The sequence below is a fragment of the Homo sapiens genome, chromosome 7 (assembly GCF_000001405.40).
Source record: "Homo sapiens chromosome 7, GRCh38.p14 Primary Assembly".
NCBI classification, from domain to species: domain Eukaryota; kingdom Metazoa; phylum Chordata; class Mammalia; order Primates; family Hominidae; genus Homo; species Homo sapiens.
In genome coordinates this window covers 46782208-46854296 of record NC_000007.14, presented here as the reverse complement: position 1 = coordinate 46854296, position 72089 = coordinate 46782208, and the positions used below count along the sequence as shown (strand labels likewise).

At 38.2% G+C, this 72089-nt stretch overlaps 1 pseudogene; it reads right to left on the bottom strand.

Moving 5' to 3' along the window:
- The window catches only part of EPS15P1 (epidermal growth factor receptor pathway substrate 15 pseudogene 1), a 1431-nt pseudogene continuing 218 nt past the window's right edge, over nucleotides 70877–72089 (bottom strand).

Here is a 72089-nt window from a genome sequence, read left to right as displayed (position 1 = left end):
AGAGGGAGAGATGAACTGCAAATCATGACAGAGAATATTCTGGGAATGATTAAAAGATTTGGACGTTTGAATGTAGCAGTAGTTTCACAGAAATATACACTTGCCAAAACTCATACAAGTGTGTACTTTAAATTCATGCATTAAAAAGAACACATAAATTGCACCTTAGAAAAGATAAGGGTCATCTGCGCAATAAGAAAACATAAATTGAGAGTGGCTCAAACATGATGGAATTTAATGTCACAGGGTGATCCAAAGCTGATATGGCAGCTCCACATTGTCTGCAGGGACCTGCGCTACCAGAGCCCTGTCAATATTTTGGCTCACGGTCATTTTTTTGTTCAAGGTACTACTATAACTATTCACGACATGCACGTTCCAGGCTGATGGCAAAAGGAGAGTGAAAGATAAACAGGTTTGTGTCACACCAAGTATACTCTTTGTAATCAGCCTTTCTAGAGGTACATGTGCACATTTGCTTATGTCTTACTGGCGTGATTTTAGTCATACATCAATGCCTACCTGCAAGAAAGACTGGTGATCTGGTAGCAATCTCAGCTGAAAATTGTGATCTATTTTCAGAGAAAGTAAATACTTGGAGTAAAATAGTTTCTGGCCACAGTAAGATTGTGTGGTTAAGAGTTTACTGGCTCTTTCCCAAATTGTGCTGGGAAAAGTGAATATCCACATGCAAAAGAATAAAGTTGGACTTTTATCTCACCCTGTATGTGAAAATTAACTTAAAATAGACCTAAGACTTAAAGGTAAACTTAAAACTCTAAAACTCTTAGGAAAAAAAAAATAGGAGAAACCTTCATGACATTAGATTTGTTAATGATTTCTTGGATTTTTTTGGATGATACAAAAAGCACAGGCAATGAAAGAAAGAAAGATTAAATTATACCTCACCAAAATTAAAATTTTTCATATATCAGTGGGCATTATCAGTAGAATGAAAAGGCAACGCATAAAATGGAAGAAAATATTTTCAAATCATATACCAGATACAGGATTAATATCCAGAACATATAAATAATTTCTACAACTCAACAACACAAACCAGCTTGGTTAAAAAATGGGAAATGGACTTGAATAGATGTTTATTTAAAGAAAATACACAAATGGCAATTAGCACATAAAAGATGCTCGCTATTATGACCAAACAAGGGGCTTATCCTTGATGTGTATCAAAGCTGATCCTATGGCACTGTTTTTTGAGAAAAGCAAAAGCTTTATTGTGAGTCATCCCACAAAAAGACAGGAGACAACACTCACATCTGTCCCTGCCCCCATCTGAGTGGTGGGTTGAGCTTTTATGGCATTTCTAACTAATCCCAGGTGATGGCAATGCAGCCAGTCTGCTGGGACGGTGGTGTTAACAATTAAGTGAAAGCCTTTTCCCATTGTACGAGCCAGGGCTGCATCCATTTGAGCTGGTACTGTGGGTGCAATATCCATAATCATTAGGGAAATATAAATTAAAATCACAAAGAGAAGCTACTTTACACCCATAAGGGTAGCTATTGTCAAAAAGGAAGAAAATAATACATGTTGGAGACGATGTGGAAAAACTGGGATTTTTGTGCATTGCTAGTGGAAATGTAAAATGAGGCAGTGACTGTGGAAAATAGTATTGCGATTCCTCAAAATAGTAGAAATAGAATTACCATACCACGTAGAAATTTCACTTCTGATTATACCCAAAACAATTGAAAGCAGGGTTTCAAAGAGATATTGGTACAGTTCATGTTCTTGGCAGCATTATTCACAATATCTAAAAGATGGAAGCAACCCAAGTGTCCATGGATATATGAACACATAAATAAATTGTGGTGCATTTATACAATAGAATATTCCACACCCTTAAAAGGAAGGAGATTTTGACATTTGTGATATGGACAAACCTTGAGAACATTATGCCAAGTGAAATCACCAGTCGTGAAAGAATAACTACTGTATGATTTGCGTCTATGATGTCCTTAGAGTAGTCAAGTTCATAGAGACAGAAAGTTGAATAGGGGTTGCCAGGAGATGGGGGAAGGGGAATGGGGAGTTAATGTGTAATGGGGACAGCGTATCATTTGGTGAAGATGAAAAGGTTCCAGAGATGGATGGTGCTGATGATTGCACAATGTTGTGAATGGATTTAGTGCCATTGAATGAGACACTTAAAAATGGCTAAAATGGTATATTTTATGTTTTGTAATTTTATGATAATATTTGAATATAAAGAGTTTACTGGCCCCAAGGATAGTTGCTCAAAAGCTGAGTTATCAGCTGGGCATAGTGGATCATGCCTGTAATCCCAGCAATTTGGGAGGCTGAGGCCAGTGGATTACTTGAGGTGAGGAGTTTGAGACCAGCCTGGTCAATAGGTGAAACCCTGTCTTTACTAGATATACATATATTTAAAAAATTAGTCAGGTGTGGTGGTGCACACCTGTAGTTCTAGCTACTCAAGAGGCTGAGATCGGGGGATCTCTTGAATCTGGGAGGCAGAGGTTGCAGTGAGCTGAGATTGCACCACTGCACTCCAGCCTGGGTGACAGATCAAGGAAAAAAAAAAAGCTGAGTTGTTATTATTATCAGAAAACCTGTAGAGGGAATTTCTGTAGTGGGGAAAACAGTCCACTGGAGAACCTATAAACTCCTCTAATCCTGTCTGCTGTGAATGAGTAGAGAGATGAAATACAGGCCCCTCACATTTACCCCCAGACCATATCTTCCCTTGTCCAACATTGCCAGCATTACAGGAAGGAAAGAAAATGAAAAGATTGTCTGATTTTACTATGACAACCTTTCACGAGGTCTGGTCCAGAAGCTTGCACTCTATGGCTGTGTGTTCTCACCTGTGAAAGGAGGATCTGCCTCAGTAAGCTAAGCTTCCTCCCAACCTGACAGTCTACACATACTAGGCCAGAATTTCCTAATATAGACTCTCTTGGACACAAACAGGCTGGATGCTGTTCCTCAGGATGAAGATGGACTGATACCAAGTACAATGGGGAAAGCATAGTTATTGAATTATCTGTAAAGGATCATATTTTATTTTCTGGAGATGGCCACAATGATAGCTTCTTTACCACATTTTTTCTGATGTGGGAATGTGATTCTTCTCGCATGGAATGCTAGGGTTTATGTCACCTCCCTTGAATCTGGGTGGGACTGTGACATGTCTGTAAGCAGTAGAGTGTGGATGACGTGATATTCATGTGTTCTGAAGTCAGGGCAGAAAGCCGCTGATGCCTTGCTCATTGGACACTCCTGCTTGGAGCCCTGAAGGCCCTGCAAGGCATCCAGCTACCCAGAGTCCACCAATATCTGAGGACACAATGCTGTTGGGAAGCCCAGGCATAGGTGCTCCTAGTGACGTTCCTAGTCTCTGACTCCTCCCAGCCCAGATACCACACATGATGAATATTGGAGTCCTCTGATGAATGCAGCCATCAGCCATCGAGTCCCCTCTGAGTCTTGCCCCCAAGTCCTCACTCATCATGAATCATAGGGAAACCGTCTTGCTCTGCTGTGTCTGCGTTTCTAACCCACACATCCATGCATATGACCAAATGGTTGCTGTTGCATGTGACTAAGGTTGGGATTGCTTGCTATGCAGCAATAGTTAACAGAACGTACACACGCACAGAGAAAACTTTCTAAGTCTTAGAGCAAAGAAACATGTTTAACTTTATTTTATAAAGCATATCCTTCAACTACCGATCTCCTTTCTCAGGCAGTCCTTATTAACATTACAGAAAACTATTAGTCTCTAAAACTCATTTTAAAAATAATTTCAGCTTTTATTTTAGATTCAGGGTGTGCGTGTACAGGTTTGTTACATGGGTATCTTGTGTAATGCTGAGGTTTGGAGTATGAATGGTCCTGTCACCCAGGTACTCAATAGTTAGTTTTTCAACCTTTGCTTCCCTCACTCCCTTTCCCCACCAAGAAGTCCCTAGCATCCACTGTTGCCATCTTTATGTCCATATGTATCCAATCTTTAGCTCCACTTTTAATGAGAACATGCACTATTTGGTAAAACTCATTTTAGAAAGTATTACTTCATCTTATGTGACAGAAGCGATTTTTAAAGTGTTGAGCAGGAATCAGAATTTTACACGTATGTTTGTCTACAGGATTCAAACCAGCTGAATGATTTGGGTATTTGGAACAACCTAATTCAGTTGAAGCTGTTGATCTAGGAGCCCAGGATAGGTAAAATTAAGAATTATTACTGGCGAATATTTTGCTTACATTTTGATATTTATATTTTTATGTCTATTTAATTAGGATGGTTTGCAATGTAGTCAGGAATGATAAGTACTGTGCCTTGGTTTCCACAGGTGTGAAATTGGGCTCAGTATAGTTTCTAACTTACAGAACTTTTGTGAGAATTGAATGGGAACAGTATCCAAGCACCTGACACAATGCCTAGTACATAACAGTCACTAAATATGTTACCATTTATTAATAGAATATAAAAAATCCTTTACAGTGAAAATAGTGTTATTAATGAGTACTTATCAGAACAATAGCATTGGCTGGATCACTAAAATCAATATTGTCCCATCAGTGAGTCATCCCATAGAATAGAAAACATAATAGAGAATAGAAAAGAAAAAGGATCAATGCTTTGAGAGACCAAAGCGGGGAGAATCACTTGAACCTAGGAGGCTGAGGCTGCAGTAAGCCATAATTGCACCACTGCACTCCAGCCTGGGTGACAGAGCAAGATCCTGTCTCAAAAAAAGAGGACCAAAAAATGAGGAATACAAAAAAAAGTGAAGCTATGGCATTAGAATTAAAGCAATCCAGATGGAATATGGACTGTAATGAATTTAGCAAGCACCAATGCTGTCAACCTGGGAGAGTGAAGTAAGCAGGAATGTTTAAATTTTTTTAATAATTACTTCTACATAAATGAAGAATGTTGTTGGGGTATAACTATAGCTTCTAGGAGAGTGGTTTTCCCTTCAGTATAAACCAAAGCATCTATGTTTTTGCTTATCCAAAGACTGAATAAATAGGAAGTTTATAATTTCCTTCCAAGAGGTTGTAAACTTCCTTAAGATAAATACAGCAACCAACTGTGTCATCTAATTGCAGGATGTTGTAGGCATGCTAACAGGCCTGAGAGACTCTGCTTAAAAGCAGTTCTCCTTGTGACATGTAGCGTGGGAAACCCCACATTTTTTGGCAATTGTTCACTAAACTTCAATTTGAGGCTCAATAAAGAGTTTTTAAAGATCATTGTACTAACAAATAAGTAGTGTCACATTTGGGGATACATCTGTTCTTAATTATCTTTAACTTGGCCCATAATTCAGAAGGCGCCAAATAGTCCAGGAAAACTTCAAACATTTACCACCTTGGACAACTCCATCTTGTTTTCTAACTATACTGGCGAATGATACCCACAGAGTAGGGCCTGACCATAGAAACACCTTCCCTTCTATGTAAAGTTATCAGATTTGGCAAACAAAAACAGAATTCCCAGTTAAATTTGAATTTCAGATCAAAACCAAATAATTCTTAATATAAATATGTCCCATGCAATATTTAGGACACATATTATTATTTTTTTAATTCTTCAACTGAAATTCAAATTTAACTGAGTGTCCTGTGTTTTATCTAGCAACCCTACATTATGAGTAAGCTGGAATAAAGACTAGGTCAAGCCCAGGTCAGAAATTTAAACCAGGTACAAAGGTTCTGCATGAATATCCATAAGAAAATGGAGGATGATTGTGTAACTGGCAGGACTACCAAGCACCACCCATGAACTGAACAGCTCATGTACCCAAATTGAGAGCTTATTTTTTTTCCTCTCTCTCTCTTATGCATTTGCTTGCTTATGGCAGTCTGGGATGTGTAAGGCAGTGTGAAGTGCAGCAGACCCAGACAGGAAACGAACCATGTGGGTGCTATTCTGTTGGGATGCAGCTTCCCATTGCTGGGTGCCCCTTGTCCAGGCACTGCCTGGATCTCCATATAACCATGCAACAGAAACCAGAGAAGTTCAGGAACTGGGTCTTGGTGACAACAACCAAAGGATTTGTTGAGAATGATAGAATCCACCCTCTGGGAGGATCACAAGGATATATGTTGTTTGCTTTGAACAGTTCATATAAACCTACATGTTTCCAAGACATACCCAATGTATGGGAAGTTGACAAGTTCCATTTCTCCCTCCTCAGAGAAGCTGATGGATGTTCAGCCAGGGGATATTCTCTTTCTAGGTATAGACTCTGCTTGACTCAAGATTTTGCTGATCTGAGCCCCAGGTTGTTCAAGTCCCTAGGCCTTTTGTATCAATAATCTCATGAACAGTCTTTGCTTTTGTACCTGGTGAAAGTTAAAATGTAATTGCTGCATTCAGAACTGTGCAGTGTCTGGTGCATGGGCTTGGGACCCTGCCATTTGAGCTCAGCTCCTGCTCTGCATGTACAAGTTGAACACACTTGTCTTCTCCATTGTCCATTGGTTGTTGTGAAGATTAAGTAATATAACACTTTGTTCTTAGAACAAGTGCTGATACATGGGAAGAGTATATATATATCTCCTATCCCTTGAGCAGGACCCTGGCTACTCTCTGGTCAGACTGCAGTGGCTAGGCAAGGCCATTGCTGTGTGGTTTCTCTCTGAGCTGAGTTCTCCACACTCTCTATGATTTTGCAGGCCACTGGTTCTAAGCATGGTTCCAGAACATACTAACAGTTTTGATTAAGTAGTCTCAGATGGCACCCAGGCCATAGCATGTTTTAAAAACTCTGCAGATAATTCAAATATCCATCAAGGGTGAGAAACATGGGTGTAGAAAACACTTTTGTTTGGGAACAGGATATGCTTGATTTATGCTAAGATGGAAGCAATTTCCCTGTCCTTAATCTGTACCCACACAAACTCCCCCATCATAGACAAATTCTCCACCAGGAGTTGACTCATCTTTTGCCTGCGATTGTCATAGGCCACATAAGTACTCTAAGAGTAAGAATAACTCAACTGAAAACTGTCTTGGGAAGTGATTTGGAGTTAGTACCCTGACAGCCCTGTAAGACATCCCAGAAGACGTTGGTCTAGAAAAGGCACGAATCACAGCATTCTCCACATTTCTGGTTTGGCCTCTTGGAGCAGAGACCCTGTCAGTTGATGTGCAACAACTTGTAGGTATTTAAGCCTTAACTGAAGTAGACCTGTCTGGGGCTTTTTTGTGCTTCTCTCCATCTATCAAGTCCTTTTACTCTCCAAAGAACAGCCCAGATCCAGGGGTGATTCGATATACAATAGGGTAGTTTCTGGATACAGTTTACTTTTACCTGTCTTGGATACCCAAGTTAACCCATTTCAAAGATGGGATAGGGAGCATCAGAGAGGGCAGAATTGCAGCCATGCTCCACTGCACTCCCCAGAATGAGGTCAAGTGCATACTGATGGGGCAGCTTTGCACAAGAAACTTATCAACAGAGACGGGAACCGCTAACTAGTGTCTCATACCTTCCCAGGTTCTGCTTAGATAAAACAGCCCTTTTATAGAAAGGGTTAGGTTTTAACCAATGCCTTATAAGCCACAACAGATGTTCCTCCTAGATGAGTGGCAGAAGGCACCAATCACCTTGAACTATTTCACATGCACAAATTTAGAGCCAATGCAAAGCATGTTTTAAATATTTAAGACAGACCCATCTAAGAAGTTTCAACAGAAACTGTATTAACTAGACAAAACACAAAACCAGAGTTTATAATGGCTTACAAAAAAAAGACCTCTTAAAAACAATTAAACTAATTACATTTGGCTATTTTTAGACCAATCCCACCAAACCAGTATCCAAATCATCAATTTAAAACAATTTGTTTACAACTGTAGTATGTGTGCTCATGGCCTCTGATGCCTGGGGGAGAGAGAGGGGGCAGAGGAAGAGGGAAAGTATCATACAGTTCCTAATTGCAGGGGCGGCGAAGAAAGCCACAGCTGAGGGGGAGGTTTCCAATATGGCCCCTGGACACCATCCACTGTAGATCATGCCAAGATAAGACTAAATGTTTTGCTGTACCTTAAAATTCACAAACACACTTGACATGAAATAGCCCATGTGTTTTCGTGGGAAAATTAGGGTCTTGATCTTTCCATTTCAAAGATGAGAAACTACATGCAGCAAAGAGTCCATTTTTCAAGACTTGTTAGCTCAATTGTATTCAGGTATTTCCTCCTCCTCTTCCTGTCTCAGGGCAAGGTAATACTAGTGAAAGATAGCAAAATATGTCACCTCAAAATATGCCATTTGGGCATAAGGATCATTTAGACCTGAAGGTAATTGAAAAGAAGCAGATATAAGGAGATATTTGCCTAAAAGCAAGACATAAACTTACAAAGCTGTCCTTCCCCTCCTCCCCCAGAAAGGAAAAACATCGACCACCCGAGATGACCTTAGATCCTTATCAGCCTGGAGACACCAGAGGAGCCTACCTCACAGACTTTACTAACTTGTCTATCTACCATGAGTTTCCATATACAGTATCGTCTTCCCACAATTTGCCATCCATGAAGACTCGAGGGGCTTTTCTTTTGCCCTGTCACTTGCCTCAAAAATGCATTGTTCTTTGTTGAAGATGCTGTATAGGTTGGAGTTCAAAGCCACCTCTGTTGTGTGAACCCCTATTAGCCTCAATAGGGAAGGCATCCAGTTCAAGAGGCTAAAGAAGAGACCCAGAGACAGTAAACAAGACGTGGGGTTTTATTAGGAGATTACATACAGGAGAGAGAGTCCAGTGGCAGAGGGCTGGCTAGGAGGACTACCTTATGCACAGAAATGGTCCAAGGGCAGTGGGCTAAACAAGATATCTGCCTTACACACAGTCCAGTGACAGTGGGCCGGACAACATATTGCCTTACATGCAGTCCAGTGGTGGTGGGCTGGACAACATATCCTCCTTACACACAGTCCAGTGGCAGTGGGCTAGACAAGATAACCACATGGCCCAGTGGCAGTGGGCTGGGCAGGAAAACCACAACTGCTTGCAAACAGCATGCAGTTTATGGAGCATTTTCACTTAACACCCTCCCCATAACAACCTCCACCTGGCAACCCTCATTGACCCTAAAACTTACGGCTTCAATCCCCTATATAGCCTGTGTTATGCAAGATGGGTCAGGGGGGCTCGGATGTTTCTCATAGATAAGAAACAAATCTCTGGGTTGGCCATGCCCAGATTTCCTGGCTTGGAACACACATTCAGGTGCATCTATCAGCGTCGTTCTAAGGATGTGCTTAAGTTATTGCTGTCAGTGGCATTTACCCTGCAACCTCACAGAGAGTTTTTTTTTTCCTTAGTTTTCTCCCATGTATATATAAAATACACATGTTAACAAACTTCTGTTCATTTCTCTATTGCTAATCTGTCTTTTGTTAAAGGTGTCCCAGCTTAGAATTTAGAGGGGCAGAGGGAAAATTATATTTTCCTCTCTTCCTGTTTCTGGCATCCTGTGCCAGGTATATTCTGAGTAATCTAAGCCAATGGTTCTCAAGCCTGGATGAGAATAGAATCATCTGGAGAAATACTCAGGCCCACCTGAAACCAAAATGATTCAGAATTGTGGCAGGGCCTGCAAACCACCGGACGCTGGGAGTGAGGCCAGGAACAGAGCCTGCCCCAACATCTGCAGAGGGAGCATGGCCCTGCCAACAGCTTGATCTTGGACTTCCAGCTTCCAGAACTTTGACAATAAATTCACTTTGGGAGGCTGAGGTGGGAGGTCACTTGAGCCCGGGAGTTTGAGACCAGCCTGGGCAACATAGTGAGACCCCCATCTCCACAAAAATTTTAAAAATAGCTGGGAATGGTGGTGTGTTGTGTGCCTGTAATCTCAGCTACTTGGGAGGCTGAGGTGGGACAATAGCTTGAGCCCAGGAATTGAAGGCTGCCATGAGCTGTAATCACACCACTGCACTCCAGCATGGGTGACAAAGTGAGACCCTGTCTTAACAAAATAATAATAATAAATAACAAGAAATTCCTGTAGTTGAAGCCACTCAGTTTGTGGTGTTTTATTGCTACAACTCAAGCAAATTCCTGCAGGTGGGAAGACAGGTCTGCCAGCAGCACCTTAACCTCAGCCTGGCCATCTGGCATCCAGGGCAGAATGGAACCTGGGATTTTAATCCTCAGGGGGCATGAATCTCACTGCTTTGCCCACTGGTGTCTACAGAAAGCCCAGCTGGCAGCTGAGGCTCACAGAAGACAATGAAGGACCTGCCTTTCTCATGGGCTCTTCCAATCACAGCATAGTGTATAGTTTAGAGCTCCAGGAAGGGACAGAGCAGGGCCTGGCAAACTTAGCAACCTCATTGAGTTGTAGTTGGACGTGAGGGCCTGGTCTATTTCCAAGATTCATCTTGTATGCATTTGAAAATTATTTTTGCATTTGTGATAAGACTAATGTCTTTGTGAAAGGTCCTATGTGATAACTTCTCTTTAGAATTAAATTCCAGAAAAAGATTTCCACTTAAGGAATTACCGTATAGCCTTTCATCAGATGGTGACAGTCAGGTGACCCATGGCTTTCCCCTAATGCTTTGGTTAGAAATACCACAGTCAAATTTAACTATTGGTCATAGTAAATTAGTGAATTTATACCTCCCTCTGCCTCTCACGTGACTTTTTTTTTTTTTTTTTTTTTTTTTTTTAGATAGGGTTTTGCTTGGTCACCCAGGCTGGAGTGCAGTGGTGCGATGTCGGCTCACTGCAACCTCCGCCTCCCGGGCTCAAGTGATTCTCCCAACTCAGCTCCCCAAGTAGCTCAGATCACAGGAACATGCCACCACACCTGGCTAATCTGAGTATTTTTTGGTAGAGATGGGGTTTCTCCATGTTGCCCAGACTGGTCTCAAACTCCTGAGCTCAAGCGATCTGCCTGGCTCAGCCTCCTGAAGTGCTGGGATTACAGGCATGAGCCACTGTGCCTGGCCTTTCTCGTGTGACTTTTGCATCACATTCTTATTGAAATGCCTCCATAGTGCTATGTGATTTGTTCAAAAGTACCTGAAATATCATACTTATGCACTATTAACAGTGATTTATTGATCCCCAGTTGGCTTAGACAATTTGGCAAACCTCTGTTTTTCATCCCTTTCATGTCATATCATTTTACGTAGTGATTAGTGATGAGTATAACTATCATAGCAATTATTCGACTCCAATTTTCCTTTTGATAATACACTTGAGAACTTTTGTTGCTCTGGTTGTAACTGTGGTTGCTTTTAAATCTTAGAAGTCTCTGTCATTTATTTATTTATTCATTGTAAATAAAATATAAACTGTGAGTGAATTGTATAACCTGTTGAAAAAATAGACTTGATATCTCCTCAGTTTCCTCTTATTTCAGGTGGTAGATTGACATGGTTTAGGCTAGGCAGAAACTACATGGTTTGGTGATCTGGGAGAATTCTGGGCCTGAAAATGAGTGGAGGTTTGGGACAGAGAAAAAATACAGAAAGTCATTTATGGAAAGAATATGACTGACGGGGAGGCAGGAAATTGATGTGTTTTATTTACCAATTTTGGAAATATTTTTTTAAGCCTGTCTGCCAATTTCTATTGGGGTTGCTGGATGAAGGTCCAGTTCCCTGAAGAAAATAGTGGCATACGTGCTAATTGATGCGTTATCAGTCCTTGACTTTGATAAAAGCCTCAGATGTAACACGTAGAAAAGAGTTGTGTTCTCCCCCCACTTTCATTGACTGTAACTTGGCCCATGGTAATTCACTGGAATGGACAAGCAGGCATGCTGGACATGAGGGGGGTGAGATCCCACCACTGTCGGCACCTGACCGACCTCAACAAAAGCTTTCCAGCCTCAGTTTCAGTTTCCAAATGATTTTCTTTTAGAAAACCATTTCCAAAAGAATGAGATAAAATGCCACACATAAAGCTCTCTGTCCCTGCATGACGCCTGACATTGGCTTCTTTTCTTTCTCCTCTTTTGAGAACAGCGACAGCCTCCGTTCTCACAGAGGAATGAGAAAGTGGGACCAGAATGCAGCAATGGGCCCTACTGAGGCAGGAGAACAGGGTCTGGAGGCAGGGAACCTAAGGCCAATTTATACTGACTTCCTAGAAGTAAATCAAAAGGAAAATCCCAACTTTTCATGCCCAAGTAACAAAAGGACCAGAGACTATGCCCTTTACTACCTTCCTATCCCTCACTTTTCTGTGTGGCCGATGAAAAATTGAAAGTACCTCTAATTAGTCCCCTCCCGCAATCAATCAGACCGGTCTCGGGCCTAGTCTTTATTTGCGTAGGAGTATAACTTCGTAACTTCAGCCTCTGATTAATCCCCTCCCACAACCTATCAGATGTTTGCATAGGGTGTAACTTCATAACTTCACTTCAGCCTCTGATTTGTTGCTTTCTGCAACGAATCAGACTGGTTGCGGGCCACTACTTCATTTACATAGGGTGTAAACCAAGTAACCAATGGAGAACCTCTAGAAGGTATTTAAACACCAGAAAATTCTGTAACAAGGACTCTTGAGCCACTTGCTCAAGCTCCGTCTCTACGGAGTGTACTTTCCTTTCAATAAATCTCTGCTTTTGTTGCTTCATTCGTTTCTTGCTTGCTTTGTGCATTTTGTCCAATTATTTGTTCAAAATGCCAAGAACCTGAATGACTCAAGTCAGGATCCTTCACTGGTAACACTTTTGCTTCATGGGACCTCCATGGTGGAGCCTCCTGGAGGAAATGTGTGCTCTCCTCTGTTTGTAGTGAGTGATATGCGGGACTCCCACCTCTCCAGTTTGTGAGCTCAGCCATGGTGATTACTCAGATTCCAGCTGACCTTGCCCTGGTTTGCTGATGCGGGCTTTTGGAACACTGCAGTATATTCCACCAAACTCTCCTGGGACCCCCAGTTTCTCACATGCCTACTGTCATCCTCAAATGAATTGCTGGCATGCCGGGAACTGTGACTCTAACAATACACACTACCTCATCTGCACTAATTTCATACATCACTTTGGCCAAATTCCCTTCACTAAGGCCTTAGTTTCCCATCACTAAGCAGGGGCAGGGTCTTAACAAAACGCTTACATTCTGTTCCTGGAATGCATTTCATTACCTATCTGTAAACACCAACGTTTGTTGTACAGGTGTTCTTCTATCCCAGGCATGAGAGTGGTTGTGTTGGTATTAAGCTAGCATCAGTCTTAGTTCTCTCATGCCCCAGTGATTGTCCATGTTGAAGTAAAAGCCTGGTCTGGGGGAGCCGCACCCATGAGGTGTGTCCTTAGAATGATTCATCTGGTGCACAGACCTATGCACCATCACTGACAAATGGTAGCCATGAGCATGTACATCAGTCCTAGAAATCATACTCTCTCACTCTCTGCCTCATCAGAGCACAGAGAGCCAGTGTCAGGGCCAGGTGACTTGGGCTGGGACTTCTGTCTCACCAATTCATTAGCTTTGGGCTTTGGGAAAGATCATTGAACTCTTTTGTATCAGTTCTTGCATCTTTATAAAGTGGAAAATGGCACAATAGTACATCATATTTCTGTGAGGAAAGTCAATGATGAGTGTGAATAGTCTCAAAATTTGTAGGCAGGCACTTAGCACTTTGACTCTTCCATGATGTGAAGCTGGGTTTCTGGGTGGGTATTTAATGATGGTAAGATCTAAAACCCATCCCCTATATTTGCATTCTTGCTCTTAAAATAAAATATCAGCTCCTAGTGATTGGCCTGATGTCTATTATGGAATCGGCTCACTGTGGAGGAAGACACTCCAGAAGATCCAGGTTATAATCTCAGCTCTTTCAGTGACTTTTGGAGCAAACTTCCAAAGTGGCTTTCTCTGTCTTGATTATGTTTTCTCACATAGAGTAGGTGGAGAGGTGGAGTGTGGAGGGAGGTAGATCACAGGATATTCTAAGCATTTTTTAAGAGGATTTTTAAAAAGCTTTTTATGATAACAAATTTCACAAAGCAGTGATATTATAAATCTATATGCCCACCACTCATCTTTAAAACCATCAATAACTTGCCATATTTTTTATAGATTAAACTCCCACCTTTCATAACTGGAGGATCATTCAGTTTTGTCTGCATGACCTTCAACATGCGTTTACAAAAACACTAAGGATTTTTTTTTTTAACCATGGAACAACTACCATACCTTATAAATCTAATATAATTTCTGAACGTCACTGAATATCCAGTCTATACTCATGTTTCCCTGAGACTCTCCAAAATGGCTTTTTACAATTGGTGTTCTCAACTCATAGTCCCTTCCTCCTTCCCTCCCTGTCTTGGCATTAACTTCTTAAAGAATCCGGATCAGTTGTTCAGTAAAAGGTCCCACATTCTAAAGTGGTTAATCTCTTTCTCATGATGTCATTTACTTTTTCATTTTCTCCCATTTCCGGTTGCCTGGAACTTATTTTTTCAATGCTAAGATCATTAACTGACTCAGTTATTTCATTTGAGGCTGACGAATCATGATTTCCTAATTTGTTATTTCCTTGTGTATTGTTTAGGTGGAATTCTCCATAGAAAAGCCTTTCCTCATCCTGAAATATAGTTTACATCAGAAAAGGTGGAAAGATGCTTAATCTTTTCTCACTATTTATGGGTATTGTGAGTCCTGATGGCTACCAATGGTGTCCAGTAGGTTATGCCCACTTTCTTTTGTATCATTATGGATTCATGGATTTTTATATATTCAATATATTTTAATAATTTACAGTTATTATTCTTTTTATTGCTCAAATTATTTCATTTTACACACATAAGAGTTCCTTCAAACTTATTCCTTTGTTATTTCTTCACTGTAGGAATCAGTCTCTTCTATTTTTATAGAATTGCACAAAATGTACTCAAAGGCCCTTTCTCCCCAACATTTCTAAACTTAGAAATATGTGTTCTATCTTTTACAAAAATGCAGCTAGATGTTATTTAATTTTGCTAAGTAATTTTGCAAACCCACATATTTTGTATTTTTAAATTGTTCTACGGTCATTGACTTCTGATTTTTTTCTTTAAGTTATTACTTTTTAGATTTTGGATTGAACATTTAACTCACATGTTTCAGTTTTAGTTTTTATTAATACAGGCAATGAATGCAATGTATTTTCCTCTGAATACTGCTGTGTCTGTGTCATGTACGTTATGATTTGCCTTGTTGATAATATGCTTATTTTCTAGCAATGCTGCAGTTTCATTCTATTCATTGTATTTCCTCTTTAACCCAAGAGTTTTTAAATAAAAAGTTCTTATTGTCCAAGTAAAGGGACCTTTGTGCTTCAGCCAGTGTATGCTTGTGTGTATATACATATATGTATGTTATTGATTTCTAGTTGTCTTAGTTTGTGTTCCCTCTAAAGCAGACCCTGAGCAAAGGGATTTGGGTGCAATGCATATATTTGGAAGACGATCCCAAGGAGATACAGTGAGAGACTGTGGATGTGGTGCAGGGATAATGAGTGTGTTATTGCTCCAAGCAACAGAGGCTCAGTTCCACTGGGTACCCTCCGAGAAACTCTGGAAAATGCATCTCAGAAGGGCCCCTTCATTCCCACCCACTGTGGAGTTGAGGAAGTTGCGACATTCATTCACTTCTTTTTACTCCTCATTGGTTGAAGTTTCCTCCTGAGGCACCACAGACTGTTCTCACAGCTGACAGAGGGAGCTCCCTTATTCGCTGGAGGCTTCACGCAGAGAGAAATGTCAAAACCCAGAGTCAGATCAGTCTGAGCACACGTGTCTGCTGGTAACTTTCTGTGGAAACCAGGGGTAAGGGTGAATGTACTCACAGCATCTGCTGCACAAGTTTTATTTCATGTGGTCAGAACATGCTAACTGTATTATTTCATTGTCTTTTCCTTTTAAAAAATATTATTGGCTGGGTGCGGTGGCTCATGCCTGTAATCCCAGCACTTTGGGAGGCCTAGGCAGGAGGATTGCCTGAGCTCAGGAGTTCACGACCAGCCTGGGCAACAAGGTGAAACCCCATCTCTACTAAAAATACAAAAAATTAGCCGGATGTGATGGTGTGCGCCCGTAGTCCCAGCCACTTGGGAGGCTGAGGCAGGAGAAATGCTTGATCCCAGAGACGGAGGTTGCAGTGAGCCGAGATCGCGCCACTGCATTCCAGCCTGAGCAACAGAGTGAGACTCCATCTCAAAAAAAAAAAAAATTATTATTATTAAGGAGTGCTAAATTTTGAAAATGTTACATATAAACTAGAAAAATTATCTGTTATCTGATAATGGATTTTAATAAATATTGATTGGTTAGATCTATATATTAATTTTATAAGGTCTCTTTAATTCATTTTATTTTTTTAGGACTGAGAGAACTGTGTTGAAATCTCCTGTTATTAGTATCTTTTTGCTTGCATAACCTGCAATTTCTACTGTTGCTGTTTTATTAGGTGAATAGATCTCAATAACTTACATTTTCATTGTGGATTATAGTCTTTAGAATTGTTAGTTTCATTCATTGCCTCTCAGTTTTTGAACTTTTCATTTTGCAATAATTATAGATTCACAGGAGTTTGAAAAGATAGTACAAAGAGATCCCACATGCCGTCGGTACATTATGTGTGTGTAGTTCTATATCGTTTTATCACATGTGCAGATGCATGTAACCACCGTCACCACTGAGATAGAACTGTTACAACACCACAAAGACCCTTCCTGCTACCCTTTTAGAATCCCACCACTCCCTCCCCACAACCATCCCTCACCCATGGCAACCAGCCATCTCCCATACCTATACTTTTGCATTTTCAGAATGTTATATAAATGGAATCACATGCCATGGGGACTTTTGAGATTGTCCCCTTTTTTTTCATTCAGCATAATTCCCTTGAGAGCCATAAAAATTATTGCATGTATAAATAGTTCTTTTTTTAATATCTGAGTCTTTTTGAGTAGTATGTGTGTGCTCCAGTTTGTTTAATCATTCACCTATTATAAAACATTTTGCTTGTTCCAGTTTCGGCTATTACAAATAAATCAGCAATTAATAAACATGTTGAGCTATTTATGTGAACACCCATCTTTATTTCTCTAAGTTAAACACCTGGTAGAATATTTATTGGGTGTTTTAGCAAGCACATGTTTAGTTTTGTAAGAATATGCCAAACTATTTTCTAGGGTGGCTTCTCTGCTTCACATTCCTATGAAAAAATCAGAGATCTAATTTCTATGCATCCTTGCTGCCATTTGGCATTGTTGATATTTTTGAATTTAGCCATTATAATAGATGGATAGTGACATGTCACTGTGGTCTTCATTTGCATTTACATTTCCATAATGGCTACTCACTTTAAATATATTTTAATATACTTATTTACATTTATCCTCTGTGAAATGCTTGTTCATACATTTTACACATTTTCTAAGATGACTGTTTGCTTTTTTATTCTTGAAATATATGGTTTTTGTTTGTTTGTTTGTTTTTTTGAAACGGAGTCTCACTCTGTCGTCCAGGCTGGAGTGCAGTGGCGCGATCTCGGCTCACTGCCAGCTCCACCTCCCGGGTTCACACCATTCTTCTGCCTCAGCCTCCCGAGTAGCTGGGACTACGGGCACTTGCCACCACGCCCGGCTAATTTTTTGTAATTTTAGTAGAGACGGGGTTTCATCATGTTAGCCAGGATGGTCTCGATCTCCTGACCTCGTGATCTGCCCGCCTTGGCCTCCCAAAGTGCTGGGATTACAGGCGCGAGCCACCAGGCCGGCCTAGATTTTCTCAGTTTTTAACCAATATTTTTTCCCTGTCCCAGGATCTCGTCCAGGATGTCACATTGCATTTAGTTGGCATGTCTCCTTAGCTTCTCTTGGCTCAGACTTGTTTTTTATGACCTCGACAATTTTGAGAAGAATTGGCCAGGTCTTTGGTGGAATATTTCCCTATTTGGATTTATTTCATTTTTCTCACAGTTAAATTGGGGATATTGGTTTTGGAAGAAAAATCAAAGAAGTAATGTGCCATTTTCCTTCCATCATATTAAGGGTATACAATAATTAGTTAAACTTCATAGGTTAAGGGTACAATCCTCGATAAACACCACCCACTTCAAACACCATCCTAAAACTTGGGAATCTCCAAGCCACCCTCACTTCTGATCATCTGGCTACAAACTTGGGGTTCTTATTAACCCCTCAAATTCAATAATTCACTAGAAATGCTATATTTACTATTACAGTTTTATTATAAAGGTATCAAATCAGGACCAATGGAAAGACATATAGAAAGGCCTTTGTGAAGGTTCCAAATGTGAAACTCCCGTGTCCTTAGGACAAGGCATCCTCTGTGCACACTAATGTGTATCACCAAAGAGGGAAGCTCCCCACAGCTTCGGCGTGCAGAGTTTTCATTGAGTTTCCTTATCTTGGCATGATAGATGGAATGTGATTGAATTCAGTCTCCAATTTTCCTCCACTCCCCAGAGGTTGAGCTGATATCTTGTGGCTTAAAGCCCTATCACATTGTTTGACTTTCTGAAACAACCAGGCCTCCATATGAAAGCTATCTAGGTCCCACCATGAGTCACTTGATTAGTATATATTCAGATGTGGCTCCCAGAGCCTAGAATGAATAGCAAAGATATTCCTTTAACTCAGGAAATTCCAAAGGTTTGGAAGATTGTCTCTCAGGAACCATAGATAAAGATCAGACAAGTTCATTATTAAATAACAGATACATACTATTAACATGATTAGCATTAACTGTAACTCTTGATATTGACCCGTATTACCTGGCTGAGGTAGGTTTTGTTAGATTTCATTGCTCTGAAGTTACTTTTTAAAAAAATTTTTAGGGAGAGAAAAGACCGTTTACTCACTAGGGAGTTCACAAACAAAGTGGATTTAAAGTTACTCTTTTTTTTCTCTCTCTCTTTTCCACACTGTACTCTTTTGAAATTTCACTCTACACACCCCACACTTAGGGAGTGGGGAGTAATGTTTTAACAGTTTGGTAGGCATCTACATAAATAATGTTTGTTTCTTCTGCATAAGAGATTTTTCTTCTCCCCTACATTTGTTTATTTATTTAATCCTTTATTTATATTAGTATGAACTCATGGATATTTATTTTATACTTTGGGTTATAATCCAATGCTGCTTTATTTATTTCGTGGTCAAATTCCTTCGGTTTTGACCATTGTACGCTCTTTCAGTTGGCATCTGTGTCCCTTGGACGTGCCCTCATCACCGTAGGTTTGTTCTGTGGGTGAGGTAAGAACTTTACTTTCTAGAAATATGAGATGTTTCAGGCTGATCTTGTGTATTTCCCATAAATAAAGAGATCTGTCATTTCTCTGAGAGGCCTTGGTGTCTACTGCTGCAAAATGGTATTAGTAAATAAGATCTGGGTACTTGGTATGCTCATTAGTACAGCAGTATCCTTGCTTCTGGTTCTCTCAGCTGATGGAGCAAGGAAAATCCATGGTATACCAACCTGTGTGTATACATATATAGCTAAAATTTATATATGTGACTATCTGTAGTATATTAAACTAACTATAAGTTTACACTGATGTCCTCAATGCTATTAGTCCATTTCTGCCACCTCCCCCTGCTTATTTGCATACTCCCACTCCAATGGCAAGTAGCCTGGTTCTCTCATCATCTACCATCCATTCCCTTAATCATTCAATTCCAATTTGTGTATAGAAGTATCCAAGCTGCTCACCAGTACCATCATGGGATAAAAATTGTTAACTGGTGCTTATGTACAGTTTCTATTGCCTTTGATATTAGAGATTCCACTTATTTCCAATGTTACTTAGGTCAGCATCTTTTCCCTCCTGCTTCAGTGAAGTTGTTTCATACATTTATAGTGACATTAGATTGCCACAATCTGCATTCTATCCTGAAATCCACTCACCTCCCAAATAGTTTTGTAAATTTACATACAGCCATTGAAATAGGCTGGAGCCTAAGACACAAAGTGACAGGTAGCATTATTTCGTCTGAATGTGCTTACTCTCAGGGGAATTTGTCATAATAAGAGGAACTATTCCATAAGACCCTTAGTCATCTCAACTTTTGATTGCTTGGTCAGTGATGGGAAACTCCAGTCCCAGAACTGCCTGCCTAGTGTCGCAGATTAGCGGGCCAGTGACTGGAGGCACCCCACATGCCTGTGGAAGACAAAATCCATCATTCTCACAAACATTTTCCTTATCAACTGTGACAACAAAGGTCTTTGACTTCTTAGTCTATCTCTGGGAATAAACTTTTTGGATCATGGGGTCTCCATCTCCAGGGTGGATGATGGCAGGCAAAAAAAATGAGAGCTTGTGCAAGCAAACTCCCTTTTATAAAACCATCAGATCTTGTGAGGCTTATTCACTATCACAAGAATAATACGGGAAAGACTTGCCCCCATGATTCCGTTATCACCCACTGGGTCCCTCCCACAACATGTGGGAACTCAAGAGGAGATTTGGGTGGGGACACAGTCAAACCACATCAATGTACATAATTAAAACAGTATTTCTGTTGTTAATCTGTTTTATGTCAATTTAACTGACAAAGCCAAATAAACTAGGAGAGTGGAGGGAAGTCATTTTTTCCCCCTCAATAACTTCTACTCAGACTTGTAAAGTTATATACATTTTGGCAAATGAATTGTGTCGTGTATGCAGAATTATAATATGTACAGAACAGTGTTATCTAAAAATATTAATACATACTATGTTTCAGCTCTTCAACCTTCCATACCTCCATCTTAACTCTTGGAAGCCACTGATTGTTTAGCATTGCTATAGTTATGCTTTTTTCAGAATGTCTTATAATTGGAATCATCCAGATGTAGCATTTCAGGCTGGCTTTTTATCACATAGCAATACATAAAGTTCATTTATAAAATAGAGTTGGATAGCTCATTATGACTTGATAGCTCATTTCTATTTATTGCACAATAATGTTGCATTATATGTATGTATCTCAGTTTCTTTATCCATTTATCTGCTGAAGGATATCTCAGTTGCTTCCAGTTTTCGGTCATTTGAACAAAACTACTATCAACATTCAGATTCAGGTTTTTGTGTGGACATAAGTTTTTAAATCAGCTGACTGACTACCCAGAAGCCCAGTATCTGGATTGTATATGAAGGCAATGTTTAGGTTTGCAAGAAAGTGCCAAACTGTCTTCCAAATTATTGTACCATTTGGATTCCCACCAGCAAAGCATAAGAGCTCTTGTTGATTGGAATCCTTGACAGCATTTGGTACCATGAAATTTTGGATTTTGGTTGTTCTAAACGTTTTGTACTGAGATCTCATTGCCATTTAATTTGCAATTCTCTAATGTCAAATAATGTGACACATCTTTTCATAGGCTTATTTGTCCTCCGTATATCTTTTATAGTGAGATTTTTATTAAAACATTTGCCCATTTTTTAATTAGGTTACTTGTTTTCTCATTGGTGAGTTATAAGGATTCCTTGTAAAGTAGTTCCCCCTTATCTGCAGGAGATACATTCCAAGGTCCCCAGGGGATGCCTGAAACTGCATATAACATACTATTTTTTTCCTATACATCGATACCTATGCTAAAATTTGACTTATAGATTGGGCACAGCAAAATATTAACAACAATAACTAATAATAAAATAGAACAATTATAAAAATTTCCTGTAATAAGTTATGTGAATATGGTCTTTCTCTCACTCTTTCACTCAATATAGCTTATTGTACTGTATGCATCCTTCTTCTACTTGTGATGTTGTGAGATGATAAAATGCCTATGTGATGAGATGAGGTGAGGTAAATTAAGCAGACATTGTGATGTAGCATTGGGCTACTATTGGCCTTTTGACAATACGTCAGAAGGAGGATGATTTGTTTGGGTGATCTTAGATCACCAAGCCATGACAATGTCAATGGTTGGATGTCAGTGTCTGACATCCAACAGAGCAGATGATGCCAGTAACTAACAGGTGGGTGTGTATACATGGTGGATATGCTCGACAAGGGAATGATTCATATCCCAGGTGGGATAAAACAGGAAAAACATGAGATTTTATCATACTATTCAGAATGGTATGCAATTTAAAACTTCTGAATTATTTCTAAAATTTTTTATTTATTGTTTTTGGACTGTGGTTGACTGTGGGTAGGAAAACCATGGAAGGAAAAACCACAGATAAGAAAAACTACTGTATATTTTGGATAAAGTCTTTTATCAGATACATTTTGCAAGTATTTTCTTTCAGTATGTGGCCTGTCTCTTCATTTTCTTAACAGTGACTTTTGCAGAATTGAAGTTTTTAATTTTAATAGAGTACAGCTTACTATTTTTTCCTGAATTATGCTTTCCATGGTTTATCTCAAAAGTTATCTCCAAACCAACAAAGTCACCTAAACATTTTCCTATGTTATCTTATGGAAGGTGTGTGTGTGTGTGTATGAAAGTGTGTAAGAACTATGCATAGGTTTATTTGTTATTTAGTCTGTAGATGTCCAATTGATCAATCATTTTCTGACAGAGGGATACTGAAATTTCCAAATATAATAGTTGTTTGTCTATCTTTACAGTCTTACCAGTTTTTGCCTCATGTTTTTTGACACTATGATACATTTAACAATGTATATACACAGTAAGAATTGTTATATCTTCCTGCAGAATTGACCCCTTTATTATAATATGATGTCCCATTTAACTTCTGACATTTTTTCCTGTTCTACTTTGTTTGAAATTAACATAACTTCAGATTGTTTAAATTAATGTTAAAATGCTAGTTCTAAAATTAGTGTTAATATAACTTTAGCTTTTTTTGATTAGGTCTATCTCCTTCTATCCCCTTACCTTTAATCTGAATTCATATATATATATATATATGTATTTTTAATTTTTATTTTTTATTTCAATAGGTTTTTGGGCAACAGGTGGTGTTTGGTTACATAGATAAGTTCTTTAGTGGTGATTTCTGAGATTTTGGCGCACCCATCACCCAAACAGTGTCACTGTACTCAATGTGTAGTCTTTTATTTCTCACCCCCCTCCCACCCTTTCCTCTGAGTCCTCAAAGTCCATTGTATCAGTATTCTGCCCTTGCATCCTCATAGCCTAGATTCCACTTGAGAGGGAGAATGTACAATGTTTGGTTTTCTGTTCCTGAGTTACTTCGGTTAGAATAATGGTCTCCAATTCCATACAGGTTGCTGCAAATGCCATTATTTTGTTTCCTTTTATGGTTGAGTCTATCTGTCTATCTATCTATCTATCTATCTATCTATCTATCTATCTACCCATCTATGACATTTTCCTTATCTAGTTGTTGATTCATGGGCATTTGGGCTTGCTCCATATTTTTGCAAGTGTGAATTGTGCTGCTGTAAACACGCATGTGCAGCATGATTTTTTTGAGGATTTTTGCATCTATGTTCATCAGGGATATTGATGTGTAGTTTTCTTTTGTTGTTATGTCCTTTCCCGGTTTTGCTGTTAAGGTGATACTGGCTTCATAGAGTGACTTAGGGAGGATTCCATCTTTCTTTATCTCTTGGAATAGTATCAATAGGATTGGTGCCAATTCTTTTTTGAATGATAGAATTCAGCTGTCAATCCAGCTGGTCCCAGATTTTTTGTTGTTGTTGGTAACTTTTTAATTACCATTTTAATCTCACTGTTTGTTATTGGTCTGTTCAGAGTTTTTAATTTCTTCCTGGTTTAATTTAGGAGGGTTGTATATTTCCAGGAATTTATCCATCTTGTCTAAGTTTTCTAGTTTATGGGCATAAAGGTGTTCATGGTAGTCTTGAATAATCTTTTGTATTTCTGTGGTATTGGCTGTAAGATTTCTTGTCTCATTTATAATTGAGCTTATTTGGATCTTCTCTCTTCTTGGTTAATCTCGCTAATGGTCTATCAATTGTATTTATCTTTTCGTAGAACTAGCTTTTGGTTTCACTTATCTTTTGTATTCTTTTTGTTTCAATTTCATTTAGTTCTGCTCTGATCTTGGTTATTTCTTTTCTTCTGCTGGGTTTGGGTTTGTTTGTTCTTGTTTCTCTAGCTCCTTGAGGTGTGACCTTAGATTGTCTATTTGTGCTGTTTCAGACTTTTTGATGTAGCCATTTAGTGCTATAAACTTTCCTCTCAGCACCGCCTTTGCTGTATCTCAGAGGTTTTGATAGATTGTGTCACTAAGATCATTCAGTTCAAAGAATTTTTAAATTTCCATCTTGATTTCATTGTTGACCCAATGATCATTCGGGGGTAGGTTATTTAATTTCCATGAATTTGCATGGTTTTGAGGGTTCCTTTTGAAGTTAATTTCCAATTTTATTCCACAGTGGTCTGAAAGAGTGCTTGATATAATTTTGATTTTCTTAAATTTGTTGAGACATATCTTGTGGCCGATCATATGGTCTGTCTTGGAGAATATTCCATGTGCTGATGAATAGAATGTATATTCTACAGTTGTTGGGTAGAATCTTCTGTAAATACCTGTTACATACATTTGTTCAAGGCTATAGGTCTTTCTGTCTTTATGACCTGTCTAGTGCTGTCAGTGAAGTATAGAAGTTCCCCACTATTATTGTGTTGCTATCTCATTTCTTAGGTCTAATAGTAATTGTTTTATAAATTTAGCAGCTCCAATGTTAGGTGCATATATATTTAGGATTGTGATAGCTTCCTGTTGGACTCCTCCTTTCATCATGATATGATGCTCCTCTTTGTCTTTTTAAACTGCTGTTGCTTTAAAGTTTATTTTTTCTGATATAAGAATAGCTACTCCTGCTTGCTTTTGGTGTCCATTTGCATGAAATATCTTTTTCCACCCCTTTACCTTAAGTTTGTGTGAGTCCTTATGTGTCCAGTGAGTCTCCTAAAGACAACAGATACTTGGTTGGTGAGTTCTTATCCATCCTGCCATTCTGTATCTTTTTAGTGGAGTATTTAGGCCATTTACAGTCAGTGTTAGTATTGAGATATGAGGTACTATTCTATTTATCATGCTATTTGTTGCCTGCATACTTTTCTATTGTGCTGTTGTTTTATAGATCCTGTGAGATTTATATGTTAAGGAGATTCTTTTTTGGTGTATTTCAAAGATTAGTTTCAAGATTTAGAGCTCCTTTTAGCAGTTCTTGTAGTGCTGGCTTGGTAGTGATGAATTCTCTCAGCATTTGTTCATCTGAAAAAAACTATATTTTTTCTTCATTTACATTGCTTAATTTCGCTGGATACAAAATTCTTTGCTGATAATTATTTTGTTTCAGAAGGCTGAAGGTAGGACCCCAATTCCTTCTGGATTGTATGGTTTCTGCTGAGAAATCTGCTGTTAATCTGATAGGTTTTCATTTATAGGTTACCAGATGTGCAAAAGCATCTTAAGATTCTTTCCTTCATCTTGACTTTAGATAACCTGATGACTCCCAGGTGTTGGTTGAGTTTCTTGTTTTTGAATATCCAGATCTCTAACAAGACTGGGGAAGTTTTCTTCAATTATTCCCTTAAATATGTTTTCCAAACTTTTAGATTTCTCTTCTTACTCAGGATCACTAATTATTCTTAGGTTTGGCCATTTAACATAATCCCAAACTTCTTGGAGGCTTTTTTCATTGTTTAAAATGATTTTTGCTTTGTCTTTGTTGGATGAGGTTAATTTGAGTGCCTTGTCTTTGAGCTCTGAAGTTCTTTCTTCTACTTGTTCAGTTCTATTGCTGAGATTTTCCAGTGCATTTTCCATTTCTCTAAGTGTGTCCTTGATTTCCAGACATTGTGATTGCTTTTTATTTATTCTATCTATTTTACTGGAGATTTTTCTACTCATATCCTGTATCATGTTTTTAATTTCTTTAAGCTGGGTTTCAACTTTTTCTAGTGCGTCCTTGAATGGCTTAATAATCGACCTTCCAAATTGTTTTTCTGGCAATTCAGAGATTTTGTATTGGTTTGGATCCATTGCTGGTGAGGTAGTGTGATTTTTACAGGTGGTAAAAAACATCGTTTTGTCCTATTACCACAATTGTTTTTCTGGTTCCTTCTCAATTGGGTGGACTATGTCAGAAGGAAGATCTGGGACTCATGGGCTGCTGTTCAGATTCTTTTTTCCGCAGGGCTGCTCCCTTGATGTGATGCTCTCCCCTTTCCCTTTGGGATGGGGCTTCCTGTGATAATTTCCCTCTGGATGTGGCCACCCAGCAGAGCTACCAGGCTGTGGGCTGGTACAGGGGAGTGTCTGCAAAGGGTCCTGTGATGTGATCCATCTTTAGGTCTCTCTGCAGTGGATACCAGCACCTATTCCAGTGCAGGTAGCAGGAGAGTGGAGTAGACTGACTCTGTGAGGGTCTTGGTTGTATTTTTGTTAAGTGTACTGGTTTTGTGTTCATTGGCCTCCAACCAGGATGCACTTTCAAGAGTGCATCAGGTGTGGTCTTATAGGGAGAATCTGGTGGTGGGTGGGCCCACAGATCTTCCAAGAGTTTATGTCCTTTGTCTTTGGCTATCTGGGCTGGTAGAGAAAGGCCATCAGTTAGGGGCAGGGTTAGGCATGTCTGAGCTCAAATTCCTTGGAAGGGGCTTGCTGTGGCTGCTGTGAGGCATGAGGGTGTGGTTCCAGACCAATGGAGTTATGTTCCCAGGGGGATTACGGCTATTTCTGTTGCATCACACAGGTAGGGAAGTTGGGGGAAAGCAAGCAGCCACAGCCCTCACCTAGCTCCCACGGAGCCTGCAGCCCAAAAGGCTGGTCTCATCCCGACTGTGCCCCCTCAACAGCACCAAGTTTATTTCCAGGTAGCCAATGAGCTGGGCTGGGAACTTGCCCCAGACTACAAGCCTCCTGGCTGAGAAAGCAAGCAGACTCACAGTTATGTGAGTCTCACTGTCCTGCGGAGCCTGCGGTGGCAGTCTACCTCCTTCAAAGGGTCTGTGGATTCTCTCAGCTTTCCTGATACATCCCTGTGGTAGTTCTTGGAGCAATAGTTCATGATATGGATCTCCACATGCTGCTCTGTCCATCCAAGTGGGAGCTGCAAATTAGCCCTGACTCCTATTTGCCATTTTTGGCATAAAACTGAATTCTTATATTTAAAATGGGTGTTTTTGTAGGCCACAAATTGTTGGGTCCTGTCTTTTTTTTAAAAAAAAATAAATTCTCTGACAAATTCCATGTTTCAATTGATATATTTAGATCATTCATATTCAAAGTTATTGATAAAGTTGAATTGTATCTACCTTAGAGTTTTTGTCTCTCTGTATATGTTACTCATCTATATTTAAATTTTATCTGCTTTTTCCATTAAAACCTTTAAAATATAACCATAGCTATTTTTAATTCCCTGTCTGATAACTCTAAAATCTGTATTACATTTGAATTTTTTTGACACTTACATTTTTAATTAGGCTGTCTGTTTTTTTCTTACCTCTTAGTCTGTTTCATAATTTTTTCTTCAAAAGAATTTTCTTGGGCAATCAGAACTGAGGTACGAAGGCTTTTAATGTAAAGTTTTATGTTAATCCGCTAGAAGTTGGGATGTGTTTAATGTTTGCTTCAGCTGTAGTTGTCAGCAGCTTCTAATTCCTCTAGTATCTTTTTTAAAAAATTGCCCTTATCTTCTTTGGGCTTCTCTCAGTACTTCTCACCATGAAGAATAGGTGTCTGGCAGCTGTGATATTCTGTTTTTTATACTGAAACCCTATTATTGGTGTGGTAAAATGTTGAGAAGGGAAACATGCTGTAATGTTATAATTAAATCTTCATGTTTCAGTGAGTCTGTGTCCTTGGGTTGTTACTATAAAAAAATGCTGCTCCTACATCTGCTAGGTGAGATAGGAAGGCTTGAACAGGCTGAAGTTAGGGAAATGCCCTTTTCCCTGATGGGAAACAGTTTTGACAATGTTGTGGATAATGTTCTGGGTATATTTAATAGTAGTTACTTTATTCTATCTCTTTGTCAGAGCCAACTGGGGAGTCTTTCTTGGCTCTTCACTGTTAAATTTATTGGGGTTCCTGGATTCAAAATTCACAAAGGTATGTAGGTGTACCCTAAAACTGCAGCATTTGGAGCTTTTCATTTTCATGCTAAGTCCAAAATCAGTCCCCAGAAATTGGTCAATATTACAATTTTGGTGTTCTTACTAGTTTAGGGTTCCAGTGGCTTCTGCTTCAGGTAAGCTGACCTTAGCTATTACTCTCTGGATTTGTGTATCTCTCCAAATTTCCCCTATGGTTGAAATTCACAAATAGTTTTTTTTTTTTCTTTCTTGGTGTTCCAAAATTTGTTTCATTTTATTTTCCTTTATCTTCAGAGAACTTTGGTCAACCATCTTTTTAATGTAGGTATGCTGATGACAAATTCCTTTTTTTTTTTGAGAATTTCTTGATTCTCTCTTTGTTTTTGCAAAACATTTTCGTGGATATAGAATTCTGGGTTGGCAGATTTTTTCTATTGGTACTCGAAAACTGTTGTGTCCCTTCCTTCTGGCCTTCCTGGTTTCCAATGAGAAATTTGCTGTCATTCAAACATAAATATTGAGGTCTAATTTCCTCCTTCTCTCAACATTTTTTAATTCCCCTTAGTTTTCAGAAGATTATGAGGTGTCTTGCTGTGGATTTCTTGAATTTATCTTATATGTGGTCCACTCATCGTTTTGTATATATATATTTTTTTTTTTAAATTTTTTTTTTTTATTATACTCTAAGTTTTAGGGTACATGTGCACATTGTGCAGGTTAGTTACATATGTATACATGTGCCATGCTGGTGCGCTGCACCCACTAACGTGTCATCTAGCATTAGGTATATCTCCCAATGCTATCCCTCCCCCCTCCCCCGACCCCACCACAGTCCCCAGAGTGTGATATTCCCCTTCCTGTGTCCATGTGATCTCATTGTTCAATTCCCACCTATGAGTGAGAATATGCGGTGTTTGGTTTTTTGTTCTTGCGATAGTTTACTGAGAATGATGGTTTCCAATTTCATCCATGTCCCTACAAAGGACATGAACTCATCATTTTTTATGGCTGCATAGTATTCCATGGTGTATATGTGCCACATTTTCTTAATCCAGTCTATCATTGTTGGACATTTGGCTTGGTTCCAAGTCTTTGCTATTGTGAATAGTGCTGCAATAAACATACGTGTGCATGTGTCTTTATAGCAGCATGATTTATAGTCCTTTGGGTATATACCCAGTAATGGGATGGCTGGGTCAAATGATATTTCTAGTTCTAGATCCCTGAGGAATCGCCACACTGACTTCCACAATGGTTGAACTAGTTTACAGTCCCACCAACAGTGTAAAAGTGTTCCTATTTCTCCACATCCTCTCCAGCACCTGTTGTTTCCTGACTTTTTAATGATTGCCATTCTAACTGGTGTGAGATGATATCTCATAGTGGTTTTGATTTGCATTTCTCTGATGGCCAGTGATGATGAGCATTTCTTCATGTGTTTTTTGGCTGCATAAATGTCTTCTTTTGAGAAGTGTCTGTTCATGTCCTTCGCCCACTTTTTGATGGGGTTGTTTGTTTTTTTCTTGTAAATTTGTTTGAGTTCATTGTAGATTCTGGATATTAGCCCTTTGTCAGATGAGTAGGTTGCGAAAATTTTCTCCCATGTTGTAGGTTGCCTGTTCACTCTGATGGTAGTTTCTTTTGCTGTGCAGAAGCTCTTTAGTTTAATTAGATCCCATTTGTCGATTTTGGCTTTTGTTGCCATTGCTTTTGGTGTTTTGGACATGAAGTCCTTGCCCACGCCTATGTCCTGAATGGTAATGCCTAGGTTTTCTTCTAGGGTTTTTATGGTTTTAGGTCTAACGTTTAAATCTTTAATCCATCTTGAATTGATTTTTGTATAAGGTGTAAGGAAGGGATCCAGTTTCAGCTTTCTACATATGGCTAGCCAGTTTTCCCAGCACCATTTATTAAATAGGGAATCCTTTCCCCATTGCTTGTTTTTCTCAGGTTTGTCAAAGATCAGATAGTTGTAGATATGTGGCATTATTTCTGAGGGCTCTGTTCTGTTCCATTGATCTATATCTCTGTTTTGGTACCAGTACCATGCTGTTTTGGTTACTGTAGCCTTGTAGTATAGTTTGAAGTCAGGTAGTGTGATGCCTCCAGCTTTGTTCTTTTGGCTTAGGATTGACTTGGCGATGCGGGCTCTTTTTTGGTTCCATATGAACTTTAAAGTAGTTTTTTCCAATTCTGTGAAGAAAGTCATTGGTAGCTTGATGGGGATGGCATTGAATCTGTAAATTACCTTGGGCAGTATGGCCATTTTCATGATATTGATTCTTCCTACCCATGAGCATGGAATGTTCTTCCATTTGTTTGTGTCCTCTTTTATTTCCTTGAGCAGTGGTTTGTAGTTCTCCTTGAAGAGGTCCTTCACATCCCTTGTAAGTTGGATTCCTAGGTATTTTATTCTCTTTGAAGCAATTGTGAATGGGAGTTCACTCATGATTTGGCTCTCTGTTTGTCTGTTGTTGGTGTATAAGAATGCTTGTGATTTTTGTACATTGATTTTGTATCCTGAGACTTTGCTGAAGTTGCTTATCAGCTTAAGGAGATTTTGGGCTGAGACGATGGGGTTTTCTGGATAAACAATCATGTCGTCTGCAAACAGGGACAATTTGACTTCCTCTTTTCCTAATTGAATACCCTTTATTTCCTTCTCCTGCCTGATTGCCCTGGCCAGAACTTCCAACACTATGTTGAATAGGAGCGGTGAGAGAGGGCATCCCTGTCTTGTGCCAGTTTTCAAAGGGAATGCTTCCAGTTTTTGCCCATTCAGTATGATATTGGCTGTGGGTTTGTCATAGATAGCTCTTATTATTTTGAAATACGTCCCTTCAATACCTAATTTATTGAGAGTTTTTAGCATGAAGGGTTGTTGAATTTTGTCAAAGGCTTTTTCTGCATCTATTGAGATAATCATGTGGTTTTTGTCTTTGGCTCTGTTTATATGCTGGATTACATTTATTGATTTGCGTATATTGAACCAGCCTTGCATCCCAGGGATGAAGCCCACTTGATCATGGTGGATAAGCTTTTTGATGTGCTGCTGGATTTGGTTTGCCAGTATTTTATTGAGGATTTTTGCATCAATGTTCATCAAGGATATTGGTCTAAAATTCTCTTTTTTGGTTGTGTCTCTGCCCGGCTTTGGTATCAGAATGATGCTGGCCTCATAAAATGAGTTAGGGAGGATTCCCTCTTTTTCTGTTGATTGGAATAGTTTCAGAAGGAATGGTACCAGTTCCTCCTTGTACCTCTGGTAGAATTCGGCTGTGAATCCATCTGGTCCTGGACTCTTTTTGGTTGGTAAACTATTGATTATTGCCACAATTTCAGAGTCTGTTATTGGTCTATTCAGAGATTCAACTTCTTCCTGGTTTAGTCTTGGGAGAGTGTATGTGTCGAGGAATGTATCCATTTCTTCTAGATTTTCTAGTTTATTTGCGTAGAGGTGTTTGTAGTATTCTCTGATGGTAGTTTGTATTTCTGTGGGATCGGTGGTGATATCCCCTTTATCATTTTTTATTGTGTCTATTTGATTCTTCTCTCTTTTTTTCTTTATTAGTCTTGCTAGCGGTCTATCAATTTTGTTGATCCTTTCAAAAAACCAGCTCCTGGATTCATTGATTTTTTGAAGGGTTTTTTGTGTCTCTATTTCCTTCAGTTCTGCTCTGATTTTAGTTATTTCTTGCCTTCTGCTAGCTTTTGAATGTGTTTGCTCTTGCTTTTCTAGTTCTTTTAATTGTGATGTTAGGGTGTCAATTTTGGATCTTTCCTGCTTTCTCTTGTAGGCATTTAGTGCTATAAATTTCCCTCTACACACTGCTTTGAATGCGTCCCAGAGATTCTGGTATGTGGTGTCTTTGTTCTCGTTGGTTTCAAAGAACATCTTTATTTCTGCCTTCATTTCGTTATGTACCCAGTAGTCATTCAGGAGCAGGTTGTTCAGTTTCCATGTAGTTGAGCGGCTTTGAGTGAGATTCTTAATCCTGAGTTCTAGTTTGATTGCACTGTGGTCTGAGAGATAGTTTGTTATAATTTCTGTTCTTTTACATTTGCTGAGGAGAGCTTTATTTCCAACTATGTGGTCAATTTTGGAATAGGTGTGGTGTGGTGCTGAAAAAAATGTATATTCTGTTGATTTGGGGTGGAGAGTTCTGTAGATGTCTATTAGGTCTGCTTGGTGCAGAGCTGAGTTCAATTCCTGGGTATCCTTGTTGACTTTCTGTCTCGTTGATCTGTCTAATGTTGACAGTGGGGTGTTAAAGTCTCCCATTATTAATGTGTGGGAGTCTAAGTCTCTTTGTAGGTCACTGAGGACTTGCCTTATGAAACTGGGTGCTCCTGTATTGGGTGCATAAATATTTAGGATAGTTAGCTCCTCTTGTTGAATTGATCCCTTTACCATTATGTAATGGTCTTCTTTGTCTCTTTTGATCTTTGTTGGTTTAAAGTCTGTTTTATCAGAGACTAGGATTGCAACCCCTGCCTTTTTTTGTTTTCCATTGGCTTGGTAGATCTTCCTCCATCCTTTTATTTTGAGCCTATGTGTGTCTCTGCACGTGAGATGGGTTTCCTGAATACAGCACACTGATGGGTCTTGACTCTTTATCCAACTTGCCAGTCTGTGTCTTTTAATTGCAGAATTTAGTCCATTTATATTTAAAGTTAATATTGTTATGTGTGAATTTGATCCTGTCATTATGATGGTAGCTGGTGATTTTGCTCATTAGTTGATGCAGTTTCTTCCTAGTCTCGATGGTCTTTACATTTTGGCATGATTTTGCAGCGGCTGGTACCGGTTGTTCCTTTCCATGTTTAGCTCTTCCTTCAGGAGCTCTTTTAGGGCAGGCCTGGTGGTGACAAAATCTCTCAGCATTTGCTTGTCTATAAAGTATTTTATTTCTCCTTCACTTATGAAGCTTAGTTTGGCTGGATATGAAATTCTGGGTTGAAAATTCTTTTCTTTAAGAATGTTGAATATTGGCCCCCACTCTCTTCTGGCTTGTAGGGTTTCTGCCGAGAGATCCGCTGTTAGTCTGATGGGCTTTCCTTTGAGGGTAACCCGACCTTTCTCTCTGGCTGCCCTTAACATTTTTTCCTTCATTTCAACTTTGGTGAATCTGACAATTATGTTTTGTATATTTTAATGAGTCTTTTGCTAAATATAGAAACATTTTAGCCATTAGTTCTCAAAAGTTTTTTAGTCATATTCTCTTCTATCTTTTTGGGATTTTGATGACACAAATCTGATGTTACATATTTTGTTATAGTTCCACACTTAGTGGAGACTTTGTTCATTTTTTTCAGTCTATTTTCTCTCTGATATTCACAGTGGGTAACTTCTATTATTGTATTTTCAAGTTCACTATTTCTTTTCTCTGTGCTTTCATTCTAACCACATCTATTGAGTAGTTTATTTTAATTACTATATTTTTTGTTCTTAAATTTCCATTAGTTTTTTCTTTAATAGTCTATTTATTTGCTGAGATATTTTATTTCTGTGTATAGATTTAACATTTTTCCTTTTATTTCAAGGATATTTGTAATTGCTTGTTTGCAGGCGAAGGATTACCCAGGTGCCGAGGCAAGAGACTGGAGGCACAAACTGTTGCAGTATAATAAAGAAAATAGTTAGAATAAAGAATAGTTATAAAACAAATTAGATATAGAGATGATCATGGACAATTATCAATCATTAGTATAAACATTATTAATCATTAGCTTTTAATATGACTCTTTGTTGCATTACTAATATAACCTAGGAATAACTGGCAGGTATAGGGTCCGGTGCTGAAGGGACATTTGTGAGAAGTGACCTAGAAGGCAAAAGGTGAGCCCTCTGTCACTCCTGCATAAGGGCCGCTTGACAGCTCCTTAGTCAAGCGGTAATGCCAGTGCCTGGGAAGGCACCTGTTACTTAGCAGACCGCGAAAGGGAGTCTCCCTTTCCTTGCAGGTAGTCATGTATCTCTCTGCTCCATCAGCTTATTGTGGGAGGCTAGATATTATCCACACCTGCCCACAGTCATCCGGAGGCCTAAACCCCTCCCTGTGGTGCTGTGCTTCAGTAGTCACGCTCCTTGTCCACTTTTATGTTCCTCCTGTACTCCTGGTTCCTCCTTGAAGTTCTTAGTAGACAGCAGTAGAAGAAATAGTGAAAATCTTAAAGTCTTTGATCTTTCTTATAAGTGCATAGAAGAAAATGCTGACGTATGCTGCCTTTCCTCTCTGCTTCGGCTACCTAAAAGGGAAGGGCCCCTTGTCCCATGATCACGTGATTTGCTTGACCTTATCAATCACTTGGACAACTCACCCGCCTTACCCTGCCCCCTTGTCTTGTATTCAATAAATATCAGTGTGCCCAGCCATTTGGGGCCACTACTGGTCTCCGCATCTTGGTGGTAGTGGTCCCCCAGGCCCAGCGTTTTCTCTTTATCTCTTTGTCTTGTGTCTTTATTTCTTGCAGTCTCTCATCTCTGCACACGAAGAGAACACCTGCAAAGCCCCGTAGGGCTGGTCCCTACACTTAAGGAAGCATGTTTTATTATGGGCATTTAAATTTCTTGCTAGATAATTATAAGACCTGTGTCTTCTGAGTTTTGGCATCTGTCAATGTCTGTTCTTATTTAAGTGGTGATTTTCTTGAGTCTTAGTAAAATTAGTGATTGTCAGTTGAAATGTGTATTATGTTTTGAGACTCTTAATTTTTCTTAAACCTTTGATCACAGAAGGTCTCCTCTGACACCATTTTAGTGAATAAAGAGAAACATTATCTTAGTATTTCCAGGTTGAGGTGAAAGTCCAGGTTTGTGACTTGACCTCTGTTGACACCAGTGGGTGAGGGACCCTTCACTACACTTAGCTGGGGTTGGGAGCTCTGGCTTTCCACTAGGTCTGTGCTAATACTACTTTGACTTGAAGGGACAGGAATGATCTTACTAGTCCTGATGTAGCCTCTGGAGGCACTGTGTATGGTGACAAAGTCTTCATCGCCACTAAGCCTCCTCTGATGCCACCCCTGCAGGGAAGGATAGGGGCATCCTCTTACAACTCAGTAGGTATGAAAATTCAGTCTCATAATGGAATCATCACCGACTTGGTGCAGAGAGGAGGAACATTGTGACTGCTGGGCAGTTACGAAATTTCTGGCTTCCACTCTGCCTTCTCTGACACCATCCTAGCAGGGGATAGGATACTTCATTGCATTTGCCTCCCTACCCTAACTTTTCTGGCTAGGATGTGAGTGGGACTGCAGTTTCTTCTGTGGTGTTTGGCTGGAATGGAGAAGTTCTTGTCTAAGTTTTCTGTCTTGTTAGGATGACCTATTGCATCCTTTGGTAAAGAAAGTAGCGTGGCTATTCTTGGGGTTCTTTTGTCTGCCCTTATCGAAATTTTCATTTGCCAGCTTTCCCAGCACCCGATCTGGAATATGTGAGGTAATAAAACTCTCTGCTGTGTTGTTCCTTGGGAAGTCCCTGGCTCATTTGTCTGCCTGCTCTCCACTCTCCAGGGTCTTCCCATGATTGATGTTTATATATATATATATATATATATATATATATATATATATATATATATATATATATATATGGTGCCCAGCTGTACTTCACAGGTAAAATAGGGAAAAATATGTTTAGTCTATGTTTCCAGAGGCAGAAATATACCCTCTTTAATATAAGTATCTAGTTATTTTTACCCTATGTATAAAATGTTTCATATGTGGGGCTTTTCTCCTTTTTTCCCATTTTGGGTTTTTAAAATATATATATATATATATATATATATATATATATATATTTAGGAAGGATTGTGTAGCAGGTTTTGTCAGTTTCTGTACAATTAGATGGCTACTTCTTGCAGGCTCCTGTGACTCTGTTAATAGGGGCTTTCTCTAACTACAGGAACATGCACAGAAAATAGCAGAAGCACTATTGTAGTGATGCCCTCAAGAGCAGCTCTCAGCAAAGAAGGAATGGAAATAGATGGATAAATACTCCAGCTCCCTTACCATTTTTGTAGGTTAACTCTTAGGTATGTTCTACATAATCTACCAAAGATGCCAATTGTGATTAAGCCAAAATTGCCTGCAGGATTAGTATGCTAATTAATGCACCTTATATTGGTGTCTTTCTCTTTCTTATATTACTTTCTCATTCCCATACCAGATCTTCTGGGGTCACCTCCCCCAGAACTACCCTCTCTCCAGTCTTGTCTTACAGTAGTCTATTTTTGAGGCAATTTATGCTAAGACAATTTATAACTCTAAATCAGTGTAGTTATAATATTCATAGTGCTTTTCTTTTGTCATTCTCTATTCTTTTACTAATGTGAGCAATAATGGACTTAGATAGTAAACTTATTTTTATTCGGCCTTCTTCTTCCCTCTTACTAATTTCTTTTAAGTTTAGCTAATACTGTTGAGTTAATCTATGAGCCTATTTGTCTTTCAGTCTACTCTCTGTATTTCACTTTCCTTTTTGTTAATTGTATTTTTTTTGCATTGTCAGCCTATCTAATATTACCCAATATTTTGTAACCCATTTCCTGAAATATTAGTCTTAATTATACAATTAAATATACTCCATCCTCACCCTAGATATTATGGCAAATTTTCCTTAATTATTTTTTCATTCTTGCTCTCTAATAAGTTTTATAGGAAGGGCTCATGGGAAAAATAGTCTCTATTATCCTTTAATTTTTGAACTCATTTGTTTGCAGTCTTTAAGAATTAAAAACTTTTTGCAATATGTTAAATTCCATGGTTATATTTTCTTTCCTTTGACATATTTAACATAATTCTATGTGACTTCTGCTATGCAATGTTGGTATTGAAAGGCTAAAGCTACTCTCTTTCTAGTAGGATAACCTTATAATTTATTGTTCAAAGTAAGACACTTGAGAATGTAAAAGAAGGAGCTGTTACTAATAAAAATAGGACAACAGCTCCCTTTACACACACACACATATTCATTTCAAAATGTTTACTAGACTTTCTCTCCACGTGGACCACACCGCATCAAATTTTGTAGGTACACAATGGACCCTTTCACTAGGTGTCAGCTTGCATTTACAAGTCTTTTATTTCATGAAAATTTTCTTGGACTATAGTTTTAAATGCTTGTTTTTTCCATCACTTTCATGTTCTTCATTGGGGAAGCCAATTATCTGTATGTTAAATGTCCCTTGCCAGTCTTCTATAGCAGAGATAGACAGATATTTTCTGAAAGTATTTTAGGTTTTGCAGGCCATATATTATTTCTTCTTTTTCTTCTGTTTCTCCTTATCTTCCCCTTCTTCTTCATTTTTTCTTTTTTTAATTTTTCTTTTTCCTCTTCCTTTTTCAAACAACTCTTTAAATATGTACAAAATTATTTTATGATTAGTAATTATACAAACACAGGATACAAACTAGAATTGACTCATGATCTGTAGTTTTCTGACATCTATACTTACTAAATTTCTCTGAAAGATTTTAAAAAATTCTCTTTCTTTATTTCTGATACTTTTGTCTCTGGCTTTTTAAAAAAAATTATCTACTTTTTGTACCATGTTTTCCATGGTGTCTTAGCCACCTTGGACTGTGATAACAAATTGCAGTAGGATGTGCGGTTTAAACAACAAATGTTTCTTTCTCACAGTTGTGAGGGTGGAGAAGTCCAAGATCAAGGTGTCAGAAAGGTAGATTTCATTCTACAGCTTCTTTTCTTGGTTGGTAGGTGCCTGCCGTCTTGCTGTATGTTTATATAACTGCCTCTCTGTGAGCTCGTTGAGAGAGAGAACAAGCACAGGCATTCTGGTTTCTCTTTTTATAAGGACAGTAATCTCATCATGGGCACTGTCTCCTCATCATCTCATCTAACCCTAATTTCCTCCCAAAGGCCCTTTCTGGATACTACCACATTGGGAATTAAGGCTTCAACATATGAATTTGCATGGGAATACAAACATTCCGTAACAATTGCCATTCCATAACAATTGGTATTTATTTTCTCTTGAGTTTTTAAAAATTGAACCTTAATTTCTGAATATTTTTCTAGTTCCTTGCTGTGATTCTTTCTCTTTCTATTCATATACTATTGTTTTGATCAGGGATTGGAAAAGTTTTCTGTAAGGGGCCATAAGACCACTATTACAAAGATGAATTCTGCTACTGAAGCACAAAGGCAGCCATAGACAATATGTGAACTTATGGATGTGGTTGTGTCCCATTAAAACTTTATTTACATAGACAGGCAGCCAGCCATAGTTGCTTTTTAAAATATGCCAATTCTTTGTATAAACCTTTGTGTTTCAAAATGGAATCCACAGACAGATAACATCCATATCACCTGGTAGCTTGCTAGAAATACAATATCTCAGGCCTCATCCCAGACTTAGAGAACCAGAACCTGCATTTGCCAAGACCACATTATGATCCCTAGGCACATTAATGTTTACAGAGTGAGGGTCTAGGCATATTATTTCTGAACTTTTTTTTTAAACTATGCTGTTCATTCATCGATTTTTTTTTTCAATTTCTTAATTCATTTTTATTAATTTAAAAATGTCCAGTGTATGTAAGCCATTTCTTTCCATTATCTGTTAGAAGGTATTTTGTTTAATTTTTTTCTTTTTTTCTTTTTTTTTTTTTTAGAAGGAGTGTTGCTTTTGTCACCCAGGCCGGAGTGCAGTGGCATGATCTCGGCTCACTGCAACCTCCGCCTCCTGGGTTTGAGTGATTCTCCTGCCTCAGTCTCCTGAGTAGCTGGGATTACAGGCACCTGCCACCACACCCAGCTAATTTTTTGTAGTTTTAGTAGATATGGGGTTTCACTATGTTGGCCAGGCTGATCTCAAACTCCTAACCTCAGGTGATCTGCCTGCCTTGGCCTTCCAAAGTGCTGGGATTACAGGTGTGAGCCACCATGCTTGGCCTATTTTTTTCTTCTTATAATAAATTTAAATATGTTTTGACTGTAAGCTTATTTTGTTACCCATGCTTAAATGAGACGGATTTTCCTAAACTACCAGGAGAACACTGAGGGGAGGTTGGGATAGGACAGGACTCTTTTCCAGCTTTACAAATCCAGGGCTTCCTCCTCTATTATTACTATGAGGTGCTCGGGTACGTGCACTTTTTTTTTCTCTTTTTCTTTTTTTCTTTCTTTCTTTCTTTCTTTTTTTTTTTTGCCACATCTGTATCTCTCAGGGCTAAGCCTATTTTGGAGTTCACTTCCCTGTAACTTTGCATTGTCCAGATCCCCATGGACCTTGCTTTCCAAGCTGGTGGCATTGGCTGTAAATTCTCTGTTTTGCAAAGTTATTACTTCCAGAGATCTACCTCTTCTGAAACCAGTGTCTGAATAATGTGTCTCTTCTGTACCCACAGTATCTCTGACTTCAGCTCCTGGCAGTATATCTTCAGAGAGTGTTGTGCATTATTTCTGGAATGCCCAAGAGCTTAAGTCGTCGTACTGTTTGATCTTTTCACAGCCCTTTTAAGATTTTTCATGCCCTTACACAAAGTGAGAGCCTCTGGCAACTTCTCCCAGTTCAGTATGTTATTCACACAATCACTTGTCTGTGTACCCAATTATAGAGGAGATGTCATATCCTGGAGTCTGTAGCTTTTGAGGTTAGTTAGCACTTGCCTGTTTCTCTTCCTCCTGCTTCCCCTACACATCTTCTGGTCTTGTGTAAGACTTCCTGCTAGCATGTTTGGTTTGAACTACCATATTCAGGGAACCATATGATTTTGTATTACTAAGTTGTATGCAGTTATTATAGGTGGGTTTTTTCATTTTCTACCTTACTTGTGTATGTATTTTTTATATGTATATGTGTATACATATAAAATGGACTAGTTAGTCTCTAAGTTCTAACCAAGGGGCTGAACATTGCTGTAATGTTGCATTTAGGGAGAATCTGCAGCTCATATGTTATCCTTTTATAGGACCTGCCCCAGGGTGCATTCCCAGAGAGTTCAATTTTCTCCTGGGCACACAGGTAGACACCACTTCATGTTGAGTGTGAGTGGAAGTGACATGGTCATAGATGCTTCAAGGCCTGCAAGAAGCAGCTGTTCATTGTCCATCCTCTTTTCCCAATGACTTGATGTATGCAGATCAAAAAGTTGCCTCAGCCAGTCATGGAATCACAAGATGAATAACAACTCAATCCCTGAATCACGGGTATGCAGGGAAACACCTGTACACCTACAACGTACACCTCGGACTTTCTGTGTCCAAGAAACAAGAATAACTCATTTATAAATCGTCTGATATTTTAGTCAAAAAGTTAGACATTTTGGGATCTATTTGATACAAGTAACGTTATACTAATCAAACATCATGCTTGCAGGCTTTGGGAACTCCCTTGTCTGACATGCCTTAGTTTATGCTCAGGAAAGACAGACCATATTAAATGGGAGCCTAATTTAAGCATAATTAAGATCCTGTGTTCAGGAGTAAAAATCAGGAAAAAAAAACTAACAAAAACTAATAAATCAAACTTTTAATTAGATTAAGAAATGATCACTTTAAAATTATTCCATGTTTGGAATACTCCAGTTCATTCGTGGGTAGTCAGAAAGTGTGTTCATTAGTTGAGGCGTGGTGGAAAATGGTTTTGTTGACATTTCTTCCTGAGGATTATTAAATCCCATGCTAGTCTTACCAGGGGAAAAATCAGGACACCAAGGGAAACATCAGAGTTCTAACAAATATTATTTAATTTTAAACATATCTCAATTTTCAAGTTATAATAGGATGTCTTGGTAGCCAGGCTGGTGGGAAGCTAAGAGAAGAAAACGGCACACAACAGTTAAGGGTTTACGCTTATGCACTTACTATCAGTGCTTTGCTCAAGTTTCCGAGAAAAACTGAGGAAGCTTCTCCACCACCCTCAGAATGCTGGTTTTACCTTTTCCTTTCTTTTATGCAAGACTTTTTCCTGGGGTTCTCAACTTCCAACTTAAAAACTAACTGTAGTTATGTTCTAGGTTTTGTTTAGCTATTGTATGGTTTTCCTCTTGTTTCTATCAAGTTGCTTTTACGTTTACTCTTCCTGGGCTCTGCTGGTTTCTTGAACAACGACTATCTCTCTGGATGTCTTGCCTGAGCTTCTGTCGAGCCCAGATCAAGCCTCAGAGCCAGTGTCAACAAGGAAAACTGGTTCATAAGCTTTGGATGTGCTATCTTCCTCTGCATGGTCTGCAAGGGGACCATAAGTCCAGGGCCTCCAGGATCACCGAGACCATCTGCATCACAGCCCTGGAAGCTAAGGACCCATTCAGTTCCAGAATGTTCCTTGAAGCTTCTGCTTTCATCAGAAATGTTTCTCTTTGAACATATGCTGATTATTGAATCTGAGTGATCCTGACCCTCCCATTCCCTTGTCTTTTACAGGATCATGAGAATAGGCTGCTGGAAAGAATGGAAAGGCTTCCTCTTCTGAAACTGTGTGTGTGTGTGAGTCCTAGACAGACCCAGCCTAACTAAAAGTCTTCCTTTATCTTTTAAAAAAATATTCTTAACAGTCATATATATATCTATATTATATAATATATAGGTAACATTATTGTCTGTTTCCGTGCCCAGGGTAGTAGCCTTAGTAGTAGTAGTAACAATTATAAAAGTAATTAGCATTTGTTGTGGGCTGATGTGCCACACTCAGAGTTGTTCTTCACATATAAGACAACAAATTTTGCTTTTGAATCCAAAACAAAATAAATGCTTTCAAACTTTAACAATTTAAATTATTTTGCTCTAAGCTTGGTCAAAGCTGAATACGAGAGGCATTCATCATCAGCCTGTCTATGTTATAAAAGTGAAGTCAGTTTCTGGCAGGGAGTGAGGAGTGTTGGAGGGTTATCTCTGACTTGGTCTAAGCGGAAACATTTCTTAACGATATTTTCAGCTTAAGAAGAGATTTAAGCGATTTCCTAGTATCTGATTTTTTTTTCTGACCTAATGTAGTGTCAATACTCTCATGATTCCCTAATTAACTTCACAAAGGCTTGTATTATGTGAGCAGACCAACAGATGTTTCTCAGAAGTGACACCTCCCTCTCCCGTCCTTACAAAGGCGCATGTGCTGTGTGCCTGTGTGAGGACAGGTTATAGAGAGATGCTCACTGCTTGTTACCAGCAGCCAATTTTGGGAACCTGAAAACACTGAAAACTCTCTAAGAGTACCCATTATGCCCACTCCTCCACAGAAGGTGCAACCCGACCAGACAGATCTGCTTTTCCTAGAATGCCTCCGCTGCTCCCCTCTTGGTGCCTGAATGTGGATCTCATTGGAGGGGGGTTTCCAAGGTACCACACCAGTAATTGTTCTGTAGATCTTTTACTGTGAGTAAGCTGCAGTTAACAGTTGCCTCATGACTTTTAATTAGGGTGAAATCGAATGCAGCCCCGATTCCAGACCTTCCCACAATATCACCACCTCTCCATAATAGAGGAAAAAACTGAATGGTACACAGGGCTGCTCAGCCCCTCATACACATGGATTTTCTCCAGCTCCTTGCAGTGATCATCAGCCCTTGGGACCTTGTGGTTTGCCCATCCCTCCGGCTTCCATCTGGGTGATGTCATCCTGCAGTCCCCCACAGCTCTGAGATGCGCTGGATGATGCTATTATTAGCAAGCCTGAGCTCAAGGCCAACTGGCTTGTCTGTTGGCCTCACACTGTCATGAATAGGCTTAATTGCTCACACCCTTTCAGTGGGTTTTTTGAATAGACATTTTTATTAACTTAGCATTCTTCCCAGCTGTCTTGAAGCAAGAAGTGAGGGTGAAGAGCAGTGGGAGGGGTACCCTCAACCTCCTCTCTCCTCAGACAGATAAAAGAGCAAGGTGGGCATGGGGAGGGAGAGCCTCTTACTGGCCACGCTTAATAGGGATGTTTGGCCATCTCTAGGGTGAGAAGCCCTTTTGAGCCCACAGCCCAGTAAACCTGACTTGTCTGAACAGAGGGGACATTGTACCTGAGGTCACCGTGGCCAAACAGCACGATGAGAGGAGGCACTAGGCAGCTTCCTTCCTGGCAACCTTGATTTCAGGGCCACATGGAGTCTCACACTCTAACTCTCACTCTGTGTCTTACTCTTCCTCTAGCCAATTGCTAGAGGAAAGGAGGATTACATGTTCTTGGGAAATTTAGCACATGTTCTTGGTTTTCTGTGGCTGTACACTTATATGATGAATGAAGGGCTGTCTCTTATCTGATCAGTTCTGAACCTTCCAAAAAGGCAGTGATATGAACAGGAGGCAGGGAGATACTGGGTAGACGAAGGCAGTTCCCTGGCAAAGGCCCCACCCTTAAGCCTGGAAACCCGCTGCCCTGTATGGGAAGAGGCGTTTCTGTTTTCATGCCCAATTTTTGCCTTTTGGCCCACCACACTCCCCCATCCTGTAACCATATAAATCCTAAACCCCAGGCTCCACAAGCAGAAAAGCAGAGGAGCAGTAGAGTGACAGAGCCACAGAATGGCACAACAGAGAAGGAGAGAAAAGAAGGAGCGTATGAATATCGACAGGAGTTTGGCTGGAGATGGTTGGAGAGGAGGTTGACCACAGGACAGTCGAACTTCAGGACATGATCATCTTCCTACTCCATCTTCTCTTCAGCTCCCTATCCATCCCACTGAGCGCCACCTCCACCACTCAGTAAAACCCCTGCAGTCACCAACCTTCAAGCCTGTATGTTACCTGATTCTTCCTGAACGCCTGACAAGGATCTGGGTACCAAGAGGACACAGAGCTGGTTCACGCTTAAGCTGTCTGCGGACAGCAGAGCTAAGAGGGTACTGTAACATGCCCACTGTGGCTTCGGGAGTTACAGGCCTCACTCCTAGATGCTACTGTGGGGACAGAACCCAAAAGCGCTCACCAGGTTCCTGCACCTGGTGGTCTGTGTGCTCCCCTTCCGGTAAGGGGTTTAAGTCCATGGCAGTGGATGAACAGACAAACCACACCCCTGTCACATGTCCCGCGAGGGGGTCAGAGAACTCTCCCATTTCAGCAGGAAAAGTCTCCAGGGCCTCTGTTGGGTATCGAGTTTGTAAAAGTCTGTATTTAAAAGCCATTATCCAGTAATCCTTGGAGAAAAGGTGTGTTGTGCTTCTCTCTTGAACTTCACTGGCACTGATGTGGGTTTTTGAAATTCAAACCCTTTCTCTGGCGACATAGATCCATGCTGAGCTGCTCCTTATACTCAGGCTGCTGTTGTCTACAGGCAGGCCAGGAGTTCCTAAGGCCTGGGGCAATCAGGGTGAATTGGGCTCCCTCCAGTTGAGGACAACTTGTAGTGCAACTTTAGGAAGTATGTAGCTCACGGGGATGCATTTTAATTGAAAAACATATTTTTCCCTCCAAAGAGAACCGAGAAAGCTGCTTTCCTTAAGTCAAATAAGACTAAGCTACTTTACTTAAGTCAAAGCTACTTTCCTTAAGTCAAATAAGACTAACTTCTTGACACAGCAAAATGACAATTTATACATTTTAGGAGCCTCATCATGCACAAGAGAAGCCATGAGTCCCAGCAGCAACAGGAAAAGAATAAATTCGGTCAGGTCAGAAGATGTTGGCAATTGAACATGGAAACAAAAGCCTTTTAGCCTGTGTCCCTGAACCCAGGAGCAAGTGCAAAAAGAGAGTGGGTAAAAGCAGCCCTGAGGTTTCAAAGTTAGTTAATATCATTGCATAAGCTTGGGCATATACTATTTAGGATTTCTAGGCCAAACACTTGAAATGTAAATGTTTTCCACAAACGTAGATGGATAAGGAGAAAAGAGAGACACAGGGAGACAGAAGAGTGGAGGTGAGAAGAAAAGGGGAGAGAGGATGAGAGAGGCAGAGGGGAAAGTGGTGAAAGGAAGGGAGAAAGGGAGACTTAAGGTTCTCATTTCACCTAATTCTAGGAAGGCTGGAAATACTGGCTTCTCTCTACTGGGGCAAAGGATGGCTTCTTACCTCCTTCATCTCCAGGGCTCTTTCCTTAGTGTGGCAACTGAAGAATGAGGATGACAGGCTCATAAATGTGGAGAGGAGAGCTTTGTTTCTCTTAAAGGGTTGCAGCCTGCAAGGTTGTCATTCTGACAGGCTGGGAGCATAGCCTCTGGCCAGAAGGGGCAAAGGGAACAGAAATTAATGCTGAATAGGGTGACCAAATATACATATTTAATAAGTCATAGAAGAAGTCATAATTTTTTTTTTAACTTTTAGTTTCAGAGTTACATGGGCAGGTTTGTTACGTAGGTTAATTGCATGTCATGGGGGTTTGGTGTATAGAATATTTTGTTACCCAGGTAATAAGCATAGTACTCAATAGATAGTTTTTGAATCCTCCTCCTCCTCCCCACCCTTCACCCTCAAGTAGGCCCCTGTGTCTATTCCCTTTGTGTTCACACTTATTCAAAGTTTAGCTCCCACTTATAAGTGAGAACATGTATTTAGCTTTTTTGTTCATGTGATAGTTTGCTTAGGATAATGACCTTCAGCTCCATCCATGTTTCTGAAAAAGACATGATCTCATATACACAATGGAATACTATGCAGCCATAAAAAAGAGTCATGAATATTTTTGAGAGGAGGAATGCACAGGCAGTTGCATTTTTACCCTTTCACAGACAGCTTCCATGTACAAAAAATGCTAAATCAGAGGGTGGAATTTTTGGCCCTCTGACATCAAAAGGTGAAGCAGAACATGCAAAAACCCTCACTGTGCATTCTCTGTAGTCTGGTCAGAACCACTCCATGGCTGGTGGTGTCAAATCAGGTAAAAGAGTAGGGGAAGCATCAGGAGACTGGATGATGTCAGCGGTGGAATCTTCTTAAAGGGCTGGTGTCTGTTTAGCCCTTAAGGAAGAAAAGCTAATGGTGGTTAGCGAGGGAGGAGGCATGAGGAGGCCTGTCTGAGCTCAGTTCATGGAGGAGAACTCAGTTTTCAAGGTTACTCTGGGGTCCCACTGGCCAAAAGATGGTCCGTTCAGTTGGTTAGGAGGTTTCGAATTAATTTTACTTCTCAAGTTTTATCCTCAGGCTACTTGAAGAGGTTCACTATGCCCCAAGCCCACCATGGCATTTACAGGGGGTCCTGGTGCGCTGCTTTGCCCAGCTTTTCACCTCTACCAGCGTCCTGCTGGCCAGCATACCCTTTCAGCTCCATTGATTCCTTTGTCCCATTTTCTTCACTTCCAGCCTAGGGTTACGGATTGCTTTTTTCTTTTTTTTCTTATTCTTTTTTTTTTCTTCATTTATCCTTGACTTGAAACACATGCTTTTTGTTTTTAAATCTTTTAAACAGTGAAAGTCTGGCACGATGCTCAAAAATCTTCACTTGATATTGAACTAAGCCTTTACCTGACACCTTGTGTTTCAATTATCTATTGACTTTCTCTTCTCCTCCACTTCACTGAGCATAATTTGAGAGCAGTAGCTAGGCTGTTTTACTAACCTGAGTGTGTCCAATTCCTAGCATAGTTCCTGGTAGTCAGGAAATGTTCAACACGTGCTGTTGTATAAGAGATTGAAGGTTTTATTGTGTGTTCTTGATCCTGAAGTACACATTGGCTTACATTTTAATATATCTGATATAAAGGTACGCTTTACAATTGATGTATGCCTTTTTCATCATCTTTTTTTTGAAAAGCTATTAATGCACTGGTTTCACCTTAAAATCAAATTACAACAATAACACTTGTGTAGATACAGGGTTCTCTGAGAAAATTTGAGTGTCTTATAAATTATGAAAATGTTCCAGAAAATTTGCACTGGTCTGAACACATAACAGATTTATATTAATGATCATGGAATTATTACCTATTCTGACTTTTTAGAAAAAACACCAGAACTCACTTCCACCTGGGACAAATTTCTACAATAATTTGGCACTTATCTAACTGACATAACTGGGTTTTTTGTTGATATAAATAATGGAGTGAATAACATAACTATTACGCACTTACTGTTTTGTTACTGCTTAATTGAATAAAGAGGTTTGCTGATTGTTTTCAAACTGAGTATGGACACTAAATCACCACAGACTTTGCAATTTATAATGGTAAGTGCCCTGAGGTAAATATCCTGCCTGCTGGTGGGCTTGGCATCTGGCAAAAGTGATGATGAAATTGGGAATAATGGGTAGCTGTGAATTGGAAGGCACTGTTATGCATTTGGAAATAAGGAGACGCCAAACCCAAGGAACTTTCTGCAGAATGGCGAGGAACACTCCAGGGAGAACAAGAATAAATGTTCTGGATTGTGTTGGAGTGGTTTGCAGGGTGTGGGATGGAAATGAACCACAGGAAACTATGCAATGAAAAAAAATCAAAACTGGAAGAGGAAGGGAAATAACAACAATAACCACATGAGTAGAACTTGAAATTAGTTCCAATACCCATTCAAAAAGAAATGATGCACATCCAGTTTTCCCGGGGAAAAACAAAGACAACAAAATAACACAGGAGTATTGTTTACCAAGCTGCTAAGGGATATGGAGTAGGGAAGCAATGTATAAAAATTCACAATCCGAGAAAAATTAAACTAGAGCTAACCTAGGCTCCTTGAAAAAATCTGTCTGCCATAGTGCTGAGGGGTGTCACCTACAAAGGACAGAAGGCATGACAATAATAAATCAGAACTTGCCAGAAATACACACCCAGGAGATACTCAAAACTGGAAAAGTAGTGAGGTTTCTAATTTCTATTTTTATGCTATATTTTCTGTTATAGACGTGTCATAGATTTGTGGGGCATCCTCTTAACATTTTGGCAATTTGAAAAACGCCATGCTAAAATGAAAGATAAAAGAAATGATTAAAAAAAAAAACTCTCAAAAACCAGCAATTGATTTGCAAGGTTATTGTCATTCTGCATAATCTTATTTTGACCTTACTATAGAAGGCAACTGTTCCAACCAAAAGAAGAAAAGGTTGCCAGTCCTGACATAGTCAACCACAGATTACAGTAACCAATTTCTTGCCCTGTGATACTCTCAGAAGCCCACCCAGCTTCTCAGGAATTGGCATATGTCCCTAAGAGAAAAAAATAAAAACAAAAACAAACAAACAAAAACTTTATTAACCCTTTGATTTTATCTGTATCTTGATTTGATAGTTCTTCATTCTTATTAGCTTTTCAATACCTTTAAGAATATTTTTAAAAAATATCTTTTCCAACTATTCTCAGTGAAAGGATTTGGTAGAATTAGCTAGTTATGTACACTATTAGGAGAGGAATTTTTATTTTCCTATTTAAATTTATTGAATGTCTACTATGTCCAGTTACTCTTCTAATAGTGAAAAACAACCAACCAAACAAACAAACGAACAAGAAAAGATAAAATACAGCCTTCAAGTAACTTATATTCTAGAGGAAGGTCAGAGAATAACTATCAAAATTAAAATGTGTGGTTTGTAGATGAGATTTCCGCAGTGGTGATGTGAGGAGCTTGGAGAAATCTCTTTCCCAAAGAGACATCTACTAATCTGGCCAAAATTAAAAAGGACAAATATTTAAGGTCTTTGGAGACTATTCAAAGAACTTACATGAAACTGAGAAGCATTTGTTGAACACAATCTCTAAAAACTTGGTAAGAATATGAGAGGCCATGACATTCAGTCTAGCGAGAGCCTCCTTCCCTGCAGCTCTTTGTTATGGAAGAGCTGTTCCAGTAAGCTCAGCAGTTCCTGTCTCCTCAGCTCCCTGGTGTAGAATAAGTGTTCTAGTTGAATTCAGTCACCCATTAACATTGATGGGTTCCATTTTTCCTTGATAGGCAATGCCTATATTGAATGGGAACAGGCAGTTACTATTCCCCTATCTCTAACTCCCATTTGTAAGGTGTAACTGAGTGGCGAACGAATAAAGAGTAAGATCCTCATGTCCTGCATGAAAGCTGCTCCAATGGGCTTGGCAATGGAATGGTAGCTCCTATATACTCCACATTCCTGGCTTTGGGGCTTTGGAGAGCTGTTTTGAGTGGATTCAGTAGCTGGTAAAAATACACAGATCTTATCCCCTCCATCTTTGGGCTGTGGAAGATCGACATTGGATGGTGGTGACAACCAGGTGGTGTCATCCCCTTTCCCCCAACACAGCACCTGCTCCATAGGAAAGATCAAAATAAGGCAGCCAGTGAAGAATAAGTTACTCATTTCCCCAATCCCTTGTTCTAGAATGCACACATTCTGCCCAGGGGAGCATAGGAGCAAGCCACAAAGACTGGTAATACTCTGGCCCCACCAAGGGGCCCACGAAGGAGATCAAAACATGGATAAATCAGCTAGTAATTGGTGAAGACGAATGAGTAGGTGTAATACCAATAAAGGCAGACCACCAATAAGTTTAATAAAGAAATCAAGGGAAGAAACAATAAAAGAGCCCGTCTAGAATCACGGTAATTAATTCCTTTTGCTCAGGATGTGTGTTTATGCCCAAGTGCACCTTCCTCTGAGGAGCAAGTGGAGAGGGACCTTCTGAGTTATAAGTCCCTGGATAAACATGGGTCAAACTCATAATATCCCCAGACAGTGAAAGCAACCTCTAAGCCACACATAAATCCAACAGGCAAAAGTGAAAACCTGACTGGTTTAGGAGGCTTACGCAAAACTTCTGACCAATCAGTGGCTGATCACTAAGTGATTTTGACCCAGGTACAGCCCCTAAGAAGCCAGGTTTAAAGATTAAAAATGAGGAAAAAAATGTTGAGTGGGGACATCAGAGGATGCATACTGCAAGGGAGGTAGGCTTCCCTCAATCCATTCAAGTCAATAAAGAAGAAAACCAATGAGAGAAAGCCCCGGAGTGTAGAGAAAGTTAGTATATAGCATTGCTATAATGTTATTATTTTAATATGACTAAATAAATTTTCATATTATTTAAAGTGTTCAGTTTTAAAAACTAAATTATGAAATATGGAAAGAAACAAGGTGTTACCCATACTCAGGAAAAAAAATACAAGCTACATAAAAAAGCTTTGAGAAGACTCAGTTAGTGTACTTAGCGAAGACTTTGAAGCAGCTATTAAAAATGTTTTAAATTAAAGAAAATTATTTTTGAACAATTAAAGATAAGATAACAATGCCTCAAGTAGAATATAATAATAAAAATATAGAAATTGTAAAAAATGGGCAATGGGAATTTTGGAGTTGAAAAGTAAAATACCCCAATTTAAAAAAATGCAAGCCAGGCGCGGTGGCTCACGCCTGTAATCCCAACACTTTGGGAGGCTGAGGTGGGCGGATCAAAAGTTCAGGAGATTGAGACCCTCCCAGACAACATGGTGAAATCCCAACTCTACTAAAAATACAAAAATTAGCTGGGTGTGGAGGCATGTTCCTGTAATCCCAGTTACTCAGGAGGCTGAGGCAGGAGAATCACTTGAAACAAGGAGTTGGAGGTTGCAGTGAACCGAGATTATGCCACTGCACTCCAGTCTGGTGACAGAGCGAGACTCCATCTCAAAAAAAAAAAAATGCATTAAAGGGTTCCAGCAATATGCTTGGACTGGCAGAAAAAAGGATCAGTGAACTTGAAGATAACTCAATAGAGATTATGCGATCTGAAGAACAGAGAGAAAAAATAATAAAGAACAATGAACAGATTTGGAGAGATATGTCAGGCACTATGTATGCACAAATATACACATAATGATAGTGCCAGAGGAGAAGAGACAGAGAAAGGAGTGGAAAAAATTTGAAAAATCATGGCCACAAATAACCCATATTTGGTGAGAAACAGTAATCTGCACATCCGAGAACTTAGTAAACTTCAAAGAGGGTAAAAACAAAGAGATTCATGAAGATATGTCATAGTCCAAATGTTGAAAAGTAAAAATAGGAGAGAACCTTGAAAGCAAAAAGGAAAAAAAAAAAAAAAGACAGTGTGTACTGTCATGTACAAGGTAATGCCAATATGATTAAGAGTAGATTTCTAATAAGAAACAATGAAGAGTTAAAGGCAATGGATGGCATGTTTAAAATGCTGATGGAGGATAGAAAACCACATTTGTCAATGTAGAATCTTATATCTAGCAAAATTATCTTTCAAAAATGAAAGTAAAGGTATTTCTGGTTTTGGCTTTAACAGGTGAAGTTTTAAATGTTATCAGTCTATTATTATGACAAATAAAATGGAGAACAGAATGAAAATCAATCAATGACATTCTTAGATTTAAGAGAGAATCGAGGTCCCAGCAAACGTCACCACCCAGAAATCTGGAGTGACACACAAATACAGAGAAACATAACTGACACCAGCTTACCAGGAGCAGAAGCCCACAGAGCCATAAACACATAAGTGGTAATTTTGTAAAACAGCTGGAGACTGAGGGTGGACAAACCTGAGTGTGAGAAACTGCTGAGGGCCACAGACAGGGAGCCTTCTCTTTTTTTTTTTTTTTTTTTTTTTTTTTTTGTGGGTTTTATCTCCAGGAGCCATCAGGTTCTCATGGAGAAAGATCCAAGAAAAATCACCTTGTGTCTTTGGCAGAGGCTAGGGAAAAGTAACTCATTTGGAATATGCCCAGCGCCTTCTCCATCACAAAGGCCTAAAGACTTTACCATAACCTTATCTGACATAGGAGGAAGGAAAATTACTCAATTCTAGTAGCATCAATTCTTTCCGTCCCACTTAAGAAGTGGGGCTGGAGAAGGGCAGTGAATGTAGGAAACATTTATGAAAATCCCTCTCCAGGAACACAGGACCACTAAGAGCCTGAGATTTATTCACAGGATTATACAGTGTGTCCTCTGCTCCATACTATGTTGTCATACATCATCAGGGTTTCAGTACAATAGCATTGAATTAAAGCTGAAGAAGCTGCCAATACCCAGAGCCTATTTAAAAAGGAGTTCTCAGGAAAACATTTAGACAACAAGAGAGACAAAAACAAAGACACTGGGGAAAACTAAAGCCTCTGGCACCCAGGGCCACAGCAAACATTAAACACAGCCGAACTCCTAGCCAGATTAACATAAAACCTCACACTAAAGGCCAATTTACTTCATTACCTATCACACAATATATCATTTTCAGGGTTCAAGATGATTACAAGACATGTAAAAAGCAGGAAAAAATGCAGTGAAAAAGACAAAACAAGCATTAGTACCATATTGAGATATGGCACAGATTTAGGGATTATCAGACGGAGAATTTAAAATAACTGCAAAAGTATAATAAGGGTTCTAGTGGAAAAATGAGATAACGACAAGAATGGATGAATAGTTAATAAAAGCGGAGGGATGGAAGCTCAAAGAAAGGCTCAAAGGAAGTGATAGAAGCAAAAAAAAAAAAAACCCACTGTACATAAATGAAAAATGTCTTTGGTTTCCAGCTTCATCATTCTCAGCAAACTATCGCAAGGACAAAAAAACCAAACACCGCATGTTCTCACTCATAGGTGGGAATTAAACAATGAGAACACATGGACACAGGAAGGGGAACATCATACACCGGGGCCTGTTGTGGGGTGGGAGGAGGGGGGAGGGATAGCATTAGGAGATATACCTATTGTTAAATGAAGAGTTAATGGGTGCAGCACACCAACATGGCACATGTATACATATGTAACCGACCTGCACGTTGTGCACATGTACCCTAAAACTTAAAGTATAATAAAAAAAGTCTTTGATGGGCTCATCAGTAGACTGAGCATAGGTAAAGAAAGAATCAGCAACCTTAAAGAGATGTGAATAGAAACTTCCCAAACCAAAATACAAAGAGAAAAAACAGAAAAATTAAGAGCAATGGAACAATTTAATCAGTGAACATATATGTAATTACAATAAAGAGAAGCAAAAGAGAATAAAGCAGAATAAATATTTGGCACAATAATGGCTGACAACTTTCCAAATTTAATGTCAGATACTAAACCACAGATTTAAGAAGTTCACTAAACACCAACCGAAATAAACACCTAAAATATCAATACCTATTATATTCCAAATTGGAAAAACCAAAGACAATATGAACATTTTGAAAGAAGTCAGGTAAAAAATACAGTAAAACATTTACAGTACTGAAAGAAAAAAAAGTCCTCTATGAAGAAAATTTTTCTTCAAAGCGAAAGAGAAATGATAATTTTTCTGACAAACTGAGACAATTCATCATCAGCACAACTACCATGCAAAAAAAAAAATTAAGTTCAACAGAAAGAAGGAAATAATATAGGTCAGAAGCTCAAGTATACAAAAAGAAAGGAAAAGCACCAGAGATAGTATAAATAACATAATAAAATCTTCTATATTTCTTTATCAGAATTAATATAATAGATTCCGATATCTGTTATTGGATAAGTGACACCAAAGACAACTATTTTATCAGGAATAGGAGGGAAGGATTGAGAATATTCTGTTAAAACAAACCTGAATTACCCATATTGTTTCATTTGAAAGTGTATTTGGATTACTCGTAAATGCATATTGCAAACTCTAAAGAAACCACTAAAAAAGAAAGTATAGTTGATCTGATAAGAGGGAAGATGGAATTACATAAAATAATTAAAACCAAATTAAGGAGAAAAAAACAAAGAATAAAAGCAATGAATAGAAAACGGTTTCAAATATGGCATATATATTTCCAACTATCTGAATACTTTTTAAAATATAAATGTTCTAAAAGCACCATTTAAAAGAGAATGACAGAGTAGATTAAAAACTATGTGTGGGCCGGGCACGGTGGCTCACGCCTGTAATCCCAGCACTCTGGGAGGCCGAGGCGGGCGGGCGGATCACGAGGTCAGGAGATCGAGACCATCCTGGCTAACACGGTGAAACCCCATCTCTACTTAAAATACAAAAAAAAAATTAGCTGGGCGTGGTGGCGAGCACCCATAGTCCCAGCTACTCGGGAGGCTGAGCCAGGAGAATGGCGTGGCGTGAACCCGGGAGGCGGAGCTTGCAGTGAGCGGAGATCGCGCCACTGCACTCCAGCCTGGGCGACAGTGCTAGACTCCCTCTCAAAAAAAAAAAAAAAAAAAAGAAAAACAAAAAACAAAAAAACTATGTGTTGTGCACCAAATATTTACTTGAAATATAAAGGCATTGATATACTAAAAGTAAAAGAGAGGAAAAGAAAATACAGTCCTAACAAGTAGCTATATTAATTTCAGGCAAAGCAGACTCAAAACAAGGAAAATTATCAGGTATAAAGAGGGACATTATATAATGATAAGGAGCCAAATTCTCCAAGAAGTCATAATAATTTTAAATGTATAAGCAACTAGGACAAAGCATCAGAATACATGAGGAGAAAAGTTGACAAAACTGCAAAGAGAAATAGACAAAGTCACCATTTACAGTTGAAGACATCTCAAGAGTAAATAACACCATGGAATACTATGCAGCCATAAAAAATGATGAGTTAATGTCCTTTGTAGGGACATGAATGAAATTGGAAATCATCATTCTCAGTAAACTATTGCAAGAACAAAAAACCAAACACCGCATATTCTCACTTATAGGCGGGAATTGAACAATGAGAACACATGGACACAGGAAGGGGAAGATCACACTCTGGGGACTGTTGTGGGGTGGGGGGAGGGGGGAGGGATAGCTTTAGGAGATATACCTAATGCTAAATGACGAGTTAATGGGTGCAGCACACCAGCATGGCACATGTATACATATGTAACTAACCTGCACATTGTGCACATGTACCCCAAAACTTAAAGTATAATAAAAAAAAAAGAGTAAATAACAGATCATGTAGACTAGAAAGTCGGAACGGATAAATTTGACCTGAAGAGCACTATTGATCAACTTGATCTAGTTGGTATTTATAGGATGCTCGACCCAACAACAGCAGAATACATATTCCTCTCAGACTCACATGGAACACTCACCAAGGTAGACAACATCCTGATCAATAAAACACAACTAGACAAATTTAAAATAATAGAAATCCTGCAATGTGTACTCTCAGACCACAATAGATTTAGATTAGATATAAATCACATAAAGACAGCTGGAATTTCTTCAAGTATTCAAAGATTAAACAGCACACTTCTAAATAATATGTGTCAAAGAAAAAGTCTGAAGAGATATTACACATGATCTTTGATTTAATGAAAATAAAAGTATAACCTATCAAAATTTTGTGATGCAACAAAAACAGTGATTAGAAATGTATAGCGTTAAATGTATATATTTAAAGAATGTAAAAGCCATAATCTAAGATTCTCCTTAAAAAGTAGAGAAAGAGAAGAAATTTAAGCCTAAAACAAGCAGAGGAAAAGAAATAATAAAATTTAGAGCAGGAATCAATGAGATTGAAAACAAGAAAACAATAGAGAAAATCATCATAATCAAAAGTTGGTCTTTCAAAAAAGATTGATAAAATTGATAAACTACTATCCAGGCTAACCAAGATCAAAAGAAAGAAGACTAAAATTACCAATGTCAGAAATAAGAGAAGGATGCTTCCTGCAGATCAGCTAGATATTAAAAAAAAGTAAAGGATTGATGGGTACAACACTGTTTCCCAAAATTTGGCAACTGATATAAAATGAAGACACAAGCTAACAACACTAACACAAGTATAAATAGATAATCCAAATAATCTAAATCTATTAAACAAATTAAATTAATAAATACTAGCCCTCTGAAAAAATAAAGCTACATTGTTTCACTGGTGAGGCCTACCAAATATTTAAGGGAGAAAAACTAAACAAAACAAATCCTCTCAATATCTTTCACAAAATTGAAGCAGAAAAACTGCTTTCTAATTCTTTGAAGCCAGCATTATTCCATCCTAACACAAAAAATAGATAAAGACATTATGAGAAAGAAAAACTGCACTGCAGACCAATATCTTTTTTGAACACAAATTTAATAATCATCAACAAATTACTGGCAAATTGAATCCAGCAATGTTTAAAAGAATTATTCAACACAATCATCTGGAATTTATTTCAGGTATACGAGTCTTCTTTAAACATCAGATATGAATTAATTTAATCCACCACATGAACAACCTGAAGAAACAAACATTATGATCTTATCAATTGACATGGATAGAAGTATTTGACTAAATTCAACATGTATTCATTAAAAAAAAATCAGCAAGCTAAGAATAGAGAACTTCCTCAACGTAGGAAGAACATGTCCAAGGAAACTGCACTTAACATCATACTTGATGGTGATAAACTGGATGCTTTTCTCTTAAGATCGGGACAAAGGCAATTTATATGGTTTGGCTTTGTGTTCCCACCCAAATCTCATGTAGAATTGTAATCCCTAATGTTAGGGGAGGGACCTGGTAGGAGGTGATTAGATCATGGGGGCGGATTTCCCCCTGGCTGTTGTTGTGATAGTGAGTGAGTCCTCATGAGATCTGGTTGTTTGAAAATGTGTAGCACTTCCCCCGTCATTCTCTCTTGCCCTCTCTCTCCTGCCCCACCATGGTAAGACTTACTTTCTTCCTCTTCACTTTCCACCATGCTTCTAAGTTTTCTGAGGCCTCCCCAGCTGTGCCTCCTGTACAGCCTGTGGAACTGTGAGTCAATTAAACCTCTTTTATCCATAAATTACCCAGTCTCAGGTATGTTGTTTCAGTAGTGTGAGAACGGACTAATACAGCAATGATGTTCCTTCTTACCATTCCTATTCAACATGGAAGCCATAGCTAGTGAAATAAGACAAGAAAAGGAAAATATAAAATGTGGACAGATAGGGCATGATTGTTTATGCAGCAAATCCCAGACTTAAGAAAAATACTCCTAGAACAAATAAACCTGTTATAAGATCAAATATTAACACTGAAAGTCAATTGCTTTTCTATATACCAACAACAAATAATTCAAATTAAAGAGTAAAAACATAATAGCATTTACATTAGCAGCAAGGATATAAAATATTTGGCTATAAATCTAACAAAATATACACAGCATCTGTATAGAGGATGCCACATAATTCTGGTGAAAGAAAACAAGAAAGATCTAAATAAATGGAAACATTCTATGTTCACAGAGTGAAAGAATCAATATTGTTAAGATGTCAATTATTTCCAACTTGATTTATAGATCATTAGCAATCTCTATCAAAATCTCAGTAAGCTATGTTGTAGATATTGAAAAAGTTGTTTCAAAGTTTATCTGAAAAGGGAAAAGACTCAGAATAGCCAATACAATATTGCAGGAAAAAAAATTGAAGGATTGACACTACACAACTTCAAGACTTGTTGCAAAGACACAGTAATCAAGATACCATGGTATTAGAAAAGAATACACACACAGGATACTGCAACATAATAGAGAACCCTGAAATGTGTCAACAAAAATATGTTCACCTGGTCTTGACAAAGCAGCAAACGCAATTCAATGGAAAGTAGGCTGTTTTTTCCACAAATGTTGCTGAAAACACTGGACTTGTCTATGCCAAAAAGAAAATAAATAAAATAAGCTTAAACATAGGATTTGCAACTTTCACACAAACTATCTTAAAATGGATCATCACCTTAATGTAAAAATGCAAAGTAAAAATCTAAAAGGAAACAGGATAAAATTCATGTAACCTTGAACTCGGTGATGAGGTTTTAGATACAACACAAAAAGCATAATTTATGAAAGGAAAGGAAAAAAAGATTAGTCAGACTTTGTTAAAATTAAAAACATCTACTCTGCAAAATAAACTATTAAAATAATGAAAAGATATAGCACATATTAGAAAATAATCTTTGCAAAACATAAGCCTAGTAAAGGACTGATATCTAAAATATACAAATCACTCTTAAAACTAAAATAATAAGACAAAATACAATCCAATTTAAATGGGCAAAATAGTGCAGAGACTGCACCAAATAAGATACACAGATGGCAAATATGCATATGAAAAGATGCCCCAATTTATCCTTGGACAATTGCAAGTTAAGACAACAGTTAGATGTGAGTACATACCTATTAGAAGGGCTAAAAAACTGACATTATCAGTTGCTGGTGAGGCTGTTGTTCTATGAAAATTGTTATTCATACTGGTTAGTGGGAATGCAAAATGGTACATCTACATTGGAAAACAGTTTGGGAATTGCTTACAAAGCTAATTATTACTATATCATATCATTCATATATTGTTTTCCTAGATATTTACTGAACTGATTTGAAAACTTATGTCCACATAAAAACTTCATGTGAATACTTATTGCAAGTTTATTAATAATTAACAGAAAGTGGTAATAACCAAAATGTCCTTTAATAAGTGAATAAATTAAAAAAACTATGGTGCATCCATATAGTGGACTATTATTGCATGATAAAAAGAAATGGACTATCAATATATGAAACACCATGGATGAAACTTAAGTGTATTTATATGTAAAAAAAAAAAGTCAAAAAGGCTAAATAGCATATTCTTCCAATTATATAACAGACTGGAAAAAGCTAAACTACAGCAACAATAAAAATTCAGTGGTCTCTGGGGCTTCAGGGTTGAATAGGTGAAATACAGGGCATTTTTTGGGATGGTAAATCTATTCTGTATAATACTCTAATGGTGGATACATGACACTGCAATTGTCAGAACTCATAGAACTTCAGAGCCTGAAGAATAAAATGTATTAAATAGAAATTTTAAAAAAATTAGAGGTCAATAGATCCCCAAATTGAATGCAAACTGTGAGAAAACAATCTAACTCTATTTTAAATGTATAAAATAATCTTATTGAATGGGTGAAGGGAAAAAGTTCTGATCTAAGTAACTGTAAAAATGAGTAAAGATTGTAAGATGAAAGACAACTAGAGTGTATTCCATGAGGCTCTGGGTCAACAGTTCTGAGACAACTAAACATGTATCCTGGCTGGGACAGAAGAATTAAGTCAATGGCTGGCAGGTGGTGGGAGGAGGCTTCTTGCAGTTGGAGTGGAAATTCACAGACTGGTAAGGGAACGGGGTGAAGAGGACCCATATGGTAATGTTTAGGTTGTTGACATCAGCAAGAATTCATGTTTAACTTAATATAGATACAGGTTTTTACACAGAGAAATGTTTATAGATATGCATACTTATAGGGATGAATATACTCACATTTATTTTCTTTCACTCTCAGCTTGGGGAGTGTAAAAGCTGAGACTCTCCCCCTATCCCCACCACTGATGCCCAACACTGAGGACACCATTAGCCCAGATCTTGCTTTCAAAACCCTTACTCCAATACAAAGAACTGGGACTACCTGGAGAAATGGGTGATTCTAGGACTTTAGGAGGAAATCTATAAGATGAGCCTGAAACACCATGTGGCACAAGAAAGTGAGAAAGTGCTCCCAAAATTTAAAACCCCACCATGATTAGGGTATGTCAAATGGACATGGGAGCCAATTGAAAGAACCACCATAGGCCAAAACTGGAACAATTTGAGCAAGAAAGTAAAGTAGTATTGGATTATAACTCAAATTATAGGATAAATATCCATGAGTTCATACAGATATGATCAAATAAATAAGTGGGGGAAAAGAGGCCAATATCCTATGCAGAAAAACTAAAAAAAAAATTATGTAAATACCCCATTGTCAAAAAGAGGTGCACTTTCTTCTTGAGTGTGGGCTGTGCATAGTAATTTTCTTCCGAAGAGTATAGTTTGTAAAGGGAAAAAAAGCTACTTGACAGTGAAGAAACCTGACCAACACAACCTCAGCTATGTGACTGAGATCAACATCAATAGTGTAAGTCATGTTGATAGCGTGTACCAATTCCATGATGTGATGAAAAGGCCCGTTAGCCTCTGTTTTCCACTATAAACCTGTAACCCAAGGAATTATGAGGAACATCTCAGACAAATGTCGGCTGAGAGACATTGCACAAAATTCCTGACCTGTCCTCCTCAGAACTTTGAAGGTCTACAAAAAGAAGGAAAATCTGAGGAACCGTCACAACCACAAGGAGTCCCAGGAGATATAACAGCCAAATGTAATGTGGCATCCCAAGTGGAATCCTGGAACAGAAAAATTACTAGGTTAAAAACTAAGAAAATCTGCATATAGACTTCAGTTTACAATAAAATATCCATATTGGTTCATTCGTTAAACAAATGTAACATACTAGTATAGGGTATTAATAATAGTGAATGTGAGGTACAGAGTATATAGAAAGTTTCTGTACTATTTTTCTATAAATGTATTAGATATAAAGCAGTCTAAAAACTACTTTAAAAGGTAAGTGTTTATTTGAAGAGTTGTGACACATAGAGAAAAAAGATGGCAAAATAAAATCATTTCTAGATAAACAAAAGTTGAGAGAATGTATTGCTAGCAAACCTTTCATCTTATATAAGTACTAAAGAAATTTTGTCAGAATGAAGAAAAGTGACACCAATAATTCAAATCCAGGTTAATAAACAAAGATCACTGCTATGGTTTGAATGTTTGCTCCCTCTGAAACTCATGTTCAAACTTAATCCCCAATATGGCAGTACTGACAGGTAGGGGCTGTCAGAGGTGACTTGGGCATGAGGGTTCTACCCCCATGAATAGATTCATCCCTTAATGGATTAATAGGTTATCATGGGAGCAGAACTGGTGGCTTCATAAGAAGAGAAAGAGAGACTGAGCCAATGCATTAGCACGTTCAGTCACTGGGCCATGTGATACTCTACACTGTCATGGGATTTCAGAGAGGCCTTCTCCAGATGCAGCCCCTTGACCTTGGACTTTTCAGCACCCGTAACAGTCAGAAATACATTTCTTTTCCTTATAAATTTCCAGCTTCAGGTATTTTGTTATAAGCAACAGAAAACGAGCTACAGCAATCACCAAAGCAAATAACCAAATTAAAAGATGAGCAAAACACCTAAATAAACATTCTTCCAAAGCAGACTTACAAATGATCAACAGGTATATAAAAACCTGCTCAACATCACTCCTCATCATTGAAATACAAATCAAAACCATAATGAGGTATCACCTCATGCCTTTTAGAATAGCTATTGTCAAAAAGACAACATTGACAAGTGTTGGTGAGGATGTGGAGAAGAGGCTATCCTCTTTTGTACACTGTTGGTGAGAATGTAAATTGGTGTGACTATAATGGAAATCATGATGAAAGTTTCTCCAGAAATTATAAATAAACTTCTATGTGATCCAGCAATCTCCCTTCTGGGTATATATCCAAAGGAAATGAAATCGGTATGTTGGAAAGATGTCTGCACTGCCACATTCACTGCAGCATTATTCACTATAGCCATGATACAAAAACAACACTAGTGTGAGTGGACTGATAAAGAAAGTGTGATATAGAGAGAAAATAGAATATTATTTTTTCCTTAAAAAAGGAAACTTGACTGGGCGCTGTGGCTCACGCCTGTAATCCCAGCACTTTGGGTGGCCGACGGGGGTGGATCACCTGAGGTTAGGAGTTTGCGACCAGCCTGGCCAACATGGTGAAACCCCTTCTCTACTAAAAGTACAAAAAATTAGCTGGGCGTGGTGGTGGGAACCTGTAATCCCAGCTACTTGGGAGGCTGAGGCAGGAGAATCACTTGAACCCGGGAGGCAGAGGTTGCAGTGAGCCGAGATCATGCCATTGCACTCCAGCCTGGGCAACAAGAGTGAAACTCCGTCTCAAACAAACAAACAAACAAACAAACAAATGAACAGAAAACCGAAACGCTGCCATTTGTGACAACACGGATGAATTTGAAAGACATTATGTTGAATGAAATAAGCCAGTCACAGAAAGACAATTACTGCATGATCTCACTTATTTGTGAAATCTAAAATAGTCAAACTCATAAAAGCAGAGAATAAAACGATCATTTCCTGGGGCCGGGGGATGGGGAAAATGAGGAGATATTGGTCAAAGGGTTCAGTTATGCAGGATAAATACATTCTGGAGATCTAATGTACTTCAGGGTGACTATAGAAAAATGAATAAACAACAATCACCAGAAAAGGTAATTATATAGGTAAGCATAAAAGACAGTATAATTGGATATTTTTCTACTTTTTTGCCTTAACTGATTTAAAAGTCATTGCATAAGATCTTAGTATATAATTATATTATTGGGCCCAAAATCTATATGAATATAATATATTTCAAATATTATCACACAGAAGGTGGGGAGAACAAAGCTATATTAGAAAAAAGAAATTATACCAAATGCTAAGTCAGTTTCACAGGAAGAGATGAAAGAGCCTTCAATGATAGGTGAAGAGGTTAACATATAAATCTCCCTAGATATACATTTCCACTCTGTTTATCTCTCAACTCCTTTAAGCAGCACAGAATTACATAAAGTAAAAATTATGATGTATTGTTGGTTTTATAACATACAACAACTGTATAACAAAATGAGTGTGGTGATTGGAGCTATGTAGGGTGAAGTTTCTATAACACACTGGATTAAGTTTATAGAAATAGGGAGGATACTCTGGTAAGTTAATGTGTATTTTATATTGTAAACCCTATGGCAACCATTAAGGGTTTCTTTATTTTGCTTTCTTTCTTTTACTGTGTAATTCCATTTACATGAAATTCCAGAAAATTGATCAGTTTCCTCTCAAACCTTATCAATTTTAACAGAAAGCCGAGTTTGGTTTCTGGAGCTTGGGTTGGGGCAGACATGGACCGTAAAGGGCTTGAGAAATGTTTAGGGATGATGGGACTGTTCTGTACCTTGACTGAGGCAGTGCTTATATGAGTACATACATTTGTCAAAACTCATCAAGCTGAACATTTTAAATAAGTGCATTTTATTCTGTGAAAACTACAGCTGATAAAACTGATGTAAAAAAATTAATTAGACTCAGTTCTTTGAAGAAAGAGATGAAAAAAGTGGGGCCCAGCCTCAGAATTTCAGGACTCATAATCATGTGACCCATATTTAAATCTCCTAGAAATATAAATAGCACTGGGCACAGGGAGCCTAAGGAGAGGCAAATATGGAGACAGTTCCCAGGGGATCTTAATCTACATGAAAAGCTGCATTCCTAGGCCTATTTCTATGAGTGAACAGCAGGGCTGCCCTGGTGAGGACCTTGTGACCCAGATCAGACACTGGCAGAAAACAGGGCTTTTGTTTTTTCCCTTCCCCTTGCTGCCCCTCCATCCTCTTCCCTCTCCCTTCCTTCACTCCACGCTCCCTTCTCCCCCTCCCTTCCCCTTCCCTCTCCTCTTCCTGTTTTCCTTGTCTCCCTTCCCCCTCCTCTCCTTCCCTCCTTTCATCTTCCCCATCCCTCCCTTCCTTCTCTTGCTTTCCCTTCCTCTCCCTTCCCCACTTGCTTACCCCATCCCTTTTTTCAGCTCTCACTCCCCCTTCCCTTCTTCCCCCTTATCCTTCACCTCTTCCCTTCACCCTCCTTGTACTCATTCTTCTTCACTATATGCTCACTCAGGGACCTCAAACTGGAAGCACTTTTTTTTTTTTTTGTATCTGATGGGTGACATTCCCCATGGAGCCAGTGACATCTGCTCTCAGCATCCCTGGGTGCTCTTCTCTGGGATGGAGCAGGCTCACCTGAAACACACAGGGCTTTGGTGTGCAGGCTTTGGGGTCGCTTGTATCTGGCACAGGTGGAAAACATCCATTCTTCCTCTGCCTTTTTTTGCTTCTTAGTCAGGGTTGAGGAAAACCATTATGGGAAATGTAAGACTATGTGATTCTATAGTTGGACCAACCAACTTACCAGAACCCAGCAGAGACCTCGGTGAATTCAGAACTTATATACAGCTACAGGGGTGTTGTAGCAGGCACCATGAGGCCCCATCTGTATTCTCTTGCTCTGACTACTTCTTGGAAGTGGCTTGATTTTGGCTGCAGCCCCTGCATTTCTTTGCCTGAGAGTTTTCCTAAGTGACTGGATCATTTTGTGTACACCAGCAATATATTAATGCTTCCCATGTTCTGCATCCTCATCAGCACTTGATGTTGTCAGGTTTTTTTAAGCCATTCTTATAGATAAAGTGGTATCTCATTGTGGTTTTAATTTACATGTTCCTTATGGCTAAGGATAGTAACTATCTTCCTTGTGTCTACTGGTCATTCATATACCTTCTTTGGCAAAGTGTCTGTTCAAATCTTGTCCATTTTTAATAAAATTTGGGTCATTTTTTAAAAAGTTTTGAGTTTTAATAGTTTTTTATATATTCTGTATACAAATTCATTATTAGATACGTGATTTGCAAATGTGTTCTTCCAGTCTGTGGCTTGTCTTTTCATCTTTTAAACAGTATTTTTCACAGAGCAAAGGTTTTATACTTTGATGAAGTATAACTTAACATTGTTTTTCTTTTACTGCTCATGCTTTATGTATTATATCTGTTACATTACCTAGTATATCTTGCTACTCTTTGTTTAACCCAATGTCACAGACTAGGATCAACATTTCTAATTAAATTTTTATAATCCATCTTGAATTAATTTTCATGATAAGGTGTTAGATGTGGCTCAAAATATACTTATTAGAATCTGGATGCTTCTAAATTTAAAAACAATTCTTGAAGTGAAATTCACATAACATAAAAATAACCATTTTAAAGTGAACAATTAATCGCACTGAATATATCTTCAATGTCATACAAATATCACATTTGTCTAGCTTTAAAACATTTCCAACACTCCAAACTAAAACCCACCACACTGTAAGCAGTTTTTTTTTTTTCTCTCTTCCTCCAAGTCACTGGCAACCATTAATCTGAGTTCTGACTCTATAGACATATGTATTCTGGATATATGATAAAAATGGAATCATACAATATGTGATCTTTTGTGTCTGGCTATTTCCATTGCTAAGAAAAATGCTTTTGAGATTCATCCATGTTGTATCCTTTATCACTACTTAATTCCTTTTGATGGTTGGATAATAACATTCTACTATATGTGTTTATGCATTCATCTTTGGATGGACATTTGGGCTGTTTTCACCACATGAAAAATGTTTCTATATACATTTGTGTACCTGGTTTTCTTTGAGTACAAGTTTTCAGTTTTGGGTGGTTTGTGTATAAGAGTGGAATTGTGGGGTTATATTGTAATTTCATTTAACATTTTGAGAAACCACTAAACTTTTCCACAAGAGCTGAACATTTTACACGTTCACATCAATACACAAGGGTTCCAATTTCACTTTCTCGTCAACACTTGTTATTTTCTAATTTTTTATAACCATCAACATTGTATTAGAAATTCTAACAGAGCAGTTAGGCAGAGATAAATTAATAAATAGCATAGAGAATAGAAAGGAAGAAGTAAAGTGATCTCCATTTGCATAGTATATAATCTGATATATAAAAAATCCTTAGGAGCATATTTTAAAATCTTTTGGAACCAATAAATGAGTTCAGAAAGCTTCCAAGATGCAAGTCAACATACACATATTTATTGCATTTCTGTATAATAATCAATGCCCAATTCAAAATTTAAATTTAAAAACCATGTTTAATTAAAAAACAGTTTTGTTTATAATAATACCAATATCAATATAAGAAAATATTTAGGAATGTTTAATGAAAGAATATAGGAACATATTTATTAAAATATATATTTAATGAAAGAAGTACAAGCCTTGTACCATGGAAACTACATGACATTGTTGAAATAAAGAAGACCTAAATAAATGTAAAAAAATCTGATATTCATGGATCAGATGATTCAATAATGTGAAGATGACAATACTCCCTATGTTGCCCTACAGAACCAACACAATCCTTATCAAAATCCCAGCTGCTTTTTTGAATAAATCAACCAGCTCATCTAAAATTCATATAGAATTGCAAGGGATCCTGTCTAGCCAAAGCAATTTTACAAGAGAACAAAACTGGAGGATTCACTTCCTGATTTCAAAACTTACTACAAAGCTACAGTCATCAAAATAGTGTGATACTGGCATGAGGATAAGCATATAGATCAATGAACAGAATTCAGACCTCAGAAATAAATCCTTGCAAAAAGGTCAAATAATTTTCAACAAGAGTGCCAAGATAATTCAATAGGAAAAAACTACTTTTTTCAACAAATGGTGCTGTGGCCAACTGGATATCCATATGTGAAAGAATGAAGCTGAATCCCTACCTCATAGCATACACAGAAATACACTGTAAATGACCACAGATGGAAATGTAAGAGCTAAAAGTATAAAATTTCTTAGGAGAAAGGATTAAGTTCTCATAAACTTAGGCAATGATTTCTTAGATAAAATACTAAACGTGAAAAACTGGACTTCAGCAAAATTTAAAACTTTTTGTTTCAAAGGATACCATCAAAAAAGTAAAAAGACAGAATGGAATAAAATATTTCTAAATCATATATCTGATAACAGATCTGGTTTTTGTTTGTTGGTTTGTTTTTTAGAGAAGGGGACTTGCCCTATCATCCAGGCTGAAGTGCAGTGGTGCAATCATAGTTCACTGCAACCTTGAATTCCTGAGCTCAAGCAATCCTCCTGCTTCAGCCTCCCAAGTAGCTGGACTACAGGCACATACCACCATGCCACCTAATTTAATGTTTTTTTTTTTTTTTTTTGGTAGAGACAAGGTTTCACTATGTTGCCTAGGCTGGTATTGAGCTCCTGGCCTCAAGTGATCCTCTCACTTCAGCCTCCCAAAGCACTGGGATTACAGGCATGAGTCACTGCACCCAGTCTGATAATAGGTTTGTATAAGTAATGTACTCTTGCAATCCATAACCCAACTCTTCTATTCTTCAAAAATGTTCTTAAAAATGCACAAAATGCTTAGCTAGGAATTACTTTCCTAATATAGTTGCAATATGGTATAGTTTGTACTGAAAGAGTCATTTTTATTTTGCTCTGGAAAGATGTTCTTCTCTTTTGTCTATGATGTAAATACATTTTTGGGCTCCTTTGGCTCTGTTTTTTTTTTCTCCCACAGAGATTCCAATTATCTTTAGATTGCATTTTTATTTTCTACATCATTCTCATCAATTTCATGCTTTTGACTTTTGCATTGTTGGAGAGGTCTCTTCTGTATTGACAATGGTAGCTAAGATTTGTCGTTGTGAATTTATGATCGACCAGACACGGGGCTAAGCACTTGAAGCATCTATTTTTTTTTAAAAAAGTATTTATACTCCTCATCATTTACCTATGAGACAAGTCATATTTTGTCTTATTTTGCAAGTGAGGAAACTGAAGAAAAGCATGCATGACTATCCTTTGCTGAATCACCCTGTCAGGGACAGAGGTGACTTAAGCACCTGCAGCTTTCTTTTAGGATCTGCATACTGGCTGATGAAACTACTTCACCAAGACCACTACGGCACCAGTGTGCTCTACCAGAGTATGGAGAGTTTTCCCTCTGTCTGATATCTCCATCTGAATTTTCTTAAATTCCTGTCTTATCTTTACTAGCCTATTTTATATTTTGTTCTTCTTAGATAGCTCTGTTATACCTCATCTTCCTTTTAATAATTGTTGCTAAGTAGATGATTCCAATAATTTCCTTCTGTCTCTGCAACAAAATTTTTTAGTTGGTCTCTGACATCTCTTTAAGGCAATGATTTCCCTGCAGTAATTGTATCTTTAGTCCTTATATTGATATGAAATGTATTCTTTGAAAAAACCAAGGCTGGAAGGCTCTCGCCTGATTTGCACTCTGGTGGGAATCATGCATATTGCCCTAGCAACCACAGCCATGCAAAAGTCCACAGGCTGAGGCCCTGGAGACTGGCAGACTCAGGAAGAATACTGGATAACTTTAAAAGGTATCCTACTTGCGGTGAGTTTTCTATTTGTTTATGAATTTTATTCCATCTCTCATTTTCACAAATAATACCTTAATGCAAGTATATAAGATAAGGGCAGACCGGAAACGCTATTACGGGTTTTCATTCCCTTCAGAAGGCTGCTAGTGGTACTGCAACTCCATGGACTAAAACTCTCTTTGATGATTGGCTGGCTGGCTAATTTGAACAAATTTGAACCTGCTTTCACTACAAAGGCCAGCTTTCCCTCTTCTTTCATCTCCTTTCCGCCTGTGGAGAAATGCATTACTGAGAGCTGTGAGCAATTGAATTTTTAATATTTGCCTAAGGACATGAGAAAGCTGGGTATTAAGTTACAATTCAAGGAACTGTGTGTCACGTAACTGCTTATTTCACAGCCTTGGATAGTTCAACGTCTACTGTTAACCACAGAGCTAAGTCAAGCATGCTCTTTCCTGGTACTACCTCCTTGTAAAGCTTCTGATGCTGGGTTATTGAGAACATAGTTTTCAAAGGTAAACATGACTAACTAAACGACCATTTTTTTCTCTGAAGAGAGGTAAAAACATACTAAACTGGCATTTGTATATTGCCATAGAGACTCCTCTACGCTTTCAGATACTCCTTTTCCTCATCTGCAATCTTGAAGTAAAAACTGCATTGCAGTTGGATATGAAACTAAAATGGAGAAATATTTAGGAAGTGCCCCCGCACAGTGCCTACCTTGTGAAAATAATCAAACGAGGGTAAGCTAATATTTGTTTATTATTATTGTATTTATTATCAAAAATAGTAAATGTACTTGATAATTTCTCTTTGAGTACACTAATGAAATAACTTAAAATGTGACAGAAAGAGAATTTATTAGGTTGGGACCTTGACTTAATAGAACCTATTATCCAGTGAATATAACATAACCTAATTAAGATATATAATATATTAACATATATATTATCCAGTGAATATAACATAACATAATTAAAACCAAATAGCCAATAAAAATAATTTAAGATTAGTCAACATAACTTCATACCAATGAGACATATGCTTATGGTGGAATCCTGTATACTTATTTGTCATTTTATTTTTTCCAGTTATGTGCATGTGCATTGGGTGAAATTGCCTTAAAGAGAAACTGACTTCTCTTTTACAATTCTTCAAAATCAGGCCAGCCTGTTTTGAGGCTCCTAGGATATCTATGGAATTCCAGGTATAATGAAATTGTTCCACAATCTTGTAATTCTCAGTTTAACTACTACTGAATAGTGACCAATATCCACACGGTGCCTTATACACAGTGCTTTATAATTTACCAAGTAATTTTTCACTTTATTCCTGCAACATCCTAATGAGATACGTGTGTGTATATATGTGTGAATATATATACACACACATCCTTTTTACGAGAAAACCAAGGACTGTAGAAGTTATGAGCTTTGCCAAGGTTATACAGCCAATAAATGAAGGACCCAAAATTTAAATTTAGTTCCAACTTCAAAGTTTATGTTTTAAACATACTGTATTTCCTTTCCAAGGTCAGTTGATTATACATATTCCAAATTATTCTAAATACCTGCTCTTATATCACGTATGAGAATCATAACACAGGCTTTATCTGTGACAATTGGTAAAACAGAAATATTTGGTCCAGCTCACTCCCCATGCTGGAAAATGACCATCTGTCTTGACTCTGGACTTCAGGTGTTGAAGTTCAGGAAATCAAAGTTGAAGTTGATTTACAACTAACCAGCTCTGGGTGAGTGACTCACAGTAACAAAGTTTACAGGATCTGATTCACACATCTACATGCCAATTCATGGTTAAGGAGCAACCTTCTTGCTGTGGGAACCAATGCTCTTTCTTTGTAGAAAGCACCTTTCTGAGTGTGTTTGTCTATGGAAGTACCAAGCTGCCAATAGAAAGTCAGGGTGCTGAGTTTGGCATCTGAGCAAAGGGACTTGCATTCTTTAAATGTGTATTTCTGGATATCTCTGCAAGTCACACAAATTAGCCTTTCTAATATTTCAGAAAAGAATTAAGGTTTATTTAGAACGAATCTTATACAAATAGTGAGTAATTAAAAGGCTGGGTAATTTCAGTGTAAACTAAATTAACAAGGAGCAACAGAAACTCTCATCCGTTGGCAGATGAAATGTGAAATGGTGCAACCACTTTGGTAGAGAGTTTGGTAGTTTCTTACAAAACTAAAGCACAGAGTTAAATATGACATGGTAATTGCATTTCTACTAATTTACTCAATTGCACTGAAAATCTCTGTCTATACAAAACATTATGATAGATAATCCTACTGCTTTAAATTCCTTTTGCTATCATTTCTGCTTATCATTAGGATTCTTATAAGTAATTTGGCAGAACAAGTGAAACTGCTTCAGAATGGAAATGTCACGCATATATTCTATAATATTACATGCTAATATTATGGTCATGCTTAGTTCAAAATGGTGGGCTTAACAGGAGCGGATATAGCAATATGAAGCTTATAGAATCTCTGCTAGAATCTTTCAATATTGATGTTTTTCAGTGTGCGTCTCAGACAAAATGTGGATAAAAAGTTAAAGGCAATGGGGGGATGTTGCAAATCCACAGCGCAAATTTTTTCAAAACTCATTCCCTTCTACATTCATTTATTCATAATTTATTTTTATTTTATGTATTTTGTTTGCTTTTTTCCTTGACATACCAGGAATGTAAGGCTAAGTTGTTTTTCTAAAAATCCTCTCAAGTAAAACAACTAATGATTAAAAATTGGTATCTGGTAATCTGACCCAGAATCTTGCCTTTTTTTCCCCCCTAGAGATGGAGTCTTACTCTGTCGCCCAGGCTGGAGTACAGTGGCGTGATCTTGGCTCACTGCAACCTCCACCTTCCAGGTTCAAGTGATTCTCCTTTCTCAGTTTCCTGAGTAGCTGGGACTACAGGCATGTGCCACCACACCCACTAATTTTGTGGATTTTTAGTAGAGATGAGGTTTCACCACGTTGGCCAGGCTGGTCTTGAACTGACCTCAGGTAATCCGCCCCCCTCAGCCTCCCAAAGTGCTGGGATTACAGGCATGAGCCATCACGCCCGGCCCTCACTTGTTTTCATGGACCTAGATTTATCACGCACGTCTATATTTGTACATCTATAATCACATACTATTTATAAGTTGTTTTTAAGACCTCTCAAAACCTTATAACAGAAGATTTCTTCCAGGACCCAATAGTGGTGATTGGGAGATCTTCTTTTTTTTTTTTTTTTTTTTTTTTGAATTCGATATTTTGGAACTTATTTATAGGCTAGACAATAAGTTACTCAGATTAACCCAGATCAATAGCACCTTGACTTGGTGACCCAGAGAATTCTAATTAGCTTTTAGACACATTTTTCTTTATCTTGATATTCAGTACATCATGTAAGTCAGTAACCATGTTAAACAAAATTAAAAGGACAAGTTATAGTTTACTTCACAGTCTATTTCAAATTCAGTTTGTGCACTAGGTCAGTTTTACAGGAAATGGTCTTTTAACATATGAAGAGTATAGATAATCTGTCAGGTCTCTTCTCTCCCAATTAAGAAAACAAGAATTATTTTGGCTAACTTGACAATTTTGTAAATGAAAAACATGAAGTGAGTAAATAAATCACAAAGATGGACAAAAAGCAATATGATATAATACACATCACTTTTTCCATTTGTATTCGGTAAGTTTTTACATTTCAAGTAATTGAAATATATATATGTTTTTCTTTTATATATATATATACACACACATACATATATAGTACCTTCCAGTTCTAGATTACTAAAGTTTATTCTGCAAAAGTACAAAAATAAACCTCTTAAGAAGTAAACAGGACAGGGCATGGCAAAAGCGAATGGCTGCATGTTAAGATTTTTTCTTGCCTTATATTGATGGGTGTATTTTAGGTGATAAATTTTCTTCACTATTTAGCACTTAAAATGAACATTTTCTTACAAACATTAGTTGTAAGAAACTGATTTTTATTAATTAGCAAACACATTGAGAGGTATCTGTTGATCTGTTATTCTTTAAATCCAGATAAATATTTTTAAAAAATAATTTCACACATGAGGCTTTAATGTGTTTATTTAGGAAAAGATAGAATCTGAGGCTACAATGGTTCAACCTAAAGCATCCCTTTTTCAATAGTGGAGCCAAACTCTGCAAAATGTTTTTCCTTGTCTCTAAAAATTAAATTAAGTAGTATTTTTACTATAAGGAAATTTGAAATTTTCCTATCATCAGGATTTTTATCAGTAGCCAATTTGCACCAATCATAAAATGTGTTAGTCCATTTTCAGGCTGCTGATAAAGACATACTCAAGACTGGGAAGAAAAAGAGGTGTAATGGACTTACAATTCCACTTGGCTGGGAAGATCTCACAAGCATGGTGGAAGGCAAGGAGGAGCAAGTAACGTCTTACATGGATGGCAGCAGGCAAAGAGAGAGAGCTT